General features: G+C 40.4%; 2 protein-coding genes and 3 pseudogenes across 5 annotated transcripts; 2 read left to right on the forward strand and 3 right to left on the reverse strand.

The window, feature by feature from the left end:
- Positions 1 to 12,443: 12,443 nt before the first annotated feature.
- LOC136482033 (ABC transporter I family member 11, chloroplastic-like) lies at positions 12,444 to 18,535 on the reverse strand. 4 transcript variants are annotated; one of them, XR_010764941.1, is made up of 12 exons: positions 18,258 to 18,535; positions 18,107 to 18,170; positions 17,485 to 17,564; positions 17,363 to 17,414; positions 17,147 to 17,280; positions 16,922 to 17,036; positions 16,711 to 16,797; positions 14,625 to 14,673; positions 14,305 to 14,389; positions 13,960 to 14,101; positions 13,339 to 13,843; positions 12,447 to 12,976 (listed from the first exon to the last, which is right to left on the reverse strand). XR_010764941.1 is itself a non-coding variant. In XM_066479286.1 (10 exons), the coding sequence occupies exons 1-10, from the start codon at positions 18,329 to 18,331 to the stop codon at positions 14,023 to 14,025; spliced, it is 819 nt and encodes a 272-aa protein (XP_066335383.1). In that variant the 5' UTR covers positions 18,332 to 18,535; the 3' UTR covers positions 12,444 to 14,022. The 4 variants fall into 4 exon arrangements, 1 of the variants encoding a protein (XP_066335383.1); XR_010764942.1 differs by having other exon boundaries at positions 12,444 to 13,843; positions 18,107 to 18,161; XR_010764940.1 differs by having other exon boundaries at positions 12,444 to 13,843.
- A 6,406-nt stretch (positions 18,536 to 24,941) lies between these two features.
- Positions 24,942 to 30,891, reverse strand: LOC136482034 (protein LAZY 1-like). Its single transcript, XM_066479287.1, has 5 exons — positions 30,817 to 30,891; positions 30,372 to 30,444; positions 28,073 to 28,956; positions 25,538 to 25,820; positions 24,942 to 25,268 (listed from the first exon to the last, which is right to left on the reverse strand). The coding sequence occupies exons 1-5, from the start codon at positions 30,820 to 30,822 to the stop codon at positions 25,249 to 25,251; spliced, it is 1,266 nt and encodes a 421-aa protein (XP_066335384.1). The 5' UTR covers positions 30,823 to 30,891; the 3' UTR covers positions 24,942 to 25,248.
- A 1,692-nt stretch (positions 30,892 to 32,583) lies between these two features.
- On the reverse strand, positions 32,584 to 45,626 carry LOC136480011 (protein FAR1-RELATED SEQUENCE 5-like; annotated as a pseudogene).
- Positions 32,717 to 38,456, forward strand: LOC136483863 (uncharacterized; annotated as a pseudogene).
- LOC136483864 (uncharacterized) lies at positions 38,851 to 41,572 on the forward strand (annotated as a pseudogene).
- Positions 45,627 to 72,089: the final 26,463 nt, after the last annotated feature.

A 72,089-nucleotide genomic window follows, 5' to 3' on the forward strand; every position in this document is an offset into this window, starting at 1 on the left:
AGATTATAGGAGAGCCAGATCAAAAGGGACACGAAATAAGGAAAGGAGAACATACCAGGTTGGACAGCATTGAAGGGTGAAGAGCTCTGGGCTTTCCGTCGTGGGACTCTTTGGGCCTCAGTCGTAGCACCCGGTCGAGTTGGCTCCAAACTTTGTCCTTTGCCAACTCCTCCGGCGACGCGCGGTCGGGGTCCGTCGGGCCGGTGTACATCCACATCGGCCGCATCCTTTCTGCCAGTGGGGCGACCCAATGGCGGAAGAAGGTATGGAACACCCGCATCCCGTCAAGGCCCTATTGCACCAACTTCTAGAGCTCCACCCCGATAATCTCCAGCTTGTTCTACTGGCTAGAAGGGCCCCATGACCAGCCGTCCCGCCTCTCTAGCCTTCTACCGGTGAACGATGGGAATGGCGCCTCCACTGGGTTCCTGATGTAGAACCACTCCTCATGCCACCCCTGGTTGGAGTCGCAAGGGGAGTACGCGGGGTAGGTGCCCAATGAACTCGGCTTCTTCTGTAGCGTGAAGCCCCCTACCGGCGTGATCCTGGGTGGGTCCCCCTCCGACAAGGCTCGCCTAGAGAAGAGCCGCCGGAATAAGTCCATGTACGGCTCCATCCCAAGGAAGGCCTCGCAGATGGTGACGAAGCCGGCGATATGCAGCACACCAGTCGGATTGAGGTGCTGCAGCTCCAGGCCCCACTCATTGAGGAGCCCACGCAAGAACCAGTGCATGGGGTATCCTAGCCCGCACTTGTGGAAAGCGATGAAAGAGACAAGCTCACTGGCCCGAGGTCACGGAAAAGCCTCCCCCGTGGGAGCCCTCCAGTGCGCCACCTCCTTCGATGGCAGCACCCCCTTCTCGGTGAAGGTGGCCAACACTGACTCACTCACACAGGATGACCTCTAGCTCGACATTGCGCTCTGGATTCATGAACGGATCTGTGAGTTTCTCCTCTCCCTCGCTCTCCCCTTTTTCTCCTAGGAACCGCCGCGACACACGAATGCTCTCAGCGAGAAGCAAGAAGGAGGGGAGGTGGTAGATGGGGAATAGGCAAAGGAACGGGATGAAAGCCCTCTCCCTCCCCCTATTTAAGGAGGAGGCACAGCAGTTGGGGAAAGGCAAAGGATTGGGGCGAAAAACCCTCTCCCTTCCCCCATTCAATGCGGATGGGGTACGGTGGGACGCATCCTGACGGATGGTATGCGCCCTGCCCGACGAGACGGCGCCTGGTTAGACGGGACATGGCCTGGGCATGGCCCACCACTACCGCATGCTGGGCATGGGAAACAAGGTGCAACCATGCGCAGGCGGCCCTCCGCCTTCCCAGGCAAACCTTGGAAGGGCCCAACAATAGGATCTCCGCCTAGGAGAGACCAATGGGCCTCCTGAGTCGATCAGATGGCTCAGGCAAACGCCGAGGGATAGGTAAGGAGCAGAGGGACGCCCCATGTTGGCCACGCTGACTCCATCACGAACGATGAGCATGGGTCCCAATCAGACGTATCCGATAAAAACTCCTCAAACCCATCGCTCAAGTCATCAAGGTAACTTTACCAAAACCTTCTATTTCATTTATTTACATGATCATTCATTCATCATTTCTCATACACGCATTCACATATTCATACATGCATGCATTCATTCATTCATCACATGCATCCAAAGCATCGCATATGCAGTTGATGCATCACAACGCTTCGTGTTGTGTCACGAAGTGGTAGTTGCCTCATTCAACATGAGCAACGACCGACTGGGGTTCGAAGGCTGGCCCACGAAGGGCTCGAGGCCGCCTCGCGTCAAATAGAGCTAGGGGAGAAAACACAGATGAGCTCCAGTGGCCCTCGCCTAGCCTGCTCCAAAGCAGACAGGGTCATCTCAACCTTCTCGTTCGATCCTAACCTTGAGCCATGCCCATAGAATCTCCATCGAGGGGAGACCAGCGGGCCACCTGGGTCGGTCTCCGAAACGATTCGGGCATCTACCGGGACATGGGTTAAGGAGCAGTGGAATGCCACATGAGGGCTATGCTGACCCCATCACGAACGACGGACTTGGATTTCACTCGAACATACCCGTTAGCGAGCTCACCGAGTGCGTCACTCGAGCCATCAAGGCAAGCGATGTTAGCTCAGCCCCTCCGGTTGCGGAAACTCAACCGACCCCTACCAAGCCCAACGGGGCTCAGGGGCTCGAGACACCAAACTCACCTGATCCCTCGGCTTGCCCGGCACCTAGATCCGTGACTCTGACTCGCCGATCCCTCGGCTCGCCCGGTGCCTGGATCCATGACTCCGACTCGCCCGATCCCTCGGCTCGCCCGATGCTTGGATCTGTGACTTCGACTCGCCCGATCCCTCGGTTCGCCCAGCGCCTGGATCCGCGACTCTGACTCGCCCGATCCCTCGGCACGCCCGACACCTGGATCCATGACTCCGACTCGCCCGATCCCTCGGCACGCCCGACATCTGGATCTGTGACTCCATCTTGCCCAATCCCTCGGCATGCCCGACGTCTGGATCCACGACTCCGTCTTGCCCGATCCCTCGGCCGCACCCAAACGCCTGGGACCGCGCTCCTAGAAACTATGGGTTAGAAACTAGAAAAAAGAGGCTACACCCACCAAGGTGCACACATGCACGCCCGCTGACAAAACTCCCCAGGCAATTCTGCCCGAATCACCCGAGGGCTCGGGGGCTACTCCCACGGGTGCGCTCGCACGCACCCGCTGTCAAAACGAAAGATTCCCCCATAGGCGACACGAAAAACCCCCCAGACGATTCTACCCAAATCACCCGGGGGCTACACCCGCCGTCAAACCAAAAATCCCCTAGATGATTCTACTCGAATCGCCCGAGGGCTCAGAGGCTCCTGTCGGGTTCATAAACCCGAGGTCCCTCATTGACCTACTTCTCAGTAAAAGCTCGGCCCAGTAGACGATGTTGCGAACGACGCGCAACTCCTGGGCCGGCCCAAAAACCTAACGACTGGCCAGAAGGGCGATCCAGTCTCCGACCAGAAGGCCTGGCCAAGGAGGAACGGCGCTCGCTTCCGACTCTGGCCCGCTTCTCCGACCGGAAGGCCTGGCCAAGGAGGAATAGCGCTCACTTTCCGACTCCGACCCGCTTCTCCGACTGGAAGGCCTAGCCAAGGAGGAACAGCGCTCGCTTTCGACTCCGACCCGCGTCTCTGACCGGAAGGCCTGGCCAAACGCCGCTTCCAACTCCGACCCACGTCTCCGACCGGGGATGCACTGAACCTCTACTTACAGCTCTTCTTTGATTGGCGCAGTCGAAGCCGACTGGGACCAACCGACCGGGGACGCCCGCTCGGTGAGGACCCAGGAAACGAGCGGAACAAGTAAGGTAGGGCGCTCAAGTCAACGGTAATACCAAGGACCGTACCCTGTACATCTGTAGGACAGTACCGACAGAACATGTCAGAAGGGTGCCCTGCAACCTTCCAGGCATGTTAGAACCCAAGCAGTGTTGTGGGCGCCGACGTTTGCCCTACAGTGTTGTGGGCGCCGTCATTTGCCATACATGGTGAATACGATAAAACCTCCCATATGCGTCTGACATCAACAGTATTGTGGGCGCCTACAATCATATTGTACCCGACGACGTGGGCAACAAAACTTAGTAGCATACGTACTCTCTCTATCACTTGTAAGGCCATCCCCTTCATCTATAAAAGAGGATGCGCTCTCTCCCAACACAGACGATTCAGACGACTGAAACACCCACGATTCAAATGACCAAGGTGTAGGACTCGTGGACGCCTAAGAGGGGGGGTGAATTAGGCAATTTAAAAAATCTAACTCTAAACTATGGCCTCTTTTTCTACCTCTAGCAAAACCTATGCAAAAGATAATTCATCTAGATGTGCAACTATGGTTTTGCTAGTGTGTTGCTATCTCTACCGCAAATGATAATAAAATGATCGATGTAAATGCGGAAGCTTAAAGAGCAAGGTAGAGATATGCAAACTCCCGTCGACGACTCCGGTATTTTTACCGAGGTATCGAGAAGCGCGCAAGCTTCCCCCTAGTCCTCATTGGAGCCCCTCGCAAGGAATCCCTCGCAAGGGCCAAGCTCCCAGTCGGGTAACTCCATGGATAGCCTCGGGCCTTCCCCACGCGCAAGTGGGTCTCCGATGTGCCTTCCGGCAAGCCTCTCCCAGATGCTCTCCGCCGTCTTCACTATCAAGCTTTCGGCCGAAACGCCGCGGGCCTTGTTCCCTTCGGTACACGGTGGCGGCCGCACCACAAACGCGGTTGGTGCGATCTCGCAAGACTTCAAGCCCCTCCGATGTACAACTCTTGTGCTCGCAAGCACGGGGTGGCAAGAGGTATGCAAACCTCACTAAACACTAGGCATACACCTAGAGCAAGCGCATAAGCGGTGGTCTAATCAACCTAAGCACTTCGCAAAGCACCTACGCTAATCACCTGATGAAACACTAAGCACTATGCAAGTGGGGATCACTAAAATGGTGTATCAACACCCTTGGTATGTTTCCTCAGCTCCACACTTGCCAAATGGCCGGTTGGGGGTTGTATTTATAAGCCCCACTGAGAAAGTAGCCGTTGGGGTCGAACTCCCACAATTCTGCTACTGACCGGACGCTGACTCATCCTGACCGGACGCGTCCGGTCGTCCCGACCGTTGCAGCCACGAACCACCGATCGGACGCTGCCAGCGTCCGGTCGCCTGCCACCGGACGCGTCCGGTCGTAGTTTCGCGCGCCTAGAACCTCTCTGTACTCGATCGAACACTGCGTTTCTGCATCCGGTCGGTTGCCGCCAGCGTCCGGTCCTTGCGTCCGGTCGCCTATCTGCCGAGCCACCGGTCCAGCGTCCGGTCGTGCTTCCAGCGTCCGGTCGCCTCTGCGAGCTCGTTTCTTCACGATCTTGCGTACGGCTTGGTTCCTATCTTCATGCTTGAACTTTGCTTGATATCTTGGGTCTTTTCTTGTGCTCCTAAGGTCTTTCTTAAGATGTTGATCATCGGATCATCACATCGCCTTCGTCCAAGTCATGTCTTGCACCCTATTGAACTACAAAATAAACACTTGCAAATTCATTAGTCCAATTTGGTTGTGTTGGTCATCAAACACCAAAATCCAAAGTAAATGGGCCAAGGGTCCATTTTCCTTACAATCTCCCCCTTTTTGGTGATTGATGCCAACACGACCAAAGCAAGCAAATAATTAGAATTTGGAAGTTAAAAACTACCTACTTGCTAGGATGCAATGCAAAGGGCAAGTTTATTTGATACTTAAAGATACCAATTGAGACTAAAAGAAAGGTTATCTTGCCCTTGCAAATGTCCCCATGTGGCATTATGGATTCCTACCAATTTTACCATTACTTAGACTAATCCATAATCCACTTTCCTCCCTTACCACTTGTAGACATCAACTTGATGCTTGCCTTTGGTCCTTCAAATTCTCCCCCTTTGGCATCAAACACTAAAAAGGAAGACATTAGTAGCACAAGGGAGGGTCAAATTTCATGATCCTTTGTGTATAGAGTGAAATGGATCACAAAATTTGACTCTCGCATTATATAGACTAAGCTCCCCCTAAATATACGCATACATATGGTAGAAAGCAAAGCATATGCATAATTAGCAATTTGTTGCACAAGAGAGTTTAATCTATATAATGCATGGAGAAAGCATATAAATATGAAATGAAATCAACATGATGATGCTAATTGAAGAATGATGCTTAACTCCGGGGACTCCAATTTCCTTACAATGAGACTACTACACATGTGATAGGTTTGAAAAATTGATACCATTTGTAAAAGTGTTAGTCTCAATGCATCCAAGTTGTAGAATTACTCCCCCTAAATATGTGCACACAAATGTAGAATACTTTGTAGAAATCATGCACATTGATTTTGGAATAAAAAAATACCACTTGAAAGATGACATCTCATGAACGTGAGAATCATTTTCAAAATAGATATTCATGAGAGATTATCTACAATTTGGACTTTGGCACATATTAGATGAACAATAGTAAAACAAGCTATGTGCCGTGCTCTTAAACAATTGTGAACCATGTAGGTTTGCTCCAAGGGTTAAGAATGAAACCGAGCAAGCCTACCATATGATATACCTAGTGTATGCATGACAAAGGATATAAGAATTCAAATGCAAACATAGGCATGAAGAGTAACTAGATGCTAAAAGATACCAATTGTAGGAAAATTTTAAATCTAATACCAAGTGAAGTAAATTGAATCTAGTTACCTGACATGGGAAGGGGAATTTGGGTCCATAGTATTCACTAACCCACTTGGCAATAACTTTGTCCAACATGATGCACCCCATGAAATGCATCCATACTTTGCCAAGTCTCCAAATTCCCCGAAGTCCATTTGACTTCTCACTTCCCTCTCGGGATCCAAACCTTCTTGGTGCTTTTCATGTTGGAAATGATTTCCTTTGGCACCCAAAAGTGTTTGACCCCATTGTTGGCTTGCTTGTTCACCTTGATGGCCACCACCTTGTCATTTTTCTTCTTCTTCAAGAGATAAGGTGTGGAGGCTTTCTTGTCCACCTTGTTGGTGTAGGTGTTGGAGAGCTTGCTCGTTTGCTTTTTCTCTTTCTTCTTTTCTCCTCCCCCATTCTTCACCTTGCACTCATAGGACTTGTGGCCTTCCTTGTGGCACACGTAGCAAACCACGGTTTGTCCTTCATCAAGCTTCTTCACTCCCTTGACGGTGTTATCTTGATAAAGTTGGGTTTGCTTCGCCTTGCCTTTCACTTGAGTTAAGTCCTTTGTGAGGCGAACTACTTCTTGCTTGAGTTGCTCATTCTCCTTTACAACCTCTTGTGTGCATGTATCTACAATCACTTTCTCAACACAAGCTTGATTGCACAAGGGTGAGTCTAAACATAAATCATTGCAAGAAGTAGAGGCATCCTTTTTAATTATGTCATTTCTTTTAGATGCCTTGGTGGAGGTTAAATTGACGGCCTCAAGATTAGCAACTTTATTAGTTAGCTCATCACAATGTTTGCACATGATTTCCATTTTAGCAAGCAAACTTTGATAATCATTTTGTGAGATAGCTAACTTTTCTTTTAATTTTTCATTTTTCTTTTCAAGTTGCTTATCGTTAATTGTGCATGCACTTGTTGTTGCACTAGCCTCAAGTTGCTTAATTTTAGTAGATAGTTCAACATTTAGATTTGCAAAGTTTTCATATTGTTCAAGCAAATTCTTGTATGCTTCTTGTGAACTACCTAGCTCTTCTTTTAAACTTTTGAGCTTCTTTTGTTGACTAGTGCAAACTTTAGCATATTTAAGATTTTGTTGCACAATTTCATGATAAGAAGGCATATCATCATCACTATCGCTCTTACTAGAGGATGAGCTTTTGTTACCTCGTGCCATAAGGCACACACGAGAAGAGCTTGATGATGAGTGTTTGCGCCCTCGCCTCTTGTGATGGTCTTCTTCACTTGAAGAATCATCCCATGATCTTATTGATGTGAGGGCTTTGTTCTTGCATGCCTTCTTCTTTGTCTTGGGTGTGGGTTTGTTTGGACAAACTTCCACAAAGTGCCCCACTTCGCCACATCCATAGCATCCTCTCTTTCTTTGCTCGTTTCTTTGATTGGTGAAAACGAGGTCTTGGATTTGGATGGGCACACCCTTGACATTGAGCTTTTGGATCATCTTCTCCACCTTATTGATAAGTTTGATTGATTCTTCATCAAGGTCGGAGGCGGAGGAGGAAGATTGATCATCATTACTTGAAACCTCTTCATCATCATCATCATCATCCTCATCTTCTTCTTCATCTTCACTTGAGGAGCTTGAGCTTGAGCTTGTCTCAACTTGCTTGCCCTCCATCTTCTTCTTCTCGCTACATGCGAGAGCTTTGCCTTTGCTTGATGAAGAAGCTTCTTCTTGACCCATCTTACGGGACATTTCAAATGCCACTAGCTTGCCAATGACTATGCCCGGGGTCATGTTGCTCAAGTCCTCCATGTTGTGAAGGATGGTGATGATGCTTGCATATTTCTTTTGTGGTAGCACGAAGATGATCTTCCTCACGATGTCTGCATCATCTAGCTTTAATAGTCCTATTGAATGGAGCTCATTGATAATTAGATTCAAACGAGAATACATATCACGAACAGGCTCATTATCATTCATAGTAAAGGAATCATAATTTTGTTTAGCTAGACAATGTTTTTGCTCACGGACATTACTTGTGCCGTCATGGAGCTCTTGGAGTTTTAACCAAATTTCATGTGCGGTATTTAAAGTGAACACTTGGTTAAAAACATCCATACTTAATGATTCAAACAAGCAATTTTTAGCTCTAGCATTGAAATGCAATTCTTTTTCATCACTCTTCGTGGGTTTTTCGGGATTCTTAATGGGTTTCATCCTGTCACGAGTGACTCTCCATACACCTAAATCAACCGCCTCAAGATGACAAGCCATTCTTGCTTTATAATATGGGAAGTTAGTGCCATCAAATTTCGGAGGCCTAGCGGTATCCATCCCAACCATTCTAAATAGCGTCGGCTCAACGGCGGTTAAGCCAAAGGTCCAAATTGAGCCAACCGGCTCTGATACCACTTGTAGGACTCGTGGACGCCTAAGAGGGGGGTGAATTAGGCAATTTAAAAAATCTAACTCTAAACTATGGCCTCTTTTTCTACCTCTAGCAAAACCTATGCAAAAGATAATCCATCTAGATGTGCAACTATGGTTTTGCTAGTGTGTTGCTATCTCTACCGCAAATGATAATAAAATGATCAATGTAAATGCGGAAGCTTAAAGAGCAAGGTAGAGATATGCAAACTCCCGTCGACGACTCCGGTATTTTTACCGAGGTATCGAGAAGCGCGCAAGCTTCCCCCTAGTCCTCGTTGGAGCCCCTCGCAAGGAATCCCTCGCAAGGGCCAAGCTCCCGGTCGGGTAACTCCGTGGATAGCCTCGGGCCTTCCCCACGCGCAAGTGGGTCTCCGATGTGCCTTCCGGCAAGCCTCTCCCGGATGCTCTCCGCCGTCTTCACTATCAAGCTTTCGGCCGAAACGCCGCGGGCCTTGTTCCCTTCGGTACACGGTGGCGGCCGCACCACAAACGTGGTTGGTGCGATCTCGCAAGACTTCAAGCCCCTCCGATGTACAACTCTTGTGCTCGCAAGCACGGGGTGGCAAGAGGTATGCAAACCTCACTAAACACTAGGCATACACCTAGAGCAAGCGCATAAGCGGTGGTCTAATCAACCTAAGCACTTCGCAAAGCACCTACGCTAATCACCTGATGAAACACTAAGCACTATGCAAGTGGGGATCACTAAAATGGTGTATCAACACCCTTGGTATGTTTCCTCAGCTCCACACTTGCCAAATGGCCGGTTGGGGGTTGTATTTATAAGCCCCACCGAGAAAGTAGCCGTTGGGGTCGAACTCCCGCAATTCTGCTACTGACCGGACGCTGACTCGTCCTGACCGGACGCGTCCGGTCGTCCCGACCGTTGCAGCCACGAACCACCGATCGGATGCTGCCAGCGTCCGGTCGCAGTTTCGCGCGCCTGGAACCTCTCTGTACTCGATCGGACGCTGCGTTTCTGCGTCCGGTCGGTTGCCGCCAGCGTCCGGTCCTCGCGTCCGGTCGCCTGTCTGCCGAGCCACCGGTCCAGCGTCCGGTCGTGCTTCCAGCGTCCGGTCTAGCGTCCGGTCGCCTCTGCGAGCTCGTTTCTTCGCGATCTTGCGTACGGCTTGGTTCCTATCTTCATGCTTGAACTTTGCTTGATATCTTGGGTCTTTTCTTATGCTCCTAAGGTCTTTCTTAAGATGTTGATCATCGGATCATCACGTCGCCTTCGTCCAAGTCATGTCTTGCGCCCTATTGAACTACAAAATAAACACTTGCAAATTCATTAGTCCAATTTAGTTGTGTTGGTCATCAAACACCAAAATCCAAAGTAAATGGGCCAAGGGTCCATTTTCCTTACACAAGGATCCCAACGAACAACAGACGTTCAAACACTTAGCACACATCGAAGCTCCTGTCACTCTTGGCCCTTCGGTCCGGAGTCCGACCGGACCTCTGATACCCCCATCTTACTCATTCCCGTTTGTAACCCCACAGCAAACTTCGAGCACCTGGGCTCAGGAATAAAGTCACCGACCGACTCAAACTGGACGTAGGGCACGTTACCTGAACCAGTATAAACCCTGTGTCATTGAATGCTAGGCCACATCCGATCACAACGTACGACAAAACTATAAATATTTACTTGTCGGTCACTTTTGCGCACCGACAGTAGGGGATTCCATAAGACTGACATGATGACATTTTTTAGGTGCCGCGCGCAATGGGCAACCCATTCATCAGCAAACGTGCTTCTCCATAGCTCTTGTGTTCTTTTTTTTCTTTACAATAATAAAACGACTCATATCATATAGTCATATCATACACTCATATGTCGAGTTATTAGGAGTCGTAGGGTGGTGTGTTGTCCTATCCAGTTCTTATAGAAGGCATAGAAAGTCGTTAGCTTGCGTAAATTGAAGTTAGCAAGTAATTGACCGTGCATGCCCACTTTGAAGTTGTTGCTGATGATCCATATGAAGTATTACTGTTAGATATAAGGGAAAAGTCAATTTTTGGCCAGTCAACGATTTTTTGAGTTTGTTTTTAGCATACAACATTAAAATCAAAAAAATTTTACCACTACTCTACTATCAATTAATACCTCGCCAATTAGGCCATGAGCTGGTTTCAAAAGTGGTTTGCACTTTATTTTATTCGTTCATATTCCTTGTTTTTATAGCTCATAATCATATCCATTACTTATTTAAATCATCATTTGGCACAATATCATACTCGAGATTAACCAAGAGAACCATACAATACTACGAGTAAAAATAAGATCTAGAAGAGAACACCAATTAACTAACCTCACAGGTGCCATGCTCCACCACATAAAGATTAGCCATTGTGACTAGTATAGCATCGGTAGCCCTCCAAAAATAATTTAGTTAACTCCAACATATTTGGTAGTCTACTTTTGAAAACATTTGGCCTACTGCAAAAAGAGTTAGTGTAGTAGTGTAAAGTTTTTAGCGACCCAATTCACCCCTCACCCTCTTGGGCCGGCTGCGCACTTTCCGTACTGGCATGAATAAATTGTTCTGTAAAGACTGGACTAGTAGAGAGGCTAGTTTAGTTTCAAGTGGCTAGTTAGGGGTGAAAATGGTACGGATATTTTTCGACCGTATTTGAGACCGAATCCGTTTAGTAGAGTTCAGATATGTCCATATCTGAGTCCGGATATTCAACATCCGATACCGTATCCGTATCCGAATAATCAAATCGCATATTTATGATGTCGATATCCAATCGTATCCTATCCGTCAAGGTTGACAATATCCGTATTCGAATCCGAATTCGGACAAAAATATGAAAACAAATGTAATATCAGTGATATCCGTTCGTATCCGATCCGTTTTCATCCATAGGCCTGGTTCACCCTTCCCGTCAGGCTCATGTGTGATCTGTCCCTTTTCATATTGTGCTCCTTATATACCGATAGTGACCACAATTGTGCCATGCCCACAATTGTACTACTAAACAGATAGAGATATATATGGTATTCCATCCATTTTCAATTATGTCATTTTTATTTTGTTCTAAGTCAAACTTCTATAATTTTGACTAAGTTTATATAAGATTAGAAATATACATTGACATCTACAATACAAAATAAGTGCACTCTGAAAACATGTTGCATGATGGATTGAATGAAACTAATTTAGTGTTGTAAATAGTATTGATTTATTTTTCTATACATTTGGTCAGAACTAGAAAATGATTCAGAACAAAGCCACAATTTGAAAAGCAGGGAGTAACATCTTACTAGATGGATGAGGATTGAGGAAACATATTATTGATCTATTCGTCATTTTTTTAAGCCGGAACATATATGGTCTTCGAAACCGTAACCGGATCCAAAACCACGCAAGTTCTTCGTTGTCGAGAACCTGGTTTTCAGACAAAAACCAGCAGTTTCCTACCTTGCTGATTTCTGCAAATAAAATTACCTACTTTGTATTTAAGAAATAGACTACCAGGTGAATGCAATGAATAGGCCACGTTTCTACTTTTTATCAGGATTCTGAAAGTAGGTCATATATGCTACTCGACTGAGTGCAGTCCTTACTCCTTGAGATTTGTTTCAAGTTTCTTCTAACACAGTTTTTACCATAAAGCCTTGCCAATTTACCAACTGAATAAAGTCAATACTAAGCTGTAATCTTACAAGCATTTCCTTGGCGCAACATATTTGTTCATACAATTTTCTGGTGTTCAGATATACGTCTATACATGAGGTAATCGCATCTCTGAGAAACATCTATCCATTTTACTAATATTCAAGGTACCCAAAGAACATGGCATGACCTAATTTTTTTATTACTTTCTTAACCGTTAAGACAAGGTACATGTACCACATAAACCGATGTTTTTACTTAAACAGAGCTCCTAAGTATACCACTTAAACCGGCAACAATATAACTGGATGGACACTGGGTTATCTCCGTGTAACCACCGTTGGTAATTTCTTTCGAAAGTCACAAGGTTCAGGTTACCTGTACTGATCTGACAGCTGACGACGACATGTCCAAAGCCTCAACAGACCAAAGGAAAGCAGCACAAGGAAAATGATAAAGTATTGACCAACAGGTAGCAAGGTCCTTTCATGTGGAAAAAAACACAGCGCCAATCTGTCCAGCAGGGAGGGGCCCCCGATCAACCAACAAATCTTTCCAACTCGATCAGCTTCCTGGAGCCTTCCTGACAGAAGCTTCGAATGGACCAGCAGAGGTGTCATGTTTGCAAAGATCCTTTGGCTTCTTTACAGGATCTTGGATAGCATCACTTGCATAGCATTCAGAGTCCCCGAATCAATCAAAAAATACAGTACCTCCCTTCTGCCGATATGGTGACATGGACTCAAACACGTGGGGTTTACAATGGTTGGAAAAAGATGTGCTACGAAGGTGACAGCTGGAGTCTAGAAGGCAAAGAAAAGTTTCTTGTTTTGAACATGCATGCACATTGCTGAAGGTAAACTATGTGGCACAAGTAACACTCAGTAGGCTACTTTGTTTGTAAAAAGTGACTACACATTTACAGCACGACTTTTGAATATAGTGTGTGTGTGTGTGTGTGTAACCATGGCGTGAAGCTGAAGCATAAGGAGAGTATATCGTGCTAAGGACAAAATGTATGCCTGGATTTACAAGGACAAAATGTATGCCTGGATTTACAATGGGAAGAGAATTTTGCTCACCATTTTTGAACCAAGGCTCATATATGACTGCGATTGCTCCTCCCAATTTCAGAAGCCATAGAGAGAAGTGGTGGTAACAGCAGGTCAAAGATCTTTGTAGGAAAAGAATCTACATGTGCGCCATATATTCTTCCAGACAAATAAGTTTGTAAGAAACAACAAATTGTGAATGATGCTGACTATTGATAGTGCAAGTAAATGTTCTCTGAATCTCTTCAGTGTAAATATCAACAAAGTATATCATTTGCGAACCATCATCAGCGTCATTTTGACCCCACCTTTCAAAGTGTACAGGCCTTCTGCATCCCTTGCTATGAATGTGTGCAACAAAGGAGCTATCCCTAGATCCTGAATCTAAATTTCAATAGCACTGTTCAACGATCACGGTACCTCGACAATGTCTGCATCACAGACTGTTCTCCATTTCAGCAGTCAAAGTTCAGAACTAACATTCGTGATCCCTCTAATGAATTTTTCTAGCATTTTTCGTCTGCTGATTCTCCATCTGCACAAGTCACCATGTATTACCAAATAACTCATTCACAGCCACCTCTGACTACAGTGTATCTTCAAGAAATTTCCGAGCTGACAAAATCTAAGTTTAAAAGTAGTTGATCTTACTAGATTCGGATGACCAATATGTACATGCCACCATGTCTGACAGCTATACCGACAAGCACATGTTTACACAGGCAAAGCTTCCTCCTTCAAACTTCCCCCCATTTCCATTCGCCATGAGTAATCCACTAGTGGATATAGTTCCCTGCAAATGATGTTGAATAAGGCAATTTGACAGTTAATCTGTGTCATTAGAAGCTGTTTCCTTTCAGCAGAATCGATGCACAGAAAGACCAGCTTGGTTCATAAATCATTTACTTTGTTGTTCTCAACCATTTGCTTTGCTATTCTTCATGTGGCATACAAATAGAAAACGTTCTCTCCCATTTACTGTGGTTTGAAAATTACCTTAGATCGTGACTTACAACCAGTATGGTATGGTGTTTTTTCAGGTCCTTTAAGAGATTCACAACATCAGCCCGAGCCTTCCAATCTGATATTTAAAATATGAAGTTAGTAAACATGTCCACTACAAATATATGAATTTCAGCATATTGTTTGCTTCTTAACATGAATCCTAGAAAGAGGTAACGGAGATGATATTGCGCACATGCAGAGATGAATGAGTGAACAAGATTTGAACTTTTGAAGCGATGTTCAATGATTGATCTGATCAATATAGTAATTTAATCATGTACAATTGATCTGATTAATATATAATCACATACCTAGACCAGCAAGTGGCTCATCAAGCAGTAACAGATCAGGAGTTTGAACCTATAGAAAATTAAAAAAGATAGAGGCTTAACAAACTTTTTTTTTGAACGGAAAATACAGCACAGGAAGCCCCCACTGTAGGCAGCAGCAACAACAACAACAACATAGCCTTTCAGTCCCAAGCAAGTTGGGGTAGGCTAGAGTTGAAACCCACCAAGAACCCCAAGTCACGGTTCAGCCACTTCAATAGCTACTTTCCAAGTACTCCTATTTAAACATAGATCTCTAGGTATATCCCAAGCTTTCAAATCTCTTTTTATTGTCTCCCCCATGTCAATTTCAGTCTTCCTCTACCTCTCCTCATATTATTAGCTTGGCTTAGGACTCCACAATGCACTGGTGTCTCTGGAGGTCTCCTTTGGACATGCTCAAACCACCTCAACCGATGTTGGACAAGCTTTTCTTCAATTGATGCTACCTCTAGGCGATCATGTATATCATCGTTCCGAACTCGGTCCATTCTTGTGTGACCGCAAATCCATCGCAACATACGCATTTCTGCGACACTCGGTTGTTGAACATGTCGAATCTTTGTAGGCTAACGTTCTGCTCCATACAACATAGCCGGTCTAATCGCCATTCTATAGAACTTGCCTTTTAGCTTTTATGGTACCCTCTTGTCACAGAGAATACCAGAAGCTTGTCGCCACTTGATCCACCCTGCTTTGATTCTATGGCTAACGTCCGCATCAATATCACAATCCCTCTGTAGCATCGATCCCAGATACCGAAAGGTATCCTCCTTAGGCACTACTTGACCTTCCAAACTCACATCTCCCTCCTCCTGTATAACTCTACCAAAGTCGCATCTCATGTATTCGGTTTTAGTTCTGCTCAATCTAAAACCTTTAGACTCAAGGGTCTGCCGCCATAACTCTAGTTTCTCATTTACTCCCGTCTGGCTTTCGTCCACTAACACTACATCATCAGCGAACAACGTACACCAAGGGATATCCCCTTGTATGTTCCTGGCAACCTCATCCATTACCAAGGCAAAGAGATACGGGCTTAAGGCTGACCCTTGATGAAGTCCAATTTTAATCGGGAAGTAATATGTGTTACCATCGTTTGTTCGAACACTAGTCACAACATTGTTGTACATGTCCTTGATGAAGGTCACATACTTTGATGGGACTTTATGTTTGTCCAAAGACCACCACATAACATTTCTTGGTATCTTGTCATAAGCCTTCTCCAAGTCAATGAAAACCAAGTGGAGGTCCTTCTTCTGCTCTCTAAACGACTGTAGGATTTTATTTAATTTAAAAACAAACATAAACCTATACAAAGAGATAGAATATACAACAAACCAACTAGCCGGAGGGCTGAGGTAGCCACAGCAGGAAGGGAACCGCCGGCCCAAAGCCAGGGAGGTCTAAGAGAGAAGATCTAAACAGAGGAGAAAAGCTGCACATTTGTCATCTCTCATTCTAAAAGCTTGAAGTTTGGCTTCTGTGAGTTTGGCCTCTTCATAGAAGAGGTTTTTCCAAGAAGAGAAACAAGGCCGGCCTCTATAAAAAATGAAGTTGTTTCTCTGCTTCCAGATATGCCAAGCAGCAATGATGAAGGTCTCCATGAAGAAGGGATTTTGGTGTTGCTGTTTTGACTGTATCATCATTTGAAAGAATTCACTCTGAAGGTTCCAGTGGATTTCCAAGTGCTGCCAACATTCCTGGCTGAAGGGGCAGCTGAAAAACAGGTGATAAGCAGTTTCCTCAACATTATTGCTGCACAGAACACAGTTGTAGTTATTTCCCCCCAATTTGCGTTTTTTTCTCGTAAGGACGTTTCTAGTATTTAGCCTATCCATGAGCAGAAGCCAGGAGAACTCTGAGTTTGTTGCAGCACATTGAATTCCAAATCCAGAGAAGGCTTAACAAACTTGATAGAAAAATATAAAGTCAACGACCAAAACCACCAGGCCACTACCATGAAGCTAAGGAGATGACCAAAAAACAATAAGAATTCTTGTTTCCAAAAAAAAATAAAGTGGAGAGATTGAACATCAACTCGTAGTAAACCAAAAAAGTATAATACCAGTTGAATTGCTAAAGCAAGTCGCCTCTTAAATCCACCACTTAGAGCTTGTGGATCTTCATCTAATGAGATGGTTGTCAGACCAACCTGGTATGTTTCACATGACATCAAGTTAAATTGCAAAAAAATTTGTGTTTCAAGAAATTTCGTAAATCTAAAAATGGTAAAGGTGTTCCATTAGGCACATAGAATTTTGTTAGGTAAGCATTACCGAGTTAAAGGCATTTTGAAGATTTAAAGCGAGCTGTTCTTTTAATAGGAGGTCCGCCTTTTGCCTAGGCCATCCAAAAGTAACTTCTTCAAGTACAGTATCTGCTAAGAAATACCTACAACAAGATGATGATAGTCCTTATGTTCAGTAAACTTTTGAACCACCACAGTTTATAGGTATGCATGTCCACTTTTGCATAACTTTCATTAAAGCAGTAGTTCAAACCTCTCAGGAAACTGAAATACAATTCCAACTCGTTGAGAAGTTAGCAGTTCAGGCAAGCCAATAGGATTCCCAGTATCATCATACTTCTGAATGCAAATAGACCCAGAGGTAGGTTCTGATAGACCAGCCAAAAGCTGCGAAACCAAGATTTTACTTTAAGATGGAAGACAGATCACAAGGAAAATTAGTAATGTTATGTAGTGTTTCAATGCGCACCTGCAAAAGGGTGGTCTTTCCACTCCCACTCCGTCCAAATATCAAACCAAAACTGCACAAATACAGAGTTAGGTATATAAAAGCCACCAGAAATATAATTAAGCCAGAGCAAATATGCTTGCCTTTTCTCCCGAAGAGAGAGGTTAATTTCTTTCAACAAGTTCTGTTCAGTTCCAGGAGGTCGATAGGTGACTTTTCTCACCTGAAAGAAATGGTGGTTCAATCTATTTGATAATTAATTTAAAAGGATGAACTTTATATTTAGTATGGCAAATTGTGCAGATGCTACTAGCTGGAAGACTCTTTTCTAGATGTATGTAGTCATGCAAACTTCTAGCAGAAAAGACAAAAAGAGTAACATGATGCATTGTATACAACATTGGAGGAATTTAGGAACACCAAACTGTGAAAGCAATGTGGTAAGCTATTAAGTCATGCATGACGATTCCCAACACTGGTTCCTTATTGGACCTGAGCAATCTGATTCCCAAACCTATCCTTAAAATGCCAAGGTTGTTGTAAAATTAATACAAATCTGTGTTCCAGGCACACCGCCGGGTGTTTGGTGAAACTGAAGATCCAAAGCTCACCTACATTCCACAACTTGGTAATCTCTGGGTGTAAACACCAGCCCACTCACACCAAACACCATCTTAGCATACCTGAATTCCTAGATCGAATTGGGAGCACCCCCAACTCTAATAAAAAAATCAAAAGAATGCAGGGAAATAGGCTAATGCACACCTCCAATTGGGAGTACGCAGCCTCGACTCTTGCCGCCCGACAGCTCCAAGAAATCCTACATTTCCTGTGACAGAATAATTACAGACGAATTTTCATGGAGGAACATCACCCTGAGAAAAGAAAAGGCTGGTTCAAGAACAGACCACCGTACCTGGCCGTATTTTCTGGAAAACGATAAGAAGCCGCGGGAAGGACGGCCACCGCCGTGGCGGCGGCGGCGAGCATGGCGGAGAACGGAGCTTCGGAGCAACCGTCACGGGCTCGCTCGGGTGCTCATCGACGATTCAAGGAAGTCTCGGGCAGTAGTGGGCCAGGAGATTGTGGTGGGGGACCGCGGCCAAAGGCGGGCGGCGGCAGCCGCAAGTCAAATCCGGTTAGCCGCCGGTGAGGCCACCGCTAGCTGATAGGATCGGGTTAGTGGCCGGGAAGGAGCACGTGCGGTGTCAGTGTGGGCTTCCGGCTGGATTTTGGACAAGTGAGAGAGAGGCCGGGTGGGTTACTGCCCATGGGCCAAAACAGATGGAGGCCCAAGTCGTGGCCATAATGTTTCGCAGAATACAGGGAGGCAACAAGTTGTTGATCCGCTAGCTCAAGTCACGGCTCTCTTTTGCTTTCAACCTTCAGAACACAATCAAGCTCCTCCTACTTGTGCTTCCATGGTAGAAACTTAGGTGGTATTTGGTTCAAGAGAAAATTAGTTCTTTGACCCTAAAAAATATTATGTTTTCTTCCTTGGTCTTTTTTGCTTTATAAACTTCCCTATTTTGGTCCCAAAACGAAATTTGTTTCCTTTCTTAGCCATTCCGTTAGTTCGAGGCTATAACAATGTTAACTTGTACATAAAATTACCCTTTTACCCCGGCGCCAAAGGCAACAGTGCAGCAGTTGTAGCCTCATGTGCAACAATAGAGCCATGCCTTTCAGGCTGCCTACTATCAGTAATTTCTCAAAATAAGGTACAATATATATTTTTCAAGCATGGAATCATTATTTTTTATATATATTTGCACATATATAAAAAAATTCATATATGTCATGTGCAAATATATAAAAAAATCCATGTATGTCATGTGCAAATGTATACAAAAAAGCCATGTATATGTCATGTGCATGGAACACTCTATCCATATGAGCACCTCTGAAAGACTAACTCGATAAATCTCGAGATTGACAAAATCATCACAAGTGCTTTGCTACGATGAGTACATCATTTACCATTCAAAGAATAAGGCTTAAATCCTGGAATAAATCTAGAAAAATACGAGCACTCATATAACGTCAAGGACTATGAACCCTAGTGGACATATTTTACTACAAGGAATCCAATCAACTAAGTTATGTTCAGTTCGTAAGAACTCGCTCTTTCATAGCATAGAATATAGATATAGATAGATAGCAAATATTCACTAAAAATAATAGCAATGAAATATGAGTACTTGTATCAAGTACTATTTATAATAAATTATGGGTGAACATATAAAGTTACGCTAAGAAATGGTTCTGTTAATTCCCTATTGCCCTCTGCTCAATGCTCGAGGAGTGATATGTCACTGCCACTTCACATGTAGCATGACGGTGCAGAAGATATAGGCTCTATTTGAACAGTTTAATTTCTAGGAGAAGCCAGATTTTCATCAGCTTCTTGCAATAGCCACTTATTGAAAGAACTTGAGCTAGAAAAAGCTAATCGTTTGGTACACTGGCATTTCTCCTCTAACTCCCACATTGGCTTCCATGCCGAGTGTCATAGATCTCGGCGATAAAAACGAAGGAAGCTCGTAGGCGTCAGCTTTAGGAGTTTGGTAGGTGAGCTCAAGGCGATGGACTCTAAGAGCTCTTCCACCGAAGGCTACGAGTGGTGACACGCCCTACACCATGGGGCGGTGAAGGAGTGGGTGGCGGTAGAGGGGAGGTCGGAGGCGGAGGATAGGGTGGCGATAGAGATAAGGTAACAAGAGGAAAAAAAAAGAAAAGGTGACGGAGGGAAGGTCAGAACCGATCGGCTAGAGGTTAGTAAAGAGGTGAAGACATAGGTGTGGAGATAGTGGCTGAGTGAGGAGGGGTTAAGGGTGAGCGAAAAGCCCAAGAAACACCTCATGCATGGCTTTTTGCTTTATAGATTTGATATTGTAAAATTAGGAAGTGCCACTTAAAAAAAGCTATTGAGAAGCCTGACGTTTGGGATTGTTTTAGCTTATTTATGATTACCTGAGAAGCAGATACAACCATAGCCACAGTGGCAGAAAAGAACAATAATTATTTCTCATGTCGGCAGGCACTGTCTAGGTGCAAGGCAAGTGACTTTTTGCGCGTGACACAAAGCTAGCTAGGTGTCCATATATATTTGGTGAAGCCGTGACTAAGTAACCTATGATTCATCATATATAAAAAAAAGTAACCTATGATTCATCATATATAAAAAAAAAGTAACCTATGATTCATCATTATATATAAAAAAAAGTAACCTATGATCTCCGGTCGGCTGGGGCCCAAGAGATGGATAAGACAGCAGACATGTTGCTCATTGATCCAGGGACACCAAGAACTATAGCTAGCTATAATTAATATATATATATATATATATATATATATATATATATCCAATCCAAACGTGCCATAAGATTGGGTCTAGAGAATCCCTTTTTTAATTTTATACGTACAAATGTACAATAATAATATCACGCTTACTATACTACAAGTACAATAACTTTATTTGAAGGCATATACAATCACTAAGGCCTTTTATAGTTTCTTCCATAAAGTTTAGTCATTATCACATCGTATGTTTGACATATGCATGTAGTATTAAATATAGACTTAAAAAATAACTAATTACACGGATTGCGACTACTTTGCGAGATGAATTTTTTAAACCTAATTAGTCCATGATTTGACAATGTGGTGCTACAGTAACACCCATCCCTGCCACAGGATACTCCTCTGCAATCAGGCCACCAACAAGAGTTCAAGAAGCAGCATGATTGGGGGTGGGGGTAGTGCCCCCACATGCACCCACAGAAGGCTATCATCAGCTGGACTCCTTGTTTGCTTGAGAAAAATCCATTCACCATCCAGATGCAGTGTACTTAAGCACTGGGCAGGATTGTATTGATGATTTCTTCTCATGTTACCATCACCATGATGCATATCAGTCGTAAACACTGTTCACTGAAAAGAACAACACTGATCTCCGATCTCACTGCAAGCGGTGTTGCATATATATACTCCCTCCGTCCCTAAATAACTATCGTTTTCGCTTCCCGATAAACAACTTTGACTAAATATATATAAAAAATATTAATTTTTATGGTACAAAATTAATATCATTAGATAGATCGTTGAATCTATTTTCATAATAAATTAATTTAGAGATACAAATACGGCACGTATTTTCTATAAATCTAGTTAAACTAACGGCATGGAAACTAAAATCGACAGTTATTTAGGAACGGAGGGGGTAGGTATGTACCAGCAGTCCAGGACTTTTGAGTATACAAAGCGCCAAGCAAATTCATATCGAGTAGGAGATAGCGCTCAAATTTACCTTTTTGTGTCACATGTTGTTAAAAATAAATTATATAATTCTTGCAAAAGCAAAAACATCAAGTCATCAATTCAATAAACTCCAACATCATTGATAATAATTATTGCCCACCTCTGCCATCATAAAAGTAACTTAAGTGACCCTCATATATGTATTAAATTACCTATATCTAGCATAAAATTAACCTAGTGTAATATATAGTATTTATCCAATTTTCATTAGTTATGATCCTAAATTGATCATTGATTTTTTTACACTACTCAAGAAGAGGTTGTACTCTCTAAACCGATTTTTTTGCAAAAATCATAAAAATAGCCCTCTAATAATAAGTTGGTAAAAAAACTCCCTACAAGTAAGAAATTGCTAAATCTCTATCTATTATCTGGTTTGTTCGTTGCACACTTGCACTCTTTATAATATTGTATTTTGCTAGTTTTTAGGCAAAATGATTATCTTTAAAACATCGCTGCGCTTTCATGGAGAAGGAATCGATCATTGAAGGGAGTCAAATACTGTGAAGATCGAAACTACCACCCAACCACTAAGCATCTCACTGTCAAGATTTTATTTTGTAACATGCATGTGATTGCAAAATTGCTGCTGGATTATAACTTACTGTGCTGTGAATGCAAAGTTTATGGTCTCAGAGTTCAAGACGTGGATGGATGCATATGCACATATGGTCACGCCTGAAATAATTTTTCCTGAAATAGTTTTACTATGCTCAGTGGAGTCTATATTTTCTCTTATATTTTGTTTATTCCATTTTGGTATATTTTCAAAGCAATATTAGTGCAAATATTAAAATATACAATTGTTCTAGTTGGCACTATGGGTAAGTGAACCAGTGAGCCAATCATGCATAATTACATAAAGAAAATGTTTCAGTTGTCAGATATTCTTCCCTTCCAGTGGACATTATTCCGCTGTTATTATAAAAGATAAAGCTCCACAATAGTTGTTTCGGGAAAAAAACAAGTCCCACAATAGACGATATGCAGAATCAGGTATATGATCTCGGAGTCTATTCATTAATACAATTATTTGTTTGCATAACGAGCACATAATGAACTATTTTTTTCATTTTAGTCCCTCTATCCCAAATTACAATCGACTGCAACCAAGCTTATACAAAAATTCATCAATGGCTACAGTATCAAACTAGTTTCATTCGATTCTCTTTGCAATACTTCTTGATAGCGTATTTTGTTTGAACTTTGAAGCTGTACATGTTATTATACTGAGAAATTTTCTGGTGCTCCAAAAAAGTTGCAGTAACAAATCTCAATAAAAAATGTTTAATAATATGATTACCTAACCTACCGTTACAACAGTTTCCATGGTGAAAAACCACACAAGGTTTTGATTTGAAGTTTATTAGGATCTTGCTAGAAGCCTACCTGCTATCTGTTCATACAGTTTCAAGCCGACCCACAAGCAAGTTCTCATCATACACAAGGTTTTTGCTGATCATGTTTACCTGAGAATAGTTTGTGCACAGGAATCATGCATGCAACCCAACCGAACCACTAGGTAACTCCAGTGATTTAGTCATATATCACGCACTGTGTCAAAAACCATATGCCATTTAGACTCTTGCACAAACATGTCAGTGAACAATGGATTGTAATCTAATGTACCCCTGCCTCTGCCTGGCCAAATTCATCATGCACACAAGCAAATGTCTTTGAAATGGTGAATATATGAAAGCTCCTAATCTGAATTAAATGGGCCATACGAATAATGATGCATATCAAAGCGGCATCCAGCCTATTGCGGGAAATGGCAATTGTTGTTAGGGGGAATTCCTTGTGTGCCATTAAAAAAGATCGCAATGCTCTGTGTGCTTCTGGAAAAGTTCAGCGGTCTTCAGCGCCACTGCTCCAACTTTTTTGTGCCCTCTATGCAACTGCCATTAGTTTGGGCTCTAACGCCGTCAAACTGCAGGTGTGAAAAGTCAAAAATACCCTTAAGTCTAAATATGTCATTAAATTTTTTTTAGCATCTTCACGACTTCAAATGAAAAAACTCAAAACTAGAAAGTTGTAGATCTCGTCGAGATCTATAATTTTCATATAAAAATTATCTTAATTTAATTCCGCAAAAAATATGATTTGATATGATTAATATATCTTAGAAAAATCATATCTTTTTTTTGCGGAATTAAATGAAGATAATTTTTATATGAAAATTATAGATCTCGACGAGATCTACAACTTTCTAGTTTTGAGTTTTTTTATTTGAAGTCGTTAAGATGCTCAAAAAAAATTAATGACATATTTAGACTTAAGGGTATTTTTGAATTTTCACACCTGCAGTTTGACGGCGTTAGAGTCCAAACTGACGGCAGTGGCATGGAGGGCACAAAAAAGTTAGAGCAGTGACGCTGAAGACCGCTAAACTTTTTCAGAAACACACAGGGCATTACGATCTTTTTTAATGGCACACATGGAATTCCCCCTTGTTGTTAGGCCCATCCCTGTCACCGGATATTCCTCTGCAATCAGGCCACCAACAAGAGTTCAAGAAGCAGCATGATTAGGGGGGGGGGGGGGGGGGGGGGGGGGGCGCTAAGCCCCCACATGCACCCACAGAAGGCTATCATCAGGCTGGACTCCTTGTTTGCTGGAGAAAAATCCATTCACCATCCAAATGCAGTGTATTTAAGCACTGGGCAGGATTCTATTGATGATTTCTTCTCATGTTACCATCACCACGATGCATATCAGTCGTAAACACTGTTCACTGAACAGAACAACGCTGATCTCCGATCTCATTGCAAGCGGTGTTGCATATATATATACTCCCTCCGTCCGTAAATAACTATCATTTTCGCTTCCCAAGAAACAACTTTGACTAAATATATATAAAAAAATATTATTTTTTATGGTACAAAATTAATATCATTAGATAGATCGTTGAATCTATTTTCATAATAAATTAATTTAGAGATACAAATATTGCACGTATTTTCTACAAATCCAGTTAAACTAACGGCTTGGAAACTAAAATCGACAGTTATTTAGGAACGGAGGGAGTAGGTATGTACCAGCAGTCCGGGACTTTTGAGTATACAAAGCGCCGAGCAAATTCATATGGAGTAGGAGATAGCGCTCGAATTTACCTTTTTGTGTCACATGTTAAAAATAAATTATATAATTCTTGCAAAAGCAAAAACATCAAGTCATCAATTCAATAAACTCCAACATCATTGATAATAATTATTGCCCACCTCTGCCATCATAAAAGTAACTTAAGTGACCCTCATATATGTATTAAATTACCCACAGAAGGCTATCATCAGCTAGGAGTATCCATGAGGCAGGAGGCAGCAATCACATCTTGATGCGAACCATACATTAAGTTCATACATTCACACACAGTCCTTTTTCCCTTTATAGATAGACGGACACATACAACTCATCCATCAGGTACGTAGTGACATGAACAAATATATATGTATATATACAAAGTTTTTTTTTTTGTGAAGAGCAAGCAAGCACACAAACATAAGTAATCAACATGCTCAATATACTCACTATATATGCTTGATATTGACCAGCCAACAGATTCTGACTTTCTCTTGTTGTTTCTCTTTCTATAACTCCAGCACCAAGTCTGCATCCAGTCATAGAAAAAGAGATGTTCAGTCAGTAAACAGTATAAGGCAGGCTACATGCATCACCATGGCGCAGTCAAACTGAATTGATAGCTCCTGAAGATTCTATTCTTTTCCGATAACAGTATGGAAAGTCTCTCTGTCAAGACTGCTTTTTGCGACTGCAGATTAATTATTGGTGGATTAGGATGAGATAGATATGTGCTGTGCTGTGATTGCAAGGTGTACGTATGTGCTGTGCTGTGAAATGAAATGAATATGCGCTCACATTCAGCGTCGGTCTTGATCCAGTGGCCGCTCTTGCTGCTGTTGAGCTCCTCGTCGTCGTCGTCGTCGTCGTCGTGGATGGGAGAAGCGGCGCCACCGAAGGAGGCGCGGTTGGCGCTGCAGCCGAACCCCGGCGCGCGCTGCTCCTTGCGGCACCGGAGCTTGGACGACGCCGGCTCGGCGGGCTCGTCGGCGCCGCTGCCGCGTCTGCGGCTCTTCTTGGTCAGGTTCCGGACCAGGGCCGCGCTCTCAGGGTACACTTTCCTGTGGAAGATTTGGAGGATCTGCAAATGAGCAAAATTAATGCCTCTCTTTTTTTTAGAACTGGGGCCTTGTTTAGATTGGGGTTAGGAATCCGTATTTGACACTGTAGCACTTCGTTTGTATTTGATAATTATTGTTCAATTATGGTCTAACTAGGCTCAAAAGATTCGTCTCGTAATTTACAATCAAACTGTGTAATTAGTTATTTTTTATCTATATTTAATACTCCATGCATGTGTCCAAAGATTTGATGTGACGAAAAGAGAGTGAAAAAACTTGCAATCTAAACAAGGCCTGGCTCATCATTTTTCTAAATTCGACAAAATGGAAAAAAAACCACCATCTAATCAATTTGTAAATTCAAGAATATAATGGCACCAATTATATGGAATTTTGAAAAGAGTAGAAGGTTCTTCAAATGATTACTAAACAAAAAAAAAAGATTTCTCCAGAGATTATCTTATTATAGGGACTTGCGTAATACATACATGCACAAAATCGTTTTATATACTCCATCCGTTCCTTAATATAAGCCATATAGATTTCTAAAGAAAATTCCAAAATATAGGTACGTATCAGCTCCCACGCCGATTAGTTTGGAAACCTTCTCACCGTACATAGCGCATGCCCCAACCAATCTCTTAGATTTAGAAAGCAATCTGATTGGGAGAGAGAAGATGGCCTGATTTTCCTTTTTTCCTCAGTTTCACATTCTTTCCCAAGCCGTACATTAATATTGGTGCTAAAAACTATATGGCTTATATTAAGGAACGGAGGGAGTATATAATAGTAAGAGAGAAGAAAGAGATAGAGGGAGGTTCAATGATAAAAAAAAGTCCTGTCAGATCAAGTCCAATTGTTTGGAGGCTATAAAACATGACAAATGCAATGAGCCATAAAGATAACACTTGACAGGAGATTGCAAACAAAAGGGTGTGTCAACTCGCTACCCCCACTTCTAACAACCAGCCTGTTCGCTTGTTGGTTTCAGCCAGCCCAAACCAGCCAGCCAACAGTGTTTTTCTCTCACAATAAACCAGCACCAGCCAGCCCAAACCAGCCCAGAAACCAACCAGTGAACAGGCCGAACAACTTGACTCCTAGTCCTAGTTGGTGTGCCAGATCTATAACATAAGTGGACGTTTCATCAAAAAGATTGTCCGATATGCATGATTGCTTAAGCTCTAGAAAAATCTTTCCCCCTTCCTGTTTTGGACATTCTTGTGGTTTCGATATACTCTTGCTTGAAAATAGTACTCCCTCTATTTTAATTTATAGATCGTTTTGGCTTTTCTAAATATATAACTTTTGGTACGTATCTAGATATATCGTGTATCTATATGTACCTACAAAATCTAAAACGACCTACAGTTTGGGACAGAGAGTGGTACAAAGAAACCATATATATTGGCTTGGAGCAACTAACTAATTATTTCCATTGTGAGAACAAAAATAATAAAAAAAAACTAGTTGGGTCATGCGACTGCAATTAATAAGATTATCAAAATATAGCAAAATTACTATAATTTATGTGAGATATGTAAAACTTTTCTACAAATTAGCAATCAAGATATGAAGATTACAATTATTGCCAGCTTTGTGTATGAGACACTTAAGGGCTTGTTTGGTTAGCCTAGAATGAGTCTTAGGAACCATTCCCGCTTGATGAAGCTTATATAAATTAGTTAATCATTTCTGCTGGAAATCTTTAGGACCCGTTCGTTTGCCAGAGAACGGTTCCCAGGATTAATTCCTAGTCGGAATGCTATTCTATTTTATATAGTCTTTGATCATCTGGATTCATTCCTGGTGAAATCTAGCATAACCGAACGAGGCCTTACAGGGAATGGTTCCTATGAAACCGGACGAAGCCTAAGGGCTCGTTCGGTTAGAGGATTTCTGCCCATGAATAGTCCCAGCCTATGAAAGATTATATAAATTAGACTAGCATTCCTGTTAGGAACGGTTGGACAAGGTTTCGTATGAACGGAACGGTGCGTGAAGGAGAATGGAGCAGGTACTTATACAATTCACGTGCAATTGATTGGCTTCAGTTGTGTTTTCTTCCCAGCATTGTACTTATACTTGATAAAAACTGCAAATTTTTGTTTCAAGCCAAATAGACCCAATGTTTATCAACATTTTGAATCAAATCATCCAAATTAAAAAGGATGATTCAAGATCAAGAATTTGTACATATATAGTAGAGAATTGTATTTCCCTTAAAAAAGGTCTAAAACACAGAACTTGAGAGATAAATCGATGGTCGTACCTTTTGAAACTTACTCTTGGTCACCGCTGCACTCGCCGGCGCTCCATCACCGCCGGGGACTTTCTCATCCTTCACCCTCCTCTTCTTCATTGTCTTGTGGAAGCAGCCGCCTTTCCCTGGTTTCCCGTCGTCCTTTTCTCCACCGGCAGCTCCATCCCCGCCGCCGTCCTCGCCCTCCTCGACGGCGACGAGCGCCACCTTCTCGTCGGCGAAGCGCGTGCGCATGAACAGCTCGCCGAGCGAGGTGCGCAGGCCGCCATTGCTATCCCGCGGCTGCTCCAGGCGCGACTCGGCGTCGCTCACGGGGGAGCCGAACAGGAAGCCCTGCAGCGGGCAGTCCACGCCGCCCATGGCAAAGCTCACCCGCGCCGACGTCACCAGGTCGCTGGCGGCGCCGCTGTTGCGGCCACCGAGGACCTTCTCCAGCTCCGCACTCACTACCATCAGGTCGTCCTCCGTGGTGGTGTCGTCGTCCTTCTCGGCAATGGCCTCGACCACGGCGACTGCAGCCTTCTCGACGACCGCCGCGGACTCTGGCGGAGGCGGCGCTGTGGCTGTGTATGTGAATGTGGGCGTCACGGCGCTGTCGACCTTGTCTCCCTCATCCGCGGTGTCGTCGTTGTCGTCAGAGTCGGAGTCTGCATCGACGTCGACGTCCACATCGTAATCATCGTCGTCGGCGTTTGTTGGGACCGCGATAGCGGCGATGCCTAGAGTGCCAATGGTGAGGAGCCCGCTGCCGCCAAAGGTGAAGAGGTCGGCGTCCGGCGGCGATGAGTGATTGTTGGTGAAGTCGTGGTCGCCGCCGAAGTATTCGTTGGCAGAGGCGAGGAAGGTGGCCGGGTCTGGTGAGGCCAGCCCGGTGATGCAGTTGCAGGTCGCACCTGCAGTGAAATACTTGTTAGTAAGGTTTGTGTTTAACTTGTTGAGTTTTTGTGAAATGATTTATGGTGATTTTTTGGTACTTTCGACTTGGCGATGACCCCCTTTGTAAAGTCAACTATTTCAAACTTCGACAAAAAAAATAGTACTCTAATTTTCGTGTTTACTTTAAAACTTTGTAGTAGGGATACAACATACAAGTAGATTTGTCTTTTTTTTCTTCTAAGAGAAATAAAAAAAAGATTTACCTTGAACTTTCCTATGTTACAAATTTGTTACCTTTTGAAAATTAGTCATTTTTTAGAAGTAGGTATTGAAGTTTAATATGGTTCACTTCAGACAACTGAAAGCTTTATTTTTGTTACTGTAAAGGAGTAGAATAGATGAAACATGCGCACCTAGGTTCTCGAGTCTGAGACCTAGACGTGGTATAAGTGATCGTGTTTTCCTTGATTATTTCTAATAAGAAATGATGCTATTCACCTAGTGGTAGGCATCCGCGATAGTGAGGCTTCTATGCTACATAATATTCTCTCAAGCAAATTATGAATAAGCAGTAACAAGTATCTATAAAATGGTAACTTATGAAGATACAGTATTATACAATATTCCTATACAATTTCACACAAAAAGGAATACCACTTTGTTCTACATTCTAAAAACAAAAGCAATGGGGAAAAAACTTGTTGTGAACAGTGTAAGATAAAAACTGAAATTAACTTCTTCAAAAAAAAAATTATAACCAAAATACAATTGAAAACGGCAAACGGGGAAAGGAGAAAGGCCCACGGCCCACTTGGCCTATTGACGTTACTGCCTTACTGGGCCTATTTGGGTGGGGGGAAACAAAGAGATAGAGAAACAGCCGATGCGTCGTCTTCAACCTCCGTCGACCTCTCGGGTGTTTCAGGTCTCCAGCCCTTCCTTTCCTTCCTCCAATGCCAGTCCACTGTCCAAAAATTCTTGGGGGGCTCCACAGGCACGGCCACGGTAGGAGGGCTTGAGCCCCCCAGCCCCGGTGGCAGATCCGCCACAGTGTGCAAGCATTCAGGGATCCATACTGTTTAAACCTAGCGTTGTGAAGTTACTATGTACGAATTGTAGCTGACATGTGGACCCCAGAAGGAATGTGTTAAGCTTCCACATGTGCCTGCTTGTCAGTTATGCTTGTTCAAAGCAATATGGTAAAACTAGTCCTAGCTAGCTTGGCTCCTATAGTCCTCCTATGTGCTGTATGATCAATCAATCATAATATCTGAAAGACGATGAGCATGAAAAGGCTGTTTTCATTTCTCTTCTTGATTAGAAAAGCCCATTTGCCAATGGAATAAGAGAAAATGTTTGATGAACAGATTAAACAATAAGATGCAAGGAAGTGGGCAGAGAGAGAGAGAGAAGGCAGATCAGATGAATGTACCTCCACCGTTGTTGAACTCTTTGAACACATCATTACTATTCTGTCGTAACTTTCGGTGCATCCAACCGAGGAGCTGATCATACATACATTCATGCATAAAAAAAAAGATCATAATTCAGAAACAGAGTTTTGTTGCCTAACAATCAACTAATTGAACCGCAGAACAAAGAATTCAGAGGAAGGGAGGCTTAGAGAGTGATTACAGCTGCATTGGTCCTATATTATTCATAAACGATCATCGCTGAAGAAGTACAAAGTAGAAAGATTTACAGAAAAGAGCAATGATTCAAGAACCTGAAAAGGGAAAATCATTTTCTTTTCCAAATTATCAAGAGGAGACCATTCGCCTGAAATACTAGCAAGCTACGCAGGGTGGTAAATTAAGGAAAGTTGAGAATTGACATCAGGACTGAGGAGGAAATTAAAGGTAGCTAGGACTACTGACCTTCATGTTGGAGAGGCTTGTCTAAGCCGAGCGCTGGAGCTATAGACGAGGCAGGCATTAATAGACGATGGATAGGAAAGCCGCCAGAGGCAGGAACAGAATAGCCGGGACGCACTGCAGCTGCGGGAGGAGTGATCCATCAGTCGGCAGATCACAACATAAAGAAGGCTACAAATGGTCGAGTACAGGTACAGGGAAAGACCCATGTAATGTAGTAAGCCGCAGCCTGCGCAACCGGCCCTACTTTGTAGCTTTGCGTATAATTAACCTCATATATAAAATTCTTTATAATAACCAAATTTGGAGATTATCTCGTAATAAAGCTTTCTATATATCAACAACGATGATTAATTAGTTTGTTTGGTACGTAATGCCACACAGCCTTTATAATGAATGAATGAATCCGTTGGTACGATCGATCGACTCCGATCAATATGAGCAGCAGCATGTCACAGCAACCTCTCTCTGTCCGTGGTCACTTCACTTTCAAATCAGCAGGTGTGTGAAACTAGTACTCTCAACTTTCCTGCATGCTTTTTCTTCATCGAATTAATCATCCGTCACACATTTAACAGATTAAAAGCTATTGGTAACTAGCTATGAGTAGCGCACTTGCAAATTCAGTTTGGTTTAGCCGTACAGAAAGCCTTTATAATGAATGTGAGATGGCGAGTGAACAACTGAACTGAGAACGAGCATCAAGCAACGATGGTATCGATCAGTCATCCGAGAAAAAAGAGCATAGCTGATGAATTGACGGATCTGTGCATATGGCCAGACATGCCACAACAAAAAACTAGCTGAAAAATTAGCCACCAAGCAATCTTTGCAACCAGCAAGCTATCAAATCGATGGGTAATATGAAGGTGCCATGCCGGACGGACTGATAGATGTACCGACCAGACACGACACGACACGACGTATGTATTGCCATGTCAAATCAGTGACATGTATACATGTCAATCATGCTATTAACATTTAAGTATTTTATTAGTTGATGTTAATTAGTATTGTCAATAATCGGTTCTAATATATGTAATCCCTCGGGTATATCGCTGAGAGCATCTCCCAGACTACCTAATATTTTCTTCCTGAAAACATGAAGTTTTACGACTCTAAAAAAGTATTAAAAGGAATAAAGAAAGCCATCTCTAAGAGTTTCTAATAATGCACTCCTAAAATATAAAACAATTTTACATCAGGAATCATATACTATTTCTAAATTATTCTAACCATTTTTATATATTCTTTCTCTCTTATATATTTGCATTAGGAACCCTTTCCTACTCTTTATTCTTTCCACGCCCTTTCACCTTTAGATTGACCGACAAACACGGGCAGGAGAGAGAAGATACGCGCGACTCGAAAGCGCGTAACTTTACGCGAAAGATGATGACTTTTTTCAAGTTCTAATAGGAGGATGAATTAGGAGTTGCTGGAGAGAGGTTTTTCTCATCTTGCTAAAAATCAAGGATTAGGAAAGGATTTAGGGAACTCTTGGAGATGCTCTAACGATCACAATAGGGGTTGTTTTCCCTTTCCATGTCAATGAGGTTCGAGGTACAATGTTTGAATTTTTTTTCACATTACTTGTACTAGAAAAATTGGAAGTATACTAATATTATTGGAAAATTTTAGTCAATTTGATTCCCTGACAACTATTAAGTAAGAGCATCTCCAAGAGTTCCCAAGAATTTCTTACAAAACCATGGATTTTTCGAACTCACCAACAATTATTCAGAGGAATAAATATGAAATTGCTATCCATCAACCGGATGTTTTGTCTCCCTCTGGCGTCCATTTTTTTGACCGTCGGATCTGCTTATGTTTTGTTGCAGACCGTCCGATCTGGCTGTTTTGTTTTGGCGTTTGCTTTCTCGTCACTGTGGCTTTTGTGACGATGACATGTGGGGTCGATTGTCGGTGCCGCACTGTTTGATTTTTTGGGAGTCGTGTCGATTTACTCGCTGCCGTTTCCCACTTTCCCCATTCCCCTTCTCCTCTCACTTCGTCTCCTTCCTGGCGACTCAACGCTCTGCGTCGTTCGCGATTGCTAGGGTTTGGTGAGGTACGCTCCTTGTGCTCCAGTAGATCAAGTTCTTTCTCGGCGAGTCGGCATTCTCCGTTGTTTGCCGTTGCTCCATGTTAGGGTTTGTTTCTGGTTGTTTCTTCTTCTCCCCATTCTAATTTGTTCCCGTCTTCGTGCTTGCGAATCTGTGTTCCCCGACGACAGCGACTGGTGAGGCGTCTGGCGTTTGCTAGGTTTTGGTAAGTTATGTTTGGTTTCTGCTCCATTGGATGATGTTTGATAGGGTTTGTTTTCGTTCTTTGATGTTGTTGTGATGTTTTCATTTCTTCTCGTCTTCCTGCACCGGTGGCTGCGATTGGGGTGATCATGCTCGATTCCTAGGGTTTGCCAAGGTATGTTTGTTCTGCTGCAGTTGATTATGTTTGTTAGGGTTTGTTGTCATCGTTTTTGGTTTTCAGCGTTCTCATTTCTTCTCCTATTCCTCTATTCGATTTGGTGTTTTCTGGTGGTGGTGACTGGCTCGGCTATTGGCGGCTCGTAGGGACTGTTATTTTTGATCTAGCTCTACTGCCTAGTGTGTGCTGCTACGTATTTTTGCTTAATGATGTATGGTGTGAGTAGATATGTTTGGTAGGGTTATTTCTGAGTTGATTGATGATGACCATTTCTGTTTTGTTATGATGGGTAGATTATTGATGTTAGATTGATTTTTTTGATGTAGATGTTTGCCAGAGGAATTTTTTTGTTGTAATTTTAGATTTAGTTTAGTAGATCTTATTTCCAGTTTTAGTTATGTTCAAGTTCAATAGAATAAAATTTGTCTTTCATGTTGAGTAGAATAGTTTTTGTCCAAGTTCAATAGAGGTTGATGGATAGCAATTTCGTTTAGGTAAGTTCATGTTCAGGTTAATTTGAGTACAACTTCTTTTTAGTTGATTTCTCTTTGTTCGCTATTGTTTTGGTTGACCGTGGATGCCTCCTCTTTTGTCGTATTGTTCTGCTTATTTGGGTATGCCCGAGATTAGAGCACGTAGATTTCCTCTGTCTCCCCATTCTTGTTTTGCTGTTTTCTAGTCGTTCATCGCCGGATATGTTGATTTTCTCTGTCGACTATTCTTTGGAAGTTGCATTATCATTTGTGGGCCACTTTGATTACTGACCATGGTTTTGTTTGTAGTCTGAGTATTTTGCAGTTGTGAAAATGATGTTAATAGGTTATGGTTATGAAATGAATTGTATGGTATTTTTGTTAGACATGGTCATGTTGTGGAAAATGGGAACAATATGGAGTTTAGGGTACTGGAAGTTGTGACAAGTGCTAGCTTTAGAAAAAATACATTAGCATGTTTCTATGAGTTGTCATCATGACTGGCTGTTATCTCCTTTTAGAAGATGCATCATCAAAGGCTTTTTAGTTGATGGTGTGTTGTGTTTCATGCAGTGATTTGAAGATGAAAGATCAATCTGTTTTTAAGACTAGGTTACCTGTTTTGTAGCTTATATTTTACATCCCTAGACTACTGTTGTATGCTTATTTATGGGTTGGAAATGGTTGTTTTCTTATTTTTTGGGAATGGTCTTATAAATGTTGCAGTGTCTTGCTACAGCTGTTTTGGATAAGATTGGGGTGATGTTACCCTTGTATAGTAGTGTGTCGTATAGTTGGTACTTAGATTTGTATGTATACTAGGTAAGGCAATAGAGCAAATGAGTTTAGGATTCCACCCTTTCATAGTTTCAGCCATGTGTAGGTTCACTTATATGCTAATATTACAATTTTTACATCGTAGGACTCAATGTAATTTTTTCCAAATCAAAGTGTAATTTTAGTTTTTTGTCGCTATAAGTATTTGAGTTTGAGTTTTATGAATTATGCTTAGGTGATCAACCTTATCCAATGGAAGATAGCTGACTTGTGTTCTTTTGCATATTCTCTATTGGTTATTCTTTAATTTTCCTTTTTTTGATTTTTTTCTTTTTTATGTGCTATCTGAATTCTGCTGCTTTCCCCTATTCTGTGTTTAGCATAGCAGTTCTGATTCTTTCACAAAGTCTTAGTCCATTTCAGAGTTTTAGGATTTAAATGAGTGAACATTTAGTAGGATGTTGCTGTTGTTAGATTCAAGTTTGTTTTTTTTCATATTTGTTTCTTCATGATTTCCTATGTAAAATTCTGATGATTTTTGCTTGATCTTGTAGTTGGTTTCTCTTTGAATTTGTTATTCAAGCTTTGAATTGAATGTACCAATTCTGGTTTCTAAGTTCAGTGTGTCTCAAATGCTTGCAATTATATTCTCGTTTTTTGTTTAGGTTGTTGATTTCTGTTAGTGAATATTATATCTGTTTAGTATGTAGTGTGTTTCAGTCTAATTGCTTGGTGCATCAGTTTTTGTTGTATTAGTTTTTAATTAGTTTTTTATTTATTTAATTTTTTGTTAGATGGTTCGGAAAAGGCCTGGTGTTGTTGTTGATTTATCTAGTTCTGATGGTTCTGAAAACGATGATTTGGATGATGTCCAATGTTCTTAACTTCCTTATATGGATTATGATTCATATCAATCTGCTTCGGAAACTCAGGTTGTTTCAGATGTGAGTGTTCTGTTTGTAACTCAGTTTTATTTTTTTGTATTTTTTTGTTGTAGTTGTTTTTTGTTGGTGATTGCAGGGTGATTCTTCCGGTGACAATTCAAGTTTTGATCGACATTTGTATGAGAAGTGTTTGAAAGATGTAAGGATTTGTTCTTTTTTCCTTCTTGTCTTTTTCTCTATAGGTTTCTTTTTTACTACTTTCTTTTACTAAAATAGTTTGTTGTTTGTTCAGTATGAGAAGATAAGGAATATTAAGAGAAGGCTGAAAATGGCATTGAGGCATAAGGTTAGTAATCCTCCTTGTTATTTTTAGATGTTGTTCATGTGTTGTTAGTGTTTCAGAGCTTTTTGTGGATTGCCTGTTTTCTGTTTTTTTAATATAATTGTAGTCTAAGAAGATGAAATCTGTAAAGAAGTCTAAGGAGGGATTCACAATATTTTTCTACTACAGCTTTTATGAATGTGATTTCCTCTTTGTCCCCTGAGAAGAAGGCTATCATTGATAGCTATGGGTTTGGTTCTCTGTTGTTGTTTGATAAATGCTTTGTGCTGAATAGTTTTGTTAAGTGGGTTGCACTTTTAGTTGATCCCAAGTCTGGTGATATTGTTCATGATGGAAAGGTAATCTCACTGACTAAGGAGTCAGTTCATCTTGTTCTAGATCTTCCTGTTGGTACAAGACCCTTCCCTTGTGATCCAAGTGCTGGCAAGGATTTGTATTATCGAAGTTTGGAAAGTCTAAGATTCCACCAGTTTCTATTTTTCTGATAAATTGATCAAGAAGGAAAATTTGTCAGATGAGGACATGTTTATTTGTTTCATGACAGTTGCTTTGAGCAGTTTCTTGTGCCCCATTACGAATACTGTTCTGAGCCCAAAGTACTTTGGCATATTTGAAGATGTTGAGCACATTAAAGATTTCAAGTGGTGTGCTTATGTGCTTCATTGGTTACTTGATCATGTCAAGGCGTTCAATAGAGGTAAAGATGATAAAGCGAAACGCTATTTAGGTCTTGGTGGTTGTCTGTATTATCTTGCGGTAAGTTTCTTTTTTAATTGTAGATATGATTCCTGTAATATTTTGTTATGAGTATTTATTTTGTCTATTTCTACTATAGGAATGATGTAGTATTTGGGTTCATGAGTTGCTTGTGCATTTATTTCTATGTTGTTTGTGAGTTTTGTTTTGTGGTTTGTTTTCTTCAAGATATTGTTGTTTTATCTCTTCTGTTTTAAGTCTAGTCTGTATTACATTTTGATATGGTTGATTTAGGAACTGGTGTTTCCTGTGAGCCATTTGTATTGAAACTACTGTTGTGGTCTTAGCAAGTGAATGGTGAAGTGTTTTGGTTTGTTAGTTTTGCCCACTGTTTTAGTATGTTACTGCAGCTGTTTTCTGGAGTACATTGGGTTGATGTTATTGTTGTATTAGTGTGCCTTATAGTTGGTAGTTAACTAGGCAATAGAGCAAATGAGTTTTGTGGTGGCATCCTTTAAGAGTTTTAGCCTTGTGTAGGTTAACTTATATGCAGTGTTCGCCTAAACGGATTAAACGACCAGTAAATGGTAAACAGTGGTAAACTATTTTGTTTAGGGGGTAAACAGAAATTAAACGGTTGACCATTTAAACGGTCAAAAAACAGAAAAAACGGTCTAAACGGCCTAAACGGAACAGAGATAAACAATATTAAACGGGCTAAACAGCTGTTTAAACGGCTGTTTTGGCGAATACGAGGTAAATCTAGTTCCGTTTTGTATGGATAAATTTGTATACTTAAGTTTATTATATTTATAAATGTGTACACTTGATATGTTACATGCATAAATATCTATATTTGGTTCTTTTCACATGCATAAATATATATACATACCAAAATAATTGATTTTTACTCGGATAAATATGTATAAATGCTAGAATACTTGATTTTTTACATGCACATATATAATTATATGTACTTTTTTAAAAGTACAAAACCGTTTAACTTCGTTTAAACATCGTGTAAATAGCCTAAACACTAAACGAAGGGCGACCGTGTAAAGACCATTTACCGTTTAGGAAAACATTGCTTATATGTTAGCATTACTATTTTTACATCTTAGTACTTGATGTAATTTTTTCCTGTTATGGATTTGCTTTATGTAGTAGGTCCTGGTTTTAATGTATCTTGTTTTTTACTGGTTCTTTTTAGGCTGTTTACCTGGGTCATATCGATTGCCGGCAAAGGCAACTTGTAGGCTCTATTCCTCGAATATCTATGTGGAAGAGTGATTTGATTCAGTTTTATGCTAATCTTGACATCAAATCTCGTGGTGTTTATGGTAACAGACCTTTGTTTGACTTTGAGAAAACATGCTATTACAAGGTTAGATCTATTATTTGCATTCTTTTTGTTGTGATTAATTCTAAGTCATGCATTGTTTGGTTATTTATTTTTTATTTATTTTGGGCAGTGTGGTTGTCTTAAGACTATGGTTTCTACTGATGACCTTGATTCTGTTATTTGTGATAAAATGGAATCTATTTCTGGTTGTAAGCTCCCTATAGCTTTGAAGTTGAAGATATCTCAGTTGGTTGACAAGCATTCCTTTAACTGTGGTTCGTCCTTCAATTTGGATATCATTTCTCTTGGGAATGTGTCCAAAGACTTTCAAGATATGTTCGCAAAGCTGATGCGGCATGTGTGTACTATTGATTTGAGATCGAAGGAGTTAATTGTGGATGTTATGGAAGCTATTGCTCAGACGGATCCATCTATTGAAGATGATGATCCTTTATATGTTGCTACTGCAAGTCTAGATGAAGGTAAAAGTGATCCTGTTATTGTCCCTAGTATGAAAGGTGATTGTTGTTGCTCTTGCTTTTTTTACTTTGTTTATATAATTTTTCTTTTTTTGGTTCTTTTTCAATTTTGAATCTTAATTCTATGCAGATTATGTTCCTAAAGTCTCTCAGAGTATACGTGTTGGTAATAATCAGTCTATTGATGTTGATTTGGAGGAGAAGTTGAAAAAGAGTAAGTGATCTGTTTTGTATTAATGGTAGTTTCTATTTTTCAAGTTTTTTGTATTTGATGATTTCACTTTATATAGTATCCTTGATTCTTATTTTTTTTTACAATTGGACTATTAAGCCTAGTGTTTTGTATCTTGTTTTTAGTGTTTCCTGTCATTAATTTTTAGGCTTGTAATCCTTGTATTATGATTATGCTTACCATCACTGTAGTTGTTATAATATAAGTAGTGGTAAGGACCTTCTTGTTTATTATTTTATACCTTTTTGTTAGCTATTATATTTTTTCATTGTTTGTTATCAGCATTTTTCTGCAATTGTTTGTTTTCTTATTTTAATGTTGATCTCTTCTTTAGGAAGTTTCGTTGTTTTAAGCTAGAGATTGAAACCTATGTCTTCCCCTAATATGGGTGCTGAAGTCAGGCTTATTCATGCTTTTGTTCGTAACCCTTTGGCTGACAGGACTAATGTTGCTTCTCATTCTAGTGGTTGTCATATTTCTTCTGATTTGGATAGGGATGTCATTCTTATTGATAAAGAGAATGTTGTTATCCCTAATTCTGTTTCCCCATTTCCTTTTCGGCATCGATCTAGAATGTTTCCATCTAAGGTATAGTGTGCTAAGAATTCTCTCTTTGTTTTCTTTTTTTTCTTTTTGTTGTAAGCTTATTTTTATTCATTTTAATTTGTAGCTGTCTCAAGATTCTCAGAATGGCTCTGTTAGTAGTAGAGATGAGGTTAGGTCCTAATTTTTTGTCGTTTGTTGTTTGTTGTTTTTAAAATTTTTATTCTATTATTGTTGTTGTCTTGTTTATATTTCATTTTCTTTTTTAGGATCGTGTAATTCTGCAAACTCTTCCATTTTCTGATGAAGAAACTCCCCGTATTACACCTAAACTTTCTATGAAGCCGCCAATGCTGCCTCTCAGTCATAGTTCTATGAAGAATTCTCAAAAAATCTACTGCCAAAGGAAATGTTAGTTTTCCTTCTTTCTTTTTGATTTTGTCATTTATATATATGTATATAAAATTTATATTTATAATTGTTTGTCTTTCTCCTTTTTTAGGATACTTCTCCTGTTGTTTGTACTGGTTCAAGGTCCTTTTCTGATAGTCAGAGTTGAAAGTAAAAAATCTGATGTTATCTATAATTCCAAGTTGGAAAAGCAAGGATGAGCTCAGAAACTCCTAATTTGTGTCTGAACAAAACTCATGGTTTTCCATTAGATTCTTCTATTGATCCAGCAGGTGTGGCTGGTCGTTCTGATTTCAAATCAAGGAATTCATCAACTAGTGGGAAAGTTCATGTTCATGGTCCTAGAAGGATGGTTTGTCCAAGTCGATATCGATATTATGGTGATGATTTTGATAATCTTCAAGACAAATTTAAAGTTTCAAAATCTGAAATTGCAAACTACAAGGCTATCCGTGCTTTGTCAAAGTCTAGTCCCAGCAAGTAATTGCTTATCCTTTTTTGTTATTGATTGTGCTCATGTGTATTTCTTTGTTTTTTATGTAACTAATCCTTTTTTTATCTATTTTGTTCTTTTTAGTGAGGATGCTTTGCATTTTGGAGGTGTTCGTTGTACATACTGGTCTCTTAGAGAATCTATGAAGCCAAGTGGTAAAGTAAATAATTTTGTGGTGGCTGCATTTTCCTATCATCTCTTTTGCCGGCCTGATGGACATCCAGATGTTTTGAAGCGGCATTACTTCTTTTCTAACATTTCAGTAAGTGTTTGATGTTATGTGTTAGATAATGTGATCATTTTTTTAATCCTAATGTTTTTGAGTTTGAAGGATAATCTTCTCAAAGATAATGCTAAAGTTGATGGTGATGTGATGATGAGAACTTTTCAGTGTTCTGCAATGGCCGGGCCACTTCATCGTTCTAACTTGGTAGGTTTTAAAGTAATGTTTTCTAAGGTTGATGAACCATTTTTTTCTTTTGCTTTCTTATTTGAATATTTATTTTATTTTTTTGCTTGTGCAGTTGTATTTTCCAACTTTCTATGAAGATCATTGGTTTGTCTTTGTTGTTGATATTAAGGATAGGAAATTTGTGTTCTTGGATTCATTCTATTCTGAACTTCATGCTTACCAGCAATATGTTAGGGAAAAGATGGTATGTTTTGTTTCATCGGCTTTATTTTTTTTGTGTTAGTGATTAATTATTTGATGATCTTTTTATATTTTCTGATCCATATTCCAGAATTCCAATTTTGGTGGAACAGGTTTGTCAAGACTGATATGAAGTTCAGTGAATATGGTGTTATATATCCAAGTGTGCCCAAGCAGTCTCCAGATAATAAGTATGTGTATGTGCTTTTTAGTATTTTTGATTCGTGTTAATTATTTTTTATTTCTCTTTAGTCTTGTATATTTTTCTTTTTTGTTATGGTTACCTTTGTTAATTATTTGTTTTATCATATTAATCTTTTTTAAATTAATGTAGTGTTGATTCAGGAGTTTATGCTATGATGTTTCTTGAGCATTGGTCATCGCCAAGATCTTCTTTGTTTTCTTTGTTTAACAGCAAAGATATTGCAAATATCAGGATCAAGTTATGCAATGAGATGTTGTTCAACCCTAGGAACATTGGTAACAAGAATCCAGTCATTACATTGTTTTTGACTTGTTTTTTAGTTGACTGTATTTTTTTAGGAAGGTGGCTCTCAGCAGCTATTTTTTCTTGCTTTCTTTTCTACTTTAGTTTTCATTGTCTGTAGTATTTTCGCTGGTTTGTAAAGGTATTAATGCTATGTCAAAAACTTTTGGTCTCCCTGTCTTGTAATAGGGTAGTACTTAAGGAAGTTCCTTACAATATGTTTGTGCTCTGTTGCACATCATACAAGCAAACCTTATATTACAGTTCTTAAGTCTAATATAGTATTACATATGCTGATGTTTTTTTGAAAAATGTCTTGCTTACTTGTTGTTGTCTTCCATCCTCTTATTCTTCTTCCTTGGAGCTGTTGAGTTGTTCTCCTCTACATCAGTGTTTGTTTGATGCTTTCTCCATTCTCTTTATCTTAGGCTTGCTTGGTGATCCAATCAGGAAAAAATGTGTTGACAATGGTGTTGTTTTTCTAATTGCATCACTATACAAGATAACTGATATTAGTTAGTAACTAATATCACTTGCTTTTTTGTGTGATATTCACCTGAATTTTCATTTGTTGTTGATTTCTTCTTCTTCTTGGTCTCTTTCTGCTTCATTTTCTCCTTTACTTCATCAATTGCAGTCTTCATTCTCTTTGGTTTTGGTGGCCTGCCTTTCTTTGGTGTTGTATCTGGATCTTAAATAATATTTTTGAACTGTTGACCTCAGTATATGTTGTTCCACCTGTTTGTACTTTTGTATGTGAGTTTGGTTCATTCTGACCATCCTCAATGCCTTGAGGTGCTAGTAACTTTTCCAGGTGCAAGTCAATCATTTCCATTTCTGCTATAAGGTAATCTGTTGCTTCTCCCTATTTAGATGCTTTTGAATTCAGTATAGTGGACTTCCTTGATAGTATATTGAATCTGAGCAGAGAACTTGTAGCTGTTGTTTTGTCTTCTAATCTTTGTTTGATCAATCTCATATCTTTTTTCCTCTACTTGTCTATTATGTACTTATTTGGTATGGTGCTAATTTCTTTTTCTATTATCACTTTCAAGATATGGGAGCAAAGTATGTCATCTTTGCTAAATTTGGCATAGATGCAACTGAATTCTTCTTTCCCTTCTGTCATGCCAGTTAGCACTATGTATTTCCTTATCCTTTGTACCTTATATACCTGGTTGCTTCTTTGCCATACTTCGAAAGCCTTGTCTTGTTGAATCTCCTTGTAAATGAGTGTTGAAGTAGCTTTCAGTTGAACCTAGAATTTCTTCTATATGTTTTTGTTATATAACTCATGTGCTTGCTTCTCAAATGTGTATCCAAAGAGTAGTTTCTTTGGTCTTTTTTGGTTGCTATAGTGGTCCTCTAGGTTCTCTGCTCTATCTATTGTCTCAATTTTGCGTTCATACTTCTTCAGAAAGCTGATAATACTATAGGTTGGACCCACATTTTCTTTGAATCTTGCATTTGTAGCCTCACTTCTTGATGTGGTTTGGATGAAAGGGAAAAAATCATTGTTGTAGTAGACTGGGATGAATCGTTTCCTTGTTTCCCACATTTTTGTAAAGTACCTATTGTTCTTTAGGTTTCTTTCCTTGATCATATTCTCCCACAAGTACTCAAATTCCTCTTCTGTGACACAGTTGTTCACTATGTCTTCAAATTCCTCATATAGTCCATCTTTAGCTGCAAATACTTTGACGTTCTTTGAGTAGCATTTGGTCTTGATGTGGAAAAGGCTATTTTTGTGCCTTGTATTTGTTATTACCTCTTCAATTGCTGTTTTGATAGCTTTGTCCTGGTCAGTTATTATAGTTTGAGGGTGCTTGCCTCCCATTGACTCTAGGAATGTTTTGAAAACCCATTTGAATGTTGTTGTTGTCTCATCATATAGGAAAGCACATCCAAAGATGCATGTCTGCGCATGGCCAGTGATCCCCACAAAAGGTGCGAAAGGTAATCTGTATTTGTTTGTCATATATGTTGTGTCAAAGCTGACACAGTCTTTGTATTTCAGTGATGATCCATCTCTCCAAAAGATATTTTTGACTTTGTTGTCATCATCTAACTCAAATTTGTAGAAGAAGGTAGGATCTTGACTCTTCTTGATTCTGAAGCTGTCTAATACCTTGGTCATATCTGTTCCCCTTATTTCTCTGTTTAACTTTGTTCTGAAGTTGCTCACGTCTTTTTTGTTCACTGGTAGTGTTGTAGGTCCTTCTCTAAGATATGACAATATAGAAATCATTTTCCTTGTAGGAATGTTATTATCATTCAAGGTTCTGATCAGTGCCTTCTCTATTTCTATCATATATTTGTGTCCACTGAACTGTTGGTTTCTCTGTCCTGGTTGTAGTTCGTGGTTGTGCTCTAAGTCTAGCCTTATAGTCTTCCAAATGTCATCAACTTCTTTCACAACCATCACACATGGGCAATTTGTTTTCGCTATCACATTTGTTTGTCTCTTTGTACCTTTTTTGCCAATATCCTTGTATACTGCTACCTCTTGCTGATCTGTTGTATTTGGCTACTCTTTTTTTTCCATATCTGTGACACTTCATTGTCACTTTGGTTATCTCACCGTTCCTTTTCTTGCTTCCAGTCCTGAAGACATGGACTACGATGGCTTCGAACCTAGCAAGGTATGCATAGAAGTTGAAAAAGTGTTAAGCTTCATTTTTCCTTTGAATTCCATCCCTAACTGTGGGGTGTACTTGCTATTGATATCTGCATTATTGCCTTTAGAAGCTGATATCTGTTCTCTACTTCTGAATTCATCTATTTCATGTTTAGTGAGTTCTTGGCTTCCCTTTCCTTCTGCACTATGTAACTCTTCTGCTGGTACTATTTCATTATTTGCAATTTCTAAATTTGTCCTTGTCAGGTCTGATGTTGTCATTGACACATCTTCTTCTACAACAGTTGTAGCTTTTTGTATTACTTGAAGTTGCATGTTTTTGAAGATGCCATTCTACCAGTTCTTCTTCTTGCTCTGATAAGTATTCTTCACCCCAATTCCTGAGTTGGTAGTCTTGAAATTATTAATATTACTTCTAGTTTATTATTGTATCATACTAAATGTTGTAGTAGTAAATGTATATGTAGTTTGAGATCATGTTTTCAGAGTCTTACCTCTAATTCTAAAGTTGAGTAATCGAAATTGGTATTTGTTTCAGGAATGTTGTTCATGTTTTCAACAGCGATCTGCCAAAAAAGATTATTAGCAATTAGGCAAGTTATTGATGTAATTTTTTTCATGTTTACCTCTTTTCCTTTTTGAGCATTAGATATGGCATATTCATCTCCTGTGTAATAGTTTGAAATTTGTTTATGCACCTGTAGAGTTCCCTGTATTTATTTTGACTAATAAATTAGATAGTTTCTGTGATAAATAAACAACAGTAAGGTGTTTATGAGTAGATGTATTTGAATTTTGCATATCTATAATTTGTTTTTGTTCATACCTGGAAAATATCTGGACCCAGTAACATACTTGTGTATGATCCCTGAATTTCTTGGGAAAACTGTAACATGTATTAAAATTATTACATTATCAGTACACTGAATTTACAGTTGCATAGGTGGTGTAAGTTAATGAATTTTGAATTGTAAATTTGCTTACTGAGTATGTTTCTTCTTGGGAGTTCCTTATTTGTTCCATCAGTAGTCCTGTTAAGCTCTCCTGTGATAATTATATCATATTTTTAGTTGTTTTTTAATGGTGCTAAATGGTTAATGTATGAGAAGTTTTTCGTTGTTTACCTTGCTTGTGTTGTGTAATTGAGAAATGTGTCCACTGCTTTGAGTGATTATTGATGCATTGATGTTTGAGCTTGACCTAGAAATAGGAGCAACTTCTTTTTGTATTTGTTCTTTGTCTTGATGTGCCATCATCTCTCTATTTTCAATAGTTGATGTGTTATACAACCTGCTAGTAACTTGTGTATTTCTTATTTTGAATTTCATACCTGGAAGTTGTACATGAGCCCCAAGCAGTCCTGCCATTGATTCATTGGAGGCATTGAAGTTGTTGCTCCAAATGGATTTGTTGCAAGGTAGCTGAATTGTGCCTGTTTATTTTTTTATTTTTTTATGGAAGTATGAAATCTTTGCAGTATTTGAGTTGTGATATAAATTAGTGAGATTTTCATTAGGTTTTAGAAGGTACCTGCATTTGATTTCCTTGTAATGATGTTGGTGTATATTTGTCCTTGTCTGTTACTTCCTACATTGAACAAATAATAATAAGTTGTTAGTATGTAGAGTAATTTAGATAAGGAATTTTGAATCTATCTTAACATTAAGATTGTGTCATCATTATTAGTTACATAGTTTGTTTAGGATGAATTTCATATTCAAGAACACAAAATTTTTGTACTATGCAATAAGATTATGCCAATCTATTTGATTTTGGCTTCTTATTTAGAATTGGAGCATTAGTTGTTTCCTATGTGCTTCTAACTTATCTGCAGGTCCATTAGTTCTAGTACTTTTTTATTGAGTTTGGTGCTTACCTGTATTTTATCTCCTTGTTTATCCCAAGGTTGCTCCCATGATGGATTTGGAGGTTCCATTGTGTAACACCCGGTTTTAAGGACAAAACCTGATGCACACCATATGTGAGTCTTTTGAAACAAATCTCACATATAGCTACAAATGAGGGGTGTTATCAAATAACAATGCTTAATAACATAATGTACATAGTATAAAAGATATAACCTTAGGAACAATCAACGGATAAGCAACTCCGATCTCCGGGTGTAGACTCCACTCCACTGGATCCAAACTGACTGGTTGATCACAAGCCTAACTCCTTTGAAAACTAGCAATCTGAACTTTGTCCTGAGGTGTGGGGGAAATTGCAAGAGTGTGTCCATGTCGAACTCAACAAATATAGCTAGGGGTTTATGAGGCTCAAAAAGCTGACGCTGGTTTACTGCGGTTAGCATTTAAGTAATCTTCAAGTTTAGCATTCGTTAACATCAAGGTAGCAATAATCCCATAACACATGATCAATGAACATGAATAATCAATATCTTAAACAATTAACGTAAATGATCATCTTAACAAGTAAAAGTCATTATCCCTTAATGTAAGTGTTCCAAGGCCGCTCGTATCCGTGAGCACGGCTAGTATACCAGTTTGTAAACTCTGCGCAGAGGTATACACTTTCACTGTGAGTCATGTTTCCCAAATGAGTGGGTGGATCAATCCCAAAACACCAGAAATCATATAAAGCCACCCAAGAGCTCGGCTAACCGGCCAAGGCCGCAGGGTCATCAGATATGGGAACCCCCCTTCCAATAATATAAAAGGCCACATCCATAGCTAGGCTCAACAGGACAGAGGCTGTCCTATACCCAACTCGCAGACCTCTAACCAGCTAGAAAAGGATTTCTCAAGCAACTAGAGCCAGAGCCATATAGCCCTCATAGCTGTACGTTAATCCCGGATAATCAGTTACAAGACAAGTCCTTCTGTTGCTAAAAAGTCATCTTGTTTATGTTTATAGCATATTCATTAATCAAGTTTCAAGATCATGATTGTTGCACTAGCAATAGAACTACCCAATGCAAACCTCCCAGGGTAACAAGGTAATTGAGTATTCAAAATCTAGGAAATCCTACCATAGGTAGCAAGAAAGACACATGCATATGTATTTTAGTGAGCATCATGAATAGGACAACAAGGAAGGTCCCTAGCTATACTTGCCTTTAACTTGCTTTACACCCAAAGCACCTTGCTTCAAGAAGCCCCACTCTATCTTCCACTCAGCAACTTCTGGTCCCCAGCGCTCACAGACGATTCTCATTCTACTCAAAGCAAGCACCACACATTGGCAAACATACGAGCAACAAATGAAAGCAACTAAGAACAACACACCACACGAGAGAAAACAACGTACTAAAAGAAAGCTAGGTGCTACAGTCACAAGATCACAAGAAAACACCTAAAACGAAACTACCGCTAAAAAGAAACAGATACTGGAAGATTATTTATATTATTGTATAAAAGAAAAGAAAAGCTTATGTGCTTGATTTATTTTAATTAAGCAAAACCATGTGAAGAATATTAATTTAGTTTTAACAAAGCATATTTTAATTCAAAAGCCAAGTTGAACCTAGTCATGTTTTATTTATAAAATATGTCACATATTATTAAAATCATTTCGACTTTGCTTTGCAAAAGAAATAAACATGTGAGAGCATTTATATACGAATTTAATATGCGTGTTTAAAATAAGGAAATTTATACTTTAGAAGCATATTAATATTTGTATATACATCACTGATGAGTTATAAAACCTACGTTGCTTTTAAATTAGAAAGGTAGTTGTATGCATATTAACCAAATTAATATTTAAATTATAAACTTCAGAGTATGTGATATGATAAACGTGATTGCTAACGTGTGAATTACAGTCACATACTGGAGCGAAAAGAATAGACTAAACTAAATTCAGAGACGAATAATTAAACGGGAGGACATGACTGCAGAGATTTATGTGAAAGCAACATGGAAGATGGAGTGATCAGTGAATAAACACTCAGAGAGAGAGAGAAAGACCTGTACGTAAATCCTTGGAGAACATGCATGCAGCTTGCACGATCGTAAAAGGCAGCAACTTGAATTCTTAGGACGGCTTCTGCTCCGGTGGCAAGGGAACTTGCACAGCTTCAATAACAAGGAAGGATGACATAAAGCAGCTGAACGGTGATAGGCAATGGGCAACTGCATGGACGGGTGCACATCACAGATAGAAAACTAACCGGATTAACTAACAGATACAGTAGATCGACAAGAGCACCATCGTGCAGATGTTTCTTACCAAAGCATGGCAACGATGAACTCGGAACGGGACGGCCGGGGCGTTGATGATCTCGGAACGAGTCGGACACCGGGCCGGCTTTGCATAGAAGACGAACGTAGATGACAGCCTTGAATGTTGCATCGTTAGGGAAGGCGCACGCAACAATTCTGGTGGTGGCATCGATCGATGAACTTGGGCGGCCGTGTTTTGACGAGAGCTAGGGCATGGGCAGCGGCGAATCCACAGGGGGGGCTGGGGGGCTCCAGCCCCCCCTAATTTCTTGATTTCAAGCCTAATTACTGTAGCAAAAGCTTGATTTCACCATTAAATCTTCATGCAAATCAACATCTCCATTGTTTTAGCCCCCCCTTATCCCGCATCGTGCATCCGCCACTGGGCATGGGATGCCTTCATCATGCCGTAATGAAAACAGCCAAGGACGGAGTCTCATAAATTTGAGATGCTGATGATTCCCTCCAATGGCATCGGAGGTGTGGTGCCATGGCTCTGCCCGGAATCAGACGAGACGGAGCTATCGCCATCTGCTAGGGCACGGGCGGCGATATTTTGTTCGTGCAGAAAGAAAAGAACCAGGGCAATAGCTTGTTATTTATAGATGGGGACTTGGAGACACGTACGGCATGATAAACCTGCTATCCTAGATGTCGTCCGTGTGGCATACAAAGATTACAGGACCTTCCTGTGCTAGCAACGTTGATCTGGTTTATTAGCTTCATGGAATGGATTGTCGTCAGGTCCAAAACATTGGCCCAAGGAACAAAATAAATAAATAAAAAGAAAAGACAGATAAGTGTCAACAAGGTAGAGAATGGTACAAACCTTGATTGATTAGAAGAAAGAGACGGACTAGGATGAGAATTAATTATTTTTGTAATTTATTTCTGTATAAAAATAATTCCAGGAAATTCCTGAAATCATATTTAAGCCATGAAAAACAACAAAAATTAGAGAAAATTCTGGGAAAATTACTAGAGGTGGGTATGAACATGATAGATCAAAAGGAAGAGCTTGTATCTCATAAGATAATGTAGAGATGATCGAGGAAAAAGATTAAGCTGAAGGAGAAGTAATTTTAATTGCAGAAAAGGTTAGAAACTTTTCCGAAGACAAAGAAACGTCGTCCTATCGTAATTTTGAAACCATCAGCACTCATCAACACCAAAACAAGCAACAAGCAAATATCACATCAACAAACAAGCCCATCATATTAATTCAGATAAATTTAAAGATTCATATTTTTCCTATAATTAATTGACGCTATTTTAAACTAAACTTGAAAAAAAATATCCAAATATCAAAACATTTATTTTAATTAGTGTTTTCTATGCACATCCCAAAATTAAAAATTTTGGGGTGTGACACATTGCTCTTGGTTTCTTTGAGTCCTGTACTCAGATCTGCATTCGATTGGGATTGTGTCGTCCTTTGTCATCTGGATGGTCTTGCAGTTCAGGAAAGTCTCCTTGTTTTACTTGTATGCCCTTCTTTTGGTTATATCAGATTCGTTTTGACCTTCTTGGTTGGCAAGTCTATGTTTTTTGTGTTTTGCCCCTTCTTTTTGTTCTTTCTTGGTTAAAGTGCTCTCTCTTTTGGGCTTTCTAGATATGCATATCCTGAGTTGGGCTTTTACTGAATGTTTGGTGGTTTGTGACAATGATTGGGCCTTGCGGAAGGAGTTGTTCTTATCTTTGTGGGCCTTGTTTTGGGCTTTTTGAGTCATGTTGGCCTCTTTGGTCCATTTTCTTATTAGTAACTGCTTGGTGGTTATGCATTTACTCTCACCATGTGGTTTATGACTGGTCGTACTCCCTCAGCGATTTTCTCTTGATCCGTGGTCCTCCATTTACTCCTAGCGTTTGGAATTCTGTCCTTGTTTCCCATTTATTTGGGTGACCATTCGGATCTTGCTTCTGAAGTGCCCTTTATTTCTTTACAAACCACTAGGCTTCCTCTTAGGGTTGTGTTCTTCTCTTTTCTTACCATTCTCTTCTTTGTGCGTCTGCGACCCATTTCCGTATCCTTCATGTAAGTTTTCTTTTCTTTTAGTCTCTGTATGTTTAGATACCTGTGCTTGTATGGATCTCAAAACTATTTGTTTAAGAATCTGTTAGTCCAGTTAACTATATATTGTGTTCTTTTCTATCTCTTTTCTTGACTATTTAAGTTTTCCTTGGTTTATGTCAGTCTCATTGTTTTGCTGTTTGATCTATGTTTAAGTAGGCTCTTAGGTATTTCATAGATCAGTATGGTTTTTTAGATCTTTTTTTTGTTTTTGTTATTCTCATTATTTTTTTGGTCGGGTAAGGAGTATTAGTTTTCCGGTTAGTGCTGGTTTTGTTATCAATCACCGTGTTGAGGCCAACCACCCTTTCAATAGGCATCAATTGCCTCTGTTAGTAACTAAACTTGCTTGTTTAGATGCTTCCTTAGGAGTAATTCCTGTTGTCATGAACCTGTATGTTGCTTCATTTCTGTGATAAGCCACCAAGACTTGAAGTTGGACTATATTCTACTGAAAAGCAGCCCGGTGTTGTGCCTAAAATTTGAAGCTATAAAGAAAGAGCCGTTTATTGTTTTGCTATTTGATCTATGTTGAAGTAGGCTCTTAGGTATTTCTTAGATCACTAGGGTTTTTTTATATGTTATTGTTTTTTGTTTTTGTTATTCTCATTATTTTTTTGGTCGGGTAAGGAGTGTTAGGTTTCCGGTGTGTGTTCTTTCCTTCGTCATGTGCTTGAAGTATTTCTTTTTGTTTCTTAAGATTGATTTAGTTATGCTCTGATATTTTTGTATCTTTCATATAGTTGTGTTCCTTGAACTCAGACTTTGCATTTGGATATCATCTACAGTTTCTGGAAGGTATGTTCTAATATCTTTTATTTTTATTTGTCTTGTTATAGTTGATAGTATGACAATCTAGTTGATAGTATAATGATTTGGATTTATAGTATTTGACTATTTTTTCCTTCTTATTTTTGTGTATTTTAGTAAGTTATTTAATAGTAGTGGTAATTTTTGTGTATTATTGTATTATATCTATAGATCTGAATTAGTTTTTTTTATTTTAGATGGCAGGTATAATGGAAAACAAGCCTATTTTGGGTTATGTGTTTGAGATTCTAGGTTTGAATGAGGGTGAGCAGTCTCGTCTGATGGCAGTTAGGCGGATGCACGCTAGTGGTGACACAGTCTCTACTATCGCTTGTGGTTTGAAACATATTGAGCGCAAGCCAATAACTATGAGAACGATGGTCAATGAGAGCAAATTCTGTGTTGATGATCATGATGGTGTTGTATTTATTTTGGCAAATCAGGATTTTCTTCCTCAAAAACTTTGCAAGTGGTTGATTTTAGTTGGTGACACTGTTCTTCCTGTTTATCAAGTTAAGAGTATTGTCTACAGGACTGGCTCTTTCAAAGCTTTCATGGATATTCCAGTTAGGATCAAGGTATTTTTCTTTTACTCTTTTTAGTAATATATTTGTTTTTGTTTAATTTTCTTGGAAATGTAGTTGTTTGCTACTGGTCTTTACTTATTTTAATGTTTTTGGGTTTGTCACTGATTGATGTTTAAGTTAATACATTTTCTCCTTTTATGTTGTTGATCTTGTTTTTTCTTAGGTTGTTTCTCAAAGAAATTCAATTGCTCCTGAAGCTACAGTCCCATTTACTCTACAAGATGAAGTAGTGTCTTTGTTTGTTGTTGATAATCTGGATTTAATTGTTGGAGATCAATCTCAGTTAATTGTTGCTAAGGGTTTGACCAGTGAGAATCATGTTAAATTAGTGGCTCGGTTTGTTAATGAAAGGACCTTGATGTCGCCTAGAGGGGGGTGAATAGGCCTGTTTAAAATAAACTCACAGCGGAAGTTAAATTCTAGGTGCGGCACTGCTGCTCCCAAGGTGCAGCACTGCCGCACTGCGGCACTGCCTCACAAAAGTGTGGCACTGCCGCGCCTGCAGACAAATTCGAACTACAATTCAAAAACTACCCAAGGAAGAGTAGATCGAGCAAATCACTGATGTTCCTGGGGTAGTGTAGAGCCTATTCCATCACCTGGATGTCGATGGAAGTGCACGAGCAAGTAGATCGGGACTAAACCCTAGAATCATCACAAATACAAGTATAGCAATGTAATTCACAAGAACACAAGTGAGACACCGATTTATCCCGTGGTTCAGCTCGCCACTAAGACTTGCCTATGTCCACGTTGTTGAGGTTACCACAAAGGCTTTGGGTCTCTTTCAACCCTTTCCTCATTCTCAAGTCAAGAGAATGAACTCTTGAGATGAGGGGTGATTTTGCTAGCTGTTTGAGGTGATTACAAACCTCCCGGGGCTGCCACACAAGTTGGCAAGCTCCATGGGTGAACGCTCTGGCCGGCTAGGAACAAAGCTCCAAGAGTAATAAACACAACAGCCGACCAAATGTGAACCAAGTGCTCTAGGAGTTGGGAAATCAATGGAGCTACTCTCTAATTGAGTTTGTGACCCTTTTTCCTCAAGGATTAATGGGGAAATCAATGGATTTTCTTGAGGGCTTGAGGTCAACAATGGAGGGAGAGAGAGAGAGCTCATGCTCTGCTTTGGACATGCTCAAGTGAGGTAGAAGAGGTAGGTCTCACTTGGGAAGGAAGGGGAAAGGTATATATATACCCCCAACCCCCAACGATCACTTAAATCATAGATAGCCGTTGGGGAGGAAAGGGAAAGGTATATATACCCCCAGCCCTCAACGGTCACCGCACTCATGGGGTCGGGCAAGACGAAGCCTGTGGCCTCAAGGTCGGGCGAGACGGAGCCCGTGGCCTAGAGGTCAGGCGAGACGAAGCCCGTGACTTTAGGGTCGGGCGAGATGGAGCCCGTGACTTTGGGGTCAGGCGAGACGAAACCTGTGACCTTGGGGTTGAGCAAGATGGATCCTGTGACCTTGGGGTCGGGCGAGACGGAGCCCACACCAAGGGGTCAGGCGAGACGGATCCTATGACCTTGGGGTCGGGCGAGATGGATCCCGCACCCAAGGGGTCGGGCGAGATCATTTAACACATCTCGAGCCATCCGGGGAAGTCAGCGTGGGTGCTAACTTCCTTGTGCTACGGCTCAAGTGCGTCAGTGCCTGTCTTCAAGTGCGACAGTGCCACACCACATGAGATAGCAAGGGTAATAGTGAAGTGAGGACTGTCTTGGCTGTGAATCTAAGGATGCGTGTGGTTGTTTGAGTACTTGGTAGCACATATTAGCTTAAGCATTGTGTCCCCCTTTATCGTACGGCTTTTCCTATACTCAAATTCAAGATATAAAAGAATCTTAAACCTCTTTTGAGTTTGAAGCCATCTATATTTGTAATTGGGGGCTCCTCCATTTCGTGTTGCATCCTCGAATATAAATTCTCTGCTTGTCATCTCGATAAATCTCATTAGTTCTCTAACTGTGTGGTCATTATCACCAAAACCCACAATTAAGGCTTGATTGCACTTTCAGAGCAAACACACTTTGAGCATGTGACTTGAACTATTTCCATACATATGAGTTCACCTCAATGGTTTCAAGTCACTTTCACTAATGATTTGATCCTCAAAACAATATGACTCCTCATAGCTTGATTAGTTACTCGACTCAATGCAGGTACTCTCTTCTTCACCTTAGCCATGGTACCTCGGTCCTCAAGCCATCGCTTGCCCTTCACCTTCGCTTAGTCCCTCGAAGCCTTTTCCTTGCTATCTTTACCTTATCAAGCCATACTCAAGTCACATCATATTAAGTATCCATTGAAAAACCATTTCTTCAATAGTATGATCCTTGCTTAAATATCTTCTAGATATGAATGTTGAGATCAATCAAGCTTTAGTTTGATTCACATAAAGACATATGAATCATCATCAATATGGTCAAGCCAATTCACGATTCCTTATATCCTCTTTATTTTAGCTTGACACTCCTAATACTCACTTCAATATCTATCTTCATACTTCTAGCTTGATCAAAGCAATGCAAAGTGATTTTCCAAATCTTTATCCATACAAGCAAACCAACATAGAGACTGACTTATATCCAATATGAGTTGTGTCCTTTGTCATTTAAAACTTTGCTTGGTATTTCTTCACTTATGCATTCTTGACTCATTCTCCAATCTTTGATCAAAGCTAATCCACTATCAAACTCTTCTTGTTCATGCAAAGCAAGCCATTATTGAGACCAATCCAAAATCATCAACTCATGTCTCTTTTAACATTTGCCAAATATGCTTGCTTTCTCATGATACTATGATATTCTTCAACATAGAAGCCATTTCATCAACTCCATTTGCATTGTTGTCTTTCTCTTGAAATATATTGTTTCCATGATCTTTCAACACAACAATACACAATTTGGCTTGATTTGAACATTATATGGAATATCATCGAGTTTGCCTTCTTGTTGAACCTATATACACTTCTCATTCCATAGTCCACAAGTGTATGCAATAAACTCAATTTCCTGTTCAACACTTAGCAAACTTGTTAGGCCTTTAATGGTGTTTTCATTCAATTTACCAAAACCCACTAAAGGGCTAGATGCACTTACAGTTAAGCAGAATCATGGTGGTGATTTTCTGTGTACTTGCAAGTTTGCATATGATCCAACGAATGGTACTATGTATGTAAAGGTGAATGATGAAGCGGATGCAAATCTGATGGCTGGAAGATCTTTTGAGGTTGCTGGTGAAAGAATGTCCTTCTATCGTATTCTCAGTATCAGCGTTCGTTCAGAAGAAGAATATATCTATCAGGTTGTGAAATGCCGTCAGATGTTTCCTGATATCAGCCTTGAGTAGGTTGCCATCAGTAGAAGCATTTTGTTTGTGGAACTTTTGTTGAAGTGACTGGTTGTTTTTGTAATAATTGAACAATTTATGTTTGTGGAACTAGAGTTTTTATGGTACTTTATTATCTTAGTGTTTGTAATATAATTTGCTTTTTTTTCTTTTTGTATCTGTTTTCTATGTTTGCTTCTATATGGAGGTTGTCAGGTTTACCTTTGTGGTTCTGATCTACTGTCTTATCTACATGGTCAGGTTATCAGGTAATATTCTATCGTTAATTTGTTTGTTTCTATGTAGTATTTTTTTTAGTCTGATTCAGCTTATGTTTTCCTTGTGCACTGTAATGATGGATGTCCATGGTGATTGTGATTATGATGAGTGGAGGTTTTGATAATGATAGAGATAAGTTACTCTTTGTCTTTACATCTAGTCAATTTAGTAAAATGAGTTGATGTTGCAAGTTTTTTTCAGTTCCTTTGTTTTTTATTTGTACTAATTAGTTAATTGTATTTTTACTGATAGGTTGATGTAACTTGGGACGAGGTATTTTTTTTAGTTGATCTTAGCTGTAAGTTTCTTTGTTCATCTTAACTGTAAGTATCTTTGTTCATTTAATTATTTCAGTGTATTCAGGTTTTTTGCCTCTAATCCAACTATTGATGTGATGCAGATATGTATTATGAAATGGCCATGTGGTACTGCTGATGAAAAAGTAAGTCGTCCTACATGCTCCTCTTTTGATTTCGTACTGGTGAGAGGTGGTTCCATGAGGCTGTATGGTCTGCTCTTTGTGATTTTGATTTATGCACTTTGATTTGGTTCATGTTTTTGTTTGAGGTGCTGGGCGTACTCTTAATTCATGTTTTTATTGGTTTGAGATTTTAAGTAGCATGTGTCCTGAACTCTGTGTAGTGTGACTGGTTATTATTAATTTGTGAAGTATCTGCCATATTTCCCATTTGTATTTGACTTCCATAGAAAAAATTTCATTTATAGTTGTAAGTCAAGTCTGTAGTACATTTTCATATGGTTGATATTAGCAATTGGTGTTACCTGTCAGTCATTTGTATCGAAAGTACCGTTGTGGTCTTAGCAACTGAATGGTCAACCCTTTGGTTTCTGAGTTTTGCCCATTGTTTTAGTATCTTATTGCAGCTGTTTCTGTAGTACATTTGGTTGATGTTATTGTTGTAGTAGTGTGCCTTAAAGTTGGTAGTTATACATGTATGCGTACTCAACAAGGCAATAGAACAAATGAGTTTGTGGTGCCATCTTTTAAGAGTTTCAGCTTTTGGTAGGTTCACTTATATGCTAACACTACTATTTTTACATCCTAGGTCTCAATGCATTTTTTTTCCAAATCAAAGTGTAATTTTAGTATTTTGTTGGTGTAATTTTTGGCTACCATAGAAAATATTTGGAAATATTTCTATATGAAGATTATGTCTTTTTGTAAGTATGTGTTTTGCATTTGTGAAGTATCTGCCCTATTTCTCTTTTGTATTTGGCTACCATAAAAAATATTTGGAAATTTGTTTTTTTGAAGATTTTGTCATTTGTCTTTTCTATTTTAGTATCTTACTGCACCTGTTTTGGAGTACATTGGGTTGATGTTTCTCTTGTAGTAGTGTGCCTTAAAGTTGGTTCTTATACATGTATGCTTTTCTGTGGTTGCTTTTAGTTATCAATGTTCATTCTTGTACGCCTGAAATAGTTCCTTAGTAGTGAGTTCTTGCATTCGGTAGTTTTAATTACATTTTTATATGGTTGATGTGACCATTTGGTCAGTCAGCTATTTGTTCAGAAGTGCCATTGTGGTTTTAGCAACTGGTTGTGCGAGGCTTTGGCTTCATAGTTTTGCCCACTTCTTTTTTGTCTTACTGGAGCTGTTTTTCGAGTAGATTTGGGTTGATGCTACCCTTGTAGTAGTGTGCCATATTGTTGGTTGTTAGACTCCTATGTATACTAGTCAAGGATATAGATGAAATGTGTTTAGGGTTGCGTCTTTTAAATGTTTTAGCTTTGTGTAGTATAACTTATATGGTAATATTACTATTTCTACATCCTAGGACTCATTATAATTTTTTTCAAATGAAACTGTAATTTTAGTATTTGGCTTTCAGCCATGTGTAGGTTTGCATTTATTTTAATTAATTTATTTTGCATTTGTGTAGTATATGCCCTATTTCTCTTTTGTTTTTGCCTTCCATAGAAAATATTTGGAAATTTTTGTTTTTGATCATTTTGTCATTTGTTTTTCTGATTTCCTTCACGCAGTAGAAACTTTTTGGAATATTTGTTTTTTTTGAAGAATATTCTATATGTGTATTTGAATTTCTGTTGTTGCTTTTAGTTATCAATCTTCATTCTTGTACTAGTACTAGTATGGCAATAGTTCCTTTGCGGTGCCTGTCCAAGTATCCAATTAGTACGTTTGAGATATGATTTTTCTGAATTCCTAGGTAGTGCTAACTGTATACTGTGCACCATTGTTGTATTTGTATTGTCTGTATACTCTATTTATAGTGTCATATTACTATATTTACAATCATTTGTTCAATGTAAATTTCTTGTCAGATTGTTGTAAATTTATATCTTTGTTGATGTAATTTATTATCTGAATATTTTGTGTAAGTTTGCCTCCTGAGCTTTTAAGTAGCATGTGTGCTGAACTCTGTGTATTGTCATTTTTTATTATTTGTGACTGTTGATTTTAATTCTGATCATTTGAATTTGTTGTATATTATTTGGACCAACAAATTTTGATCTGAGGTTCAGGAAATCCGGTTGTTGGATGGAGCCAAAACAACCGGATTCTGTTTGATTGTAAATCCGGTTGTTTTGGTGCTTTCCAACAACCGGTTGTTTAGAAGGGCCAAATCAACCGGTTTCTGGGTAGACAGGTTCGATAAATAAGATCATTTCTAACAGTTTTCAATAATTCACTCATAAAATATAGAAGATAATTTTACATGAGGAATCCTATACTAACCACTTGAAGACGTGCGGATATATCCGCGCGTTCGGTGATTTTTTTCAAGTGCCAAAAGATTGAGAGGTGGGATTGGTAACTCTTAGAGATGATTTTTTTTCTATTCTTGCCAAAAATCCTAGATTGGGAGGCTTTATTAAGAACTCTTGAAGATGCTCTAATACTTGTTTTTAACCTCTTAATGGCAAATCATGAATTGGAACCTATTTACTATCAGTGTCTCAAAATCGTAATTTTATTGTAGTACCATTTAGAACTTTTAAGCTCTTTGATTAAGCCATGATTCGATGATTCTAATTAGACTTTATGTTTTCCTATTACTTTTAATTATGTACTCTAGTCCTATATTAGGACGATCTTATGATTCCAATCTTACTTAAAGATTTCGATATGATTTGCTACGATCACATGGTTGAGAAATGTACATGTGGAGGAGTAGACCGTGTTGACCAAGTCAAGGCAGTAGTTGACCAAGTCCAGTGGAGGCACGAAGGACTTGGTGATCAGGCGGTTGATGACAAGTGGTGACACGCATCGAGATTGTGGAGGAGGCGTAGCTGATACACTTCTCCAACTGGGTTTGGTGGTTTGGGCCTCAAATTAAACCACCAGCGGATGGTTTGCTAGGTTTGGCCCTCAAAACCTGAGATGGAGTTCGAGGTGGCATGTGGCATCATTGGTAAGCTTGCGTTGAGACGAAGCATTCTCATGAAAGGCTCGTGGCCGTCGGATGCACGGATATCTACTTGGACCATTTTGACCCTAGATTAAGTGGTTAAGCCAAAATATGTAAGGCAAGTTTGGAATGTGTAATAGCCTCTATAAATAAGAGGGAAGGCTACAAAAACTTGCCATCTCTTCCAAGTACTTTCATTTGAGTCTCTAGGTGCTTAGCTAGAAGTGTTTCCCAAAGTCTGTACTGTGAGAGAGATCCGTGGACGAGAGACTATGTCTGTGTTCCTTTGTAAGGCTAGATCTTGTTCAAGTTGATCTTGTGGAAATAAAGAAGTTGTCCTCTAAAATCAAGGTCCCAAGATCTCTTGCTTTGAATCGATTTGGTTTTTCCTCTTCCTGAACCCTTCTTCTTTGTCCAGGTGGTTTATTTGAATATGAGCTTTTGAGTTTGTTTTGGCTGGATGAATATGTGCTAGGATCCATGAGGAACATGTCTACCAACTAGATTTGGTAGTTTTCTCATTTTGACAAAAGTTCAAAAAACACCGATGTAACACCCTAAAATTTGCAATATTTTAAAATAGAGGAAATTGATTTGTTATGCAAATTTTGTGGGCATTTGAATTTAGGAAAATTAATAAATTTTATCAAATTAAAATCAAATATAGGTTAACATACATGAGTGTGCATTCATGCTGTTGCATAAAATTTTGTATTGCTTGGTTTGAAGTCGGATTTTAAATCGATTTGAATTTGCATTTTGAATTTGCCTTGGAAAAATTAGAAAAGAAAAAAACCGAATTCCCCATCCTCCCTTCTCCTTTAGGCCCAGTCGGCCTGCCTTTCTTTCCTGCATGGGCCTGCTCTTCTTTCTTCTCTGCGCCGGCCCGCATCGCTCCTTTCCTTCGTGCGGCCCAGCCGAGCGCCCGGCCCAGCTCTGTCCGGCCCAAGTCTGCGACGCCGCCCCGCGCTCCTCTTTCCTCCGACCACTGACCGCCCTGGCCCGCCGGCCAGGCGCTCCTCCTTCCTCGTGCCGTGTCCACCTCGGACACTATCTCGCGCCGACGCCCGTGTCCGCCGCTGCCACGAGCTCGGTGTCGTGCCGCCCAAGTTTCCGCGCCCTTTAAATGTTGCCTGACCCTGCGCCGCTCTCCTCGTCTCGTTTCAGAAGGAAGCCGCAACCGCTCGTGCCCTACATCAGCGCCGTCGCAAGCTTCAAAGCCAATGCCGTTTTGCCGAAGCGCCGCGCAGCCTTCATCGTGTCCCGCTTGCCTCTTTCGGTTCGGGTGAGATCCCCATCCCATCCTCTCTCTCGGTGCTTCTTTTTTGTCGAACTAAGCACTATAGACCGAAAACCGAAGCTCCGGCGAGCCATCCATGGCGCCGCCGTGGTCAACCCACCGCTGGTCCTGTTCCGGCCGGCAACGTTTTTTTTCCACCCGCCAGATCCAATCTTGGCCGTCCAATTCTAATCCGGCGGCCTAGGATGAAGGATACCCCTTCGTTCTGGAACTTTGCATAAGAGCCCTTATAATTACTTCAGTATTAACCCGCCGTCTCTAGCGTCTTTTCTAGATTCTGTTTTCTTTTTCTGAAAGCGTATTTTAGTTCGGTTAGATTGAAAATACGTTTTCAACTATTTACAGTTTTGCCGCTCAACTTGTTTTAGCCAAAAAATCTTCGTTTTAACTCCGATTTGATCCGTTCAAGTTGCGTTAGGTTCATAATTAAGTAATCTACATGTTTATACTACTGTTAAGTAGGTTTTCAACTTTTAAAATTTGAGGTTAGATTTAATCTATTATTCTACTATAGGAAATCTTGTTTAATTCATAACTTCTTCGTTTTAGCTCCGATTTTTGTGATCTTCGCGTCTGTGTGTTCGTAGCGAGACGTAGATTCGTTTTCCAAACTTTTTATCCTGATTTTGTACTGTTGGTGTACTGTTCTAATCTATAGCTTTGTTTGCTTCGCATGATTGCTCCTGGATGCTTGTATGTTGCTATGATTATCAAATATAAACGGTGAGCAGTTTGTGGGAGATCAAGGGTACTATTTTGATGAGCAGGAGCAGCAGGAGTACTTTGCTCAAGGCAAGTATAGCATGGGATCATTCTTGTTTCCTATTCACTTTAATTCATTAAATTCATGTCGCATGTGTCACCTTGATAGGGATTCCCTAGAATTGAACTTTTACCTTGTCACCTACGGGTTATGCATTTGGGTAGCTTTGCTAGTGCTCAATTAAACCATGATCTTCTAACTTGACTAATGGTATATGCAATAAACATTAAAATATGATTTTTTAGCAACTTGGAAACAGGGGGCTGGTGTATTTAGCTACTTTCTAAATGCTTTAGATTCCTCTCCCTAAGGACTTATCTATAAGTGATCATCCGGGACTTACAGTACAGCTGTGAGGGCTACATAGCTCTGGCTTTAGCTCAGTATGAGGACCTTTTTTAGCTTGTTAGTGGTTACCTTTATTGGCGTAAGAATGGCTTGCCAAATCAGGTATAGTACGACCTCTGTCCCCATGTGTATAGGCTGCGTGTCAATGTGCCATCGGGAAGGGGGGCTCTACATCTGTTTGCCGAGTGAATCTAATGGCCCTAACTTGTTCGACGAACCTTTGAAAGGCTTCATAGTGACCCCTGTCCGCTCACCTTGGAAGTGTTTTGGGAGTAATTAACCCGGGCATATGGGTATCATGACTCACAGTGAACATGTACAACCTCTACAGAGTGTAAAACTGGTATATCAGCCATGCTCACAGTCACGAGCGGCCTTGGAATATTTATGGAATAGATGAACACTAAGAATTGTCTATTTATGCTATTCATTATTCATGTTTACATTTGATCATGTGTTTTGCATTGGGAATTGAAACAACTTGTTGCTACTCTTAAGCTAAAATTGTGACAACTAAAAGCTGATTGCTGTTAAACCTGTGTCAAGCCTTTTGAGCCTCATGAACCCCATGTTACACTTGTTGAGTACAACATGTACTTACGCTTGTTTATTTTCATTATTTGGATAAAAATCCCGGATGGGTAACAGATGGCTATGAGTATGATGATTTTCTTGAGGACTACTAGACTTGTGGTCAACCAGTCGACGTCTCTGTGAAATGGAGCTTCCGCGAGAGATCTTTTCTTAACTCCGCTACATTTATGTGATAACTCTGTCTTCTTCGTGATGTAATAAACACTTGTGATGATACTATTTATAATTTGTCGGCTTATGTGTGTGACTGATCTCTGGACGCACATAAGATTTTGCACTCCATTTTATCCTTAAAATTGGGTGTGACAGATTGGTATCAGAGCTGTGTTGACTGTAGGACGCAAGCCTAGTTAGCAATGGTCGTTTTAGCTTCTTTTGCTTCACTCATTTCATGCTTTCTATCTCACCCTTATTATTTGCTAAAGTTTTATGCTTCTTTTGCCTTATTCTATTATGAAAATTATTGCTTCTAATCTAATCTAACTAAATCTAATTCTGTAGATGCCTCGTGTCAGCAAGACTACCCGCATCAGCACCGGAGGGTACTACCCGCCTCGTGGGTTGTCCATGGAGCCTGAGGAGGAGGAACCCCAAGAACAAGAATTTGATTCTCCCACACCTGTACCTACGCCTGAGCCAGTCCAGGAGGAACCCAAAGAAGTCGAGGTCGTCTAGCTATCCGATGATGAGGAGGAAGATGTCGTTGAAGAGGATGAGCTGATCTCGCCCCTAGGGTGGACGACAAAGGTGTGGTATAAGCTGGGATGTGAATCCTCTATTTCACATCACCGACTCATGAGCATGCTTCAGACCTACTACAACGACTGGGATGCAGCTGTGAAGTACGTCTACGAAGAACACACGCACCCTCTAGAAGACACCTATTGGAAGACCAAGGTGTGCATCTCCATCAGGGACAAACAGAAAGACGCATATCAGCTAGATTCAAACTATGCACATCATGCTCACTGTGCTACCATGGAGGACAGCATAGAAGATGCAGCCACTGAAGCTTGCATAGGTCTCCGTGGTTGTCGATTCGAGGATATGAAGAATGACCAGTATTGATTCCTCCCTCACGAACACCCGGAATTGGGATGGGCAATGATGGACCCGCAGGGCATGGATCCAACAACCCAAGTGACAGCACACTTTGGTTATGAGTCCGTAGCAAAGATTCGTCGACTGGAGGATCAGTTGAAGGCACAATAGAAAACCATTAAGAGACACCGACAGGTGATAGATGAACAAAGGGTGTGCCTCAACTTGCCAAAGATGTATGAGGAGCTTCCCCATAAGCCTTGCCCATAGATGTTGGAGTCCCTTTTATGTAATAAAACGATAGTAGAACGAGTCAAGTTGAGTCTAGTCAAGTCTATTAGTGCGGTGTGAACAATGATGTGTTTAGTTGATTTGTTATTATGTTTATATATGAGTTAGATTTTTGTAATGAGTGCTGGAACTTTGTGGGCCTGTCCGTAAGTTCCATAGTTAAGAATATTAAAGTTTGAGTCAATAAATAAATAGTTGGGTTTGATACATCTTGTTCTCTCGGAATCTGTTTTTCGGAGCAGCCTGTCTTTATCTTAATGTCAATTAAAATCTACTTGACCAAAAATTATGAAATTTTTATGGGAATAACTAGACTTAAGTATCTTTCCAATGCCTCTAGAATCACCCTCATATCTGATCTGGTTTGTGAGATATTGCTGTTTCAAGATAAAGTTTCTGTGCAGTCTGGAATCTAGGAACAGTTTTAGTTGTATCCTGTTTTTAAGTAACCTAACGACAGAATCTGGGAATCTGGTCTAAATAAAAGTTGTAGATAATTTCTTAAGATTTCCAACCATATAAACTACGCCTCTTTTAGATATCTATAACTCAAGATATGACTGTTTTACCGAGCTGCTGATGTTGAGACTCGTCCAAAAAATTTTCAGAATGTATTCTAACTTGGAAATTTCTAAATTTTGAATATTTGTGTTGGATAGCAGATGTCTAGAAGAGGAAGAGGCCAAGGTCGTGGAGGTGTTCCCCCACATCCACATCCACCACCACCACCGCCACCAACTATCGAGCAACTCTTGGTAGTACAGACATAGCTCATGCAAGCATTGGTGCAGAATCAGCAGAACCAACAGGTTGGTGGGGCACCGCGTGACAAGCGTGGTGAATTCTTGAAGGGCCGTCCCCCGGTGTTCTCTCATGCCACTGATCCACTGAAAGTAGATGATTGGTTTCGTGTAGTGGAGAAGCAACTCAACATAGCGCAGTGCGATGATCAGCAGAAGGTGTTGTATGCGTCAGGACAGCTCCAGGGAGAAGCTCAAGACTGGTGGGAGTCCTTTGAGTATGGATGTCCTGCCAATGCTCCTCATGTCACATGGTAGGAATTCAGAGAGAATTTCAGATCTTACCACATACCTGAAGGACTGATAGAGCACAAGCAAGAGGAATTTAGAGCTCTGAAGCAGGGATCCATGTCCGTCGCTGAGTACCGTAACAAGTTTGCTTAGTTGTCACGTTATGCTCCGAATGAAGTTGTTGATGATGCTGATAAGCAATGTCATTTTCTCAAGGGTCTGTATGATGGTCTGTAACTCCAGCTTATGTCCAATACATACCCTAATTTTTAGACATTGGTGAATCGTGCCATAGTTATTGACAACAAGCGCAAGGAGGTGGAGGCCAAGAAGAGGAGGCTTCAGGGATAGGCCTCTAGAAGTAATACTTGTCCACATACCAACCCTCAGCAAGGCTTCTAGCAAAGGTTTTAGGGACCACCCAATCAGTAGAATCATGGCCAGTACCCCCAGCGCAACCAGAACCAGCAGCAGAATGCCAATCAACGTCCTCAGCAGCAAAGTGGTCAGCAGACACCACGACAGGGAGCGCCTAACAACACTCCCATGAAGACCAGTGCCCCTAGCACTCCCAGCAAGTGCTTTCGTTGTGGTAAAGAAGGTCACATGTCTTATAATTGCCCTAAGAAGCCCAACCAGCAAACCCCCCAAAGGCAGAATAGCTATCAGAAGCCAACACCCAACACAGGAAAGGTGAACCATGTGTCTACCAAGACGGCACTTGTGGAACCAGAAGTCATGCTCGGTACGTTCAATGTCAACTCAACCCTTGCCACTATTCTTTTCAATTCTAGAGCTTCGTATTCATTCATATCACAAGCATTTGTTAGAAATCATAGCACACCATTATGTGTCATGCAAAATCCCATATTAGTAAACTCACCGGGTGGAAGTATGTAAGCTTCATATCATTGGGGTAGAGTTCAAAGTGAGCCCCATTGTGTTGAGAGCATCTGGTATTGATATGATTCTAGGTATGGACTGGATGAAGCAACAACAAGCAGTGATTCAGTGTAAGGAGAAGGTAGTTGTTGTGACCGCACCGAATGGGGAAAGAATCAGTGTTGATGTTGTAATACAAGCACAGCCGACAGCCACAGTGAACCCACTTGATCATCACGTCAACAAGGAGGACCCAGTGGTTGATGAGTTTCTAGATGTGTTCCTCGATGATTTACCAGGTATGCCACCTAACCGTGATATTGAGTTTATTATTGAATTATTACCTAGAACTGCACCTATAGCTAAGCGTCCATATAGAATAGGGGTTAACAAACTAGAGGAACTTAAGAAACAAATAAAGGAGTTACAGGAGAAATGTTTTATTCGTCCTAGTTCGTCACCTTGGGGAGCACCGATTATATTTGTTGATAAGAAGGATGGTACTTAGAGGATGTGTGTTGATTATCAGTCACTCAATGAGGTTACTATCAAGAACAAGTATCCATTGCCTAGAATTGATGATTTGTTTGATTAGTTGAGAGGTGCTTGTGTTTTCTCTAAGATTGATCTTCGTTCTAGCTATCATTAGTTGAAGATTCATGCAACTGACATACCCAAGATAGCTTTTACTATGAGGTATGGTTTGTACGAGTACACCATTATGTCATTTGGTTTGACCAATGCACCTGCATACTTTATTTACTTGATGAACAAGGTGTTCATGGAGTTTTTGGATAAGTTTGTGGTGGTATTCATCGATGACATATTGGTATTCTCCAAAACAGAAGAAGAGCATGCTGAACATCTGAGGTTGGTCTTGCAGAAGCTCAGAGAGCACAAGTTGTATGCTAAGCGAAGCAAGTGTGAATTCTGGTTGAAGGAAGTTTCTTTCCTAGGCCATGTTGTCTCTAATGGTGGAATCACAGTAGATCCAAGCAAGGTGAAAGATGTATTAAATTGGAAACCACCAATAGATGTGGGAGAGATTCGTAGTTTCTTGGGATTAGCTGGATACTACAGAAGGTTCATAGAAGGTTTCTCTAAACTTGCCAAGCCTATGACAGCTTTGTTGGAGAAAAATGCCAAGTTTGTGTGGTCCAAGAAGTGCCAGGCTAACTTTAAAGAATTGAAGAAGAGATTGACTACCGCCCCAGTATTGGTTTTGCCTAATTTTAACAAGAGCTTTTCTATCTATTGTGATGCATCTCATCAAGGTCTTAGATGTGTTCTTATGCAAGAAGGCAGAGTAGTGCTTATGCTTCCCGACAGTTGCGAAAGCATGAGTTAAATTATCCTACTCATGACTTGGAGTTAGCAGCAGTGGTTCATGCTTTGAAGATATGGAGGCACTATCTTATCGGGCATAAGAGTGACATCTATACTGATCACAAGAGTCTGAAGTACATTTTCACTCAAACAGATCTGAATATGAGACAACGTCGATGGTTGGAGTTGATCAAAGATTATGATCTGGAGGTACACTATCATCCTAGAAAGGCGAATGTTGTTGCTGATGCTCTTAGCAGGAAGAGTTATGCCAATGAGGTGCAAGTGGCACCTATATCAAGTGAGTTGTGTGCTGAATTCGAGCGACTAAATTTGGGCTTTGTCATTAATTCAGTGCAGTTGGTGTTGGAGCCTAAACTGGAGCAAGAAATACATAAGGGACGATTAAAGGATGCGAAGTTGAAAGAGATAGCGCAAAACATAGTGATTGGTAAGGCACCAGGTTTCTGTATGGATGATAATGGAACTCTGTGGTTTGGGAAAAGACTATGTGTGCCTGAGGATAAGGCTATACATGAGGCAATTCTTCGTGAGGCACATGAGTTTGCTTATTCTATTCATCCTAGAAGTACTAAGATGTATTGGTGGTACGGACTGAAAAGAGATGGGGCTGAATATATTGCTTTATGTGATACATGTCAGAGAGTCAAAGCTGAACATCAAAGACCTGCAGGATTGCTACAACCAATGAAGATACCTGAGTGGAAGTGGAAAGAAGTTGGTATGGACTTTATAGTCGGGTTACCATGAACTCAGAGAGGTTATGATTCAATTTGGGTAATAGTGGATCGGTTAATTAAAGTTGCTCACTTCTTACCGGTCAAGACTACCTATACTGGTCCCCAATTGGCTGCATTATATATGGAGAGGATAGTGTGTCTACATGGAGTTCCTAAGAAAATTATGTCTGATCGAGGTACCCAATTTACATCTCATTTTTTGCAGCAAGTACATAGATCGTTGGGAACAAAGTTGAATTTTAGTACAGCATACCATCCTCAGACAAATAGGAAAACTGAGAGAATTAATCAGATATTGGAGGATATATTGAGAGCTTGTGCATTGCAGTATGGTACAAGTTGGGACAAGAGTTTGCCTTATGCAGAGTTCTCGTATAACAACAGTTATCAGAAAAGTCTCAATATGGCACCTTTCGAAGCGTTGTATGGACGAAAGTGTAGAACCCCGTTGTTTTGGAATCAAACGGGAGAAACTCAAGTGTTCGGACCAGATGTTTTGAGAGATGCAGAAGAGCAAGTAAGGATGATCAGAGATAACTTGAGAGTGGCTCAGTCTCGACAAAAGAGCTATGCCGACACTAGAAGAAGAGAATTGGTTTTCAAAGTAGGGGATTATGTTTACCTGAAGGTGTCACCTATGAGAAGTGTGAAAAGGTTTAACATGAAAGGAAAGTTAGCACCAAGGTATATCGGGCCTTTCAAGATTTTAGAGAGACGTGGTGAAGTAGCTTATCAGTTGGAATTGCCTGAGAGTTTGTCAGGTGTGCACGATGTGTTCCATGTGTCTCAACTAAAGAAGTGTTTGCGTGTACCTAAGGAGCAGATACCGTTAGAAGATATTACAGTTAAGGAAGATCTCACTTATGAGAAGTTTCCGGTAAGGATTTTGGAGACGGCAGAAAGAGTTACAAGGAGCCGAGTTATAAAGATGTGTAAGGTTCAGTAGAATCAGTATACAGAAGATGAGGCTACTTGGGAAAGAGAAGAGGATTTGAGGAAAACATACCCGCAGTTATTTGAGTAAGCATCGTCCGAATCTCGGGGACGAGATTCATTTTAAGGGGGATAGAATTGTAACACCCTAAAATTTGCAATATTTTAAAATAGAGGAAATTGATTTGTTATGCAAATTTTGTGAGCATTTGAATTTAGGAAAATTAATAAATTTTATCAAATTAAAATCAAATATAGGTTAACATACATGAGTGTGCATTCATGCTGTTGCATAAAATTTTGTATTGCTTGATTTGAAGTCGGATTTTAAATCGATTTGAATTTGCCTTGGAAAAATTAGAAAAGGAAAAAACCGAATTCCCCATCCTCCCTTCTCCTTTCGACCCAGTCGGCCTGCCTTTCTTTCCCACACGGGCCTGCTCTTCTTTCTTCTCTGCGCCGGCCCACATCGCTCCTTTCCTTCGCACGGCCCAGCCGAGCACCCGGCCCAGCTCCATCCGGCCCAAGTCTGCGACGCCGCCCCGCGCTCCTCTTTCCTCCGGCCTCTGACCGCCCTGGCCCGCCGGTCAGGCGCTCCTCCTTCCTCGCGTCGTGTCCACCTCGGACACTATCTCGCGCCGATGCCCGTGTCCGCCTCTGCCACGAGCTTGGTGCCGTGCTGCCCAAGTTTCCACGCCCTTTAAATGTCGCCCGACCCTGCGCCGCTCTCCTCATCTCATTTTGGAAGGAAGCCGCAGCCGCTCGTGCCCTACATCAGCGCCGCCGCAAGCTTGAAAGCCGATGCCGTTTCGTCGAAGCACCGCGCAGCCTTCATCGCGTCCCGCTTGCCTCTTTCGGTTCGGGTGAGATCCCCATCCCCTCCTCTCTCTCCTAGTGCTTCTTTTTCGTCGAACCGAGCACTGTAGACCAAAAACCGAAGCTCCGGTGAGCCATCCATGGCGCCGCCGCGGTCAACCCGTCGCCGGTCCTGTTTCGGCCGGCAACGTTTTTTTCCACCCACCAGATCCAATCTTGGTCGTACAATTCTAATCCGGCGGCCCAGGATGAAGGATACCCCTTCGTTCTGGAACTTTGCATAAGAGCCCTTATAATTACTTCAGTATTAACCCGCCGTCTCTAGCGTCTTTTCTAGATTCCGTTTTCTTTTTCTAAAAGCGTATTTTGGTTCGGTTAGATTGAAAGTACGTTTTCAGCAATTTACAGTTTTGCCACTCAACTTGTTTTAGCCATAAAATCTCCATTTTAACTCTGATTTGATCCGTTCAAGTTGCGTTAGGTTCATAATTAAGTAATCTACATGTTTATACTACTGTTAAGTAGGTTTTCAACTTTTAAAATTCGAGGTTAGATTTAATCTATTATTCTACTATAGGAAATCTTGTTTAATTCATAACTTCTTCGTTTTAGCTCCGATTTTTGTGATCTTCGCGTCTATGTGTTCATAGCGAGACATAGATTTGTTTTCCAAACTTTTCATCCTGATTTTGTGCTGTTGGTGTACTGTTCTAATCTATAGCTTTGTTTGCTTCGCATGATTGCTCCTGGATGCTTGTATGTTGCTGTGATTATCGAATATAGACGATGAGCAGTTCGTGGGAGATTAAGGGTACTATTTTGACGAGCAGGAGCAGCAGGAGTACTTTGCTCAAGGCAAGTATAGCATGTGACCATCCTTGTTTCCTATTCACTTTAATTCATTAAATTCATGTTGCATGTGTCACATTGATAGGGATTCCCTAGAATTGAACTTTTACATTGTCACCTACGAGTTATGCATTTGGGTAGCTTTGCTAGCGCTCAATTAAATCATGATCTTGTAACTTGACTAATGGTATATGCAATAAATATTAAAATATAACTTTTTAGCAACTTGGAAACAGGGGGCTGGAGTATTTAGCTACTTTCTAAATGCTTCAGATTCCTCTCCCTAAGGACTTATCTGTAAGTGATCATCCGGAACTTATAGTACAGCTGTGAGGGCTACATGGCTCTGGCTTTAGCTTAGTATGAGGACATTTTCTAGCTTGTTAGTGATTACATTTATTAGCGTAAGAATGGCTTGCCGAATCGGATATAGTGCGGCCTCTGTCCCCATGTGTATAGGCTGCGTGTCAATGTGCCATCGGGAAGGGGGGCTCTACATCTGTTTGCCGAGTGAATCTAATGGCCCTAACTTGTTAGACGAACCTTTGAAAGGCTTCATAGTGACCCATGTCTGCTCACCTTGGAAGTGTTTTGGGAGTAATTAACCCGGACATATGGGTATCATGACTCACAGTGAAAGTGTACAACCTCTGCAGAGTGTAAAACTGGTATATCAGTTGTGCTCACGGTCACGAGCGGCCTTGGAACATTTACGGAATAGATGAACACTAAGAATTATCTGTTTATGCTATTCATTATTCATGTTTACATTTGATCATGTGTTTTGCATTGGGAATTGAAACAACTTGTTGCTACTCTAAAGCTAAAATTGTGACAACTAAAAGCTGATTGCTGTTAAACCTGTGTCAAGCCTTTTGAGCCTCATGAACCCCATGTTATACTTGTTGAGTACGACATGTACTTATGCTTGTTTATTTTCATTATTTGGGTAAAAATCCCGGATGGGTAACAGATGGCTATGAGTATGATAATTTTCCTGAGGACTACTAGACTTGTGGTCAACCAGTCGACGTCCCTGTGAAATGGAGCTTCCGCGAGAGATCTTTTCTTAACCCCGCTACATTTATGTGATAACTCTGTCTTCTTCGTGATGTAATAAACACTTGTGATGATACTATTTATAATTTGTCGGCTTATGTGTGTGACTGATCTCTAGGCGCACATAAGATTTTGCACTCCATTTTATCCTTAAAATTGGGTGTGACAACCGAACCAGGAGATGGATTATTTCTAGATCCATGGAGTTTCTTTGATCTTTTGAGACAGATTCTAAACGTCCTTAGAGATATATCCACAAAAATTTGAGCTCAATAGGACTTAAGTTGATCGAATATTTTGTTTTCCCATTTTATTTCAGGCTGTTGAAACTACCAAAGTAGGCTAGGCCGGGTTTCCCAGTGCACAGCTATGCAACCCGGCTAGGTTGGCTTCTCATCCCGGCTAGGCCGGCTTTTGCCTGTGCAGTTTGCATTTTCGATGTGTTTTTGAGTTCCGGGTCTCCTTTCTTCGATCGGTTTCTTCCGTGAGCTTTCTAAGATGTCAAGAAAGCTAGGTTTGGAAATCATTAAGTCACTAGTTGGCTTGGGTGATTTCAGTTTAGGCTATTGCTTCAGTTAGGTTGAAGTCCAGAGCCTCTCGGTTGAACTTTTGCGTGTTTCACTTCATTGGTTGCTGCTCCGCTTTGGTGAGTGTTTCACTGTGTTCTTTGGAGTTTCCTAAGGGCATCCAGTCACTAGTTGACTCATGTGCGCTTCACCTTGGAGTTTTGGTGTTTTGAGTGCTTTGGGCTTGATTTGGGACAATGGCCAAAATCGAAAGAAAATTGGATTAAGCTCCCATTCACCCTTTTGTGGTCTTCTAGCTTTCGCGGTCCTTCATTTGCAAGGATCAATGGTACAGTATTAGGGGCACCAAACCTATATTCGTACAAACAAAGAGTTCACATATACTACCTCCATTTATCCCAAAACAAATCTCAACTCCTAAAGTCAAATTATCTTAATAAAATTTGACCAACTTTATAAGTGAGAGTAATATCGTCTATGATACCAAACAAGCAAAATAAAAAAAATTATGATATATTTAGTGATACTATTTTGATGTCATAAATATTGTATTCTTTCCGGTTATACACACGCAGCTTTTGTGCCTCTAGACAAATGTAATCCTGTTCCATTATTGCTACTACTACATACATGCAGGACTATATGCAGACCGCAAAGTATGGCCTGCGGGCCCTAGCATGCATAACATGATTAAGAAGAGGGGTCTGTCAAATTAACCAAAGTCCACATTTTGATGACAATAGCACCATAAACATGCATTATAATATTTATCCAACGGTTTCAAATCAATTTACAGCTCGATTTGACCTCATATGTGTTTCTTACAAACAAAGGAGTGACAATGAAACTGGACCCCCATGATTTCATAGAACTAGAGCTGTAATTTACCGTGCTTGATCGAAACAAACCCATAATTATATTGTGCATGATCTTGCTCTATAGTAGCTAGACGATATCGTATACTATAGTTAGAATCTAATTAAACTATTCTAAAAAAAGAATCTAATTAAACTATTATACGAACGGTCTATTAATAATTTTCCAAGCAATAGTGGAATTTGTCTCTCGATTAGACATTTGATTTAGCGGGCAATCACCACACGCGTACGTACGTGGATCCCGTCCTCGCCACATCTGATCTGGTTGACGCAGCGCCAGCTTTAAGATTAACCAATAAAAAAATTGAAATTTGTAGGATAAAGTAAATAAAGTGT

The sequence above is a fragment of the Miscanthus floridulus genome, chromosome 9 (assembly GCF_019320115.1).
Source record: "Miscanthus floridulus cultivar M001 chromosome 9, ASM1932011v1, whole genome shotgun sequence".
Taxonomy (NCBI): Eukaryota; Viridiplantae; Streptophyta; class Magnoliopsida; order Poales; family Poaceae; genus Miscanthus; species Miscanthus floridulus.

Excerpts from the sequence above, each read along its gene's own strand:
- LOC136482033 (XM_066479286.1), bottom strand. The coding sequence starts at position 18,331 with ATGCTCGCCGCCGCCGCCACGGCGGTGGCCGTCCTTCCCGCGGCTTCT. Across the intron at positions 16,798-16,921 it reads TTCAAAATGCCTTTAACTCG|GTTGGTCTGACAACCATCTC; the intron begins GTAATGCTTACC and ends GAAACATACCAG. Across the intron at positions 14,674-16,710 it reads TTGCTTTAGCAATTCAACTG|GTTCAAACTCCTGATCTGTT; the intron begins GTATTATACTTT and ends AATTTTCTATAG.
- LOC136482034 (XM_066479287.1), bottom strand. Across the intron at positions 28,957-30,371 it reads AGAGTTCAACAACGGTGGAG|GTGCGACCTGCAACTGCATC; the intron begins GTACATTCATCT and ends ATTTCACTGCAG. Across the intron at positions 25,821-28,072 it reads CCAAGAGTAAGTTTCAAAAG|ATCCTCCAAATCTTCCACAG; the intron begins GTACGACCATCG and ends GCTCATTTGCAG.